This window comes from Macaca nemestrina, chromosome 7, assembly GCF_043159975.1.
Source record: "Macaca nemestrina isolate mMacNem1 chromosome 7, mMacNem.hap1, whole genome shotgun sequence".
Classification (NCBI taxonomy): domain Eukaryota; kingdom Metazoa; phylum Chordata; class Mammalia; order Primates; family Cercopithecidae; genus Macaca; species Macaca nemestrina.
The window spans coordinates 161,853,632-161,916,259 of NC_092131.1; the positions used below are offsets into that span (position 1 = coordinate 161,853,632).

The 62,628-nt window shown below is 53.7% G+C and overlaps 2 protein-coding genes and 3 long non-coding RNA genes across 14 annotated transcripts; 4 read left to right on the forward strand and 1 right to left on the reverse strand.

Moving 5' to 3' along the window:
* The first annotated feature begins 2,204 nt into the window (after positions 1-2,204).
* Positions 2,205-7,081, forward strand: LOC105492373 (ankyrin repeat domain 63). Of its 2 annotated transcripts, none has more exons than XM_071067108.1 (2): positions 2,205-6,287; positions 6,930-7,081. In XM_071067108.1, exon 1 carries the CDS (start codon positions 2,939-2,941, stop codon positions 4,085-4,087), a length of 1,149 nt encoding a protein of 382 aa, XP_070923209.1. In that variant the 5' UTR covers positions 2,205-2,938; the 3' UTR covers positions 4,088-6,287; positions 6,930-7,081. The 2 variants fall into 2 exon arrangements, with proteins under 2 accessions (XP_070923209.1, XP_011757723.2); XM_011759421.3 differs by having other exon boundaries at positions 2,205-5,432; positions 6,044-7,081.
* Positions 7,082-7,969: 888 nt separating this feature from the next.
* LOC105492409 (p21 (RAC1) activated kinase 6) lies at positions 7,970-47,128 on the reverse strand. 6 transcript variants are annotated; one of them, XM_071067106.1, is made up of 12 exons: positions 46,387-47,029; positions 45,542-45,624; positions 32,368-32,479; positions 29,733-29,878; positions 20,432-20,640; positions 18,929-19,582; positions 12,709-13,206; positions 12,433-12,566; positions 11,949-12,075; positions 11,745-11,870; positions 11,160-11,294; positions 7,970-9,539 (listed from the first exon to the last, which is right to left on the reverse strand). In XM_071067106.1, the coding sequence occupies exons 5-12, from the start codon at positions 20,633-20,635 to the stop codon at positions 9,372-9,374; spliced, it is 2,046 nt and encodes a 681-aa protein (XP_070923207.1). In that variant the 5' UTR covers positions 20,636-20,640; positions 29,733-29,878; positions 32,368-32,479; positions 45,542-45,624; positions 46,387-47,029; the 3' UTR covers positions 7,970-9,371. The 6 variants fall into 6 exon arrangements, with proteins under 6 accessions (XP_070923207.1, XP_011757775.1, XP_011757816.1 ...); XM_011759473.3 differs by lacking the exon at positions 29,733-29,878 and having other exon boundaries at positions 46,387-47,128; XM_011759514.3 differs by lacking the exon at positions 29,733-29,878 and having other exon boundaries at positions 20,432-20,667.
* LOC105492379 (uncharacterized) lies at positions 27,211-31,906 on the forward strand. 2 transcript variants are annotated; one of them, XR_011606154.1, is made up of 9 exons: positions 27,211-27,322; positions 27,428-27,521; positions 27,873-28,008; positions 28,462-28,603; positions 28,703-28,891; positions 29,398-29,532; positions 30,624-30,754; positions 30,853-31,004; positions 31,441-31,906. It is a non-coding gene; the product is annotated as an uncharacterized lncRNA (long non-coding RNA). The 2 variants fall into 2 exon arrangements; XR_011606155.1 differs by lacking the exons at positions 27,211-27,322; positions 27,428-27,521; positions 27,873-28,008; ... (1 more) ...; positions 28,703-28,891; positions 29,398-29,532 and adding an exon at positions 30,397-30,535.
* Positions 32,474-35,944, forward strand: PAK6-AS1 (PAK6 antisense RNA 1). 2 transcript variants are annotated; one of them, XR_011606153.1, is made up of 4 exons: positions 32,474-33,124; positions 33,251-33,554; positions 34,222-34,306; positions 35,817-35,944. It is a non-coding gene; the product is annotated as a PAK6 antisense RNA 1 (long non-coding RNA). The 2 variants fall into 2 exon arrangements; XR_011606152.1 differs by lacking the exons at positions 34,222-34,306; positions 35,817-35,944 and having other exon boundaries at positions 33,251-33,904.
* LOC139355467 (uncharacterized) lies at positions 36,000-43,010 on the forward strand. 2 transcript variants are annotated; one of them, XR_011606156.1, is made up of 3 exons: positions 36,000-36,120; positions 38,669-38,901; positions 42,876-43,010. It is a non-coding gene; the product is annotated as an uncharacterized lncRNA (long non-coding RNA). The 2 variants fall into 2 exon arrangements; XR_011606157.1 differs by lacking the exon at positions 42,876-43,010 and adding an exon at positions 39,425-39,534.
* Positions 47,129-62,628: the final 15,500 nt, after the last annotated feature.

The following is a 62,628-nucleotide window of genomic DNA, read 5'->3' on the forward strand; positions in this document are numbered from 1 at the left end:
TGGGGGCGGGAGCAGCTTTGAGGGCTGCACTCTAAATAACTATGCAGTTCTAGAAAAAACAAAACAAAATTTAAAAAAATGAAATAACTATGCAGCTCTTTCCCTGACACTCTCTAACTTGTTCTTGTGTAAAGCAGGCAGGGCTGGTATTTATCAGTCTCATTTTCAGATGAGAATATGCAGGCTTGGAGCCACAATGCTAGTAAATGCCTTCAAGCTGGGACTTAACGCTGATGTCAGATCTGTGGCCTTTCTATGACACCAGGAAAGAAAACTGGCAGAGCCCTGACCAAACACTTAACAAATGCAAAAAGAGAAAAGGGGGGCTTCATAGTGGGTGCAGGTACACATCACATGCTCCTCACGTGACAGAGGGGAGTGGGAGCCTCTGGTCCATGGCCTGGGTGCCAAATTCAAGGTGGACATCACTGGAGCCTGGGAGCTGGAGAGAGGCAAGGGGCTCAGGGTGCAGGGCCATGAGCCCACTTTGCCACGCCCATCTATGCCCAGTACCTTTCCCCAGGCATCTGCTACTGCAAAGCATCTGCTCAGGCTGAGAACACCATCATTCTTTCCTTATTTCCCCTCTCTGATAGGAAGGGACCCCTTAAAGCAGCCCTCAATAGTGTCCCCTGAAGGTTTATCCTGCTTCCAAGCCTTTGCCTCCAGAACCCGTTTGGAATTACTTCCTTTTTTTTGAGACAGAGTCTGGCTTTGTCACCCAGGCTGGAGTGCAGTGGCGTGATCTTGGCTCACTGCAACCTCCGCCTCCCAGGTTCAAGCGATTCTCCTGCCTCAGCCTCCCAAGTAGCTGGGACTGCAGGCGCGTGCCACCACACCCAGGTAATTTTTGTATTTTTAGTAGAGATGGGGTTTCACCATGTTGGCCAGGATGGTCTCGATCCCTTGAACTCGTGATCCGCCCGTCTCGGCCTCCCAAAGTGTTGGGATTACAAGCGTGAGCCACTGCACCCGGCCTGGGATTCCTTCCTTGGAAATACCCCAGATCCCGCACATCCTTGAAGTCCTATCTTTAGAAGGCCCCAGAGCCCTCTCTTCCCCGCAACTCCATCTTTTCATCCAAGGACTGTGTTGGTAGGTATTTAGCAGATGTATTCAGCCCTCAGAAGACAACGTCCACTTTTTAAGTCCCAGTGTTGTCTTCTTAAGAGGGGGAACGTCTCGCATCCAGAACCGAGCTTCTGCCTCTCTCTTACCGCTGCCTGCCGGCAACAAAATGTGCGGCTCATGAAAAGTCTCAGTCAATTCTGCAGCTGATACCTGCTTCACTCCCTTACAAATACCCATTCCAACCTTACTCACTCCCTCCCCACCACCCACACCCAGGCTCTGATGCGCCCTAACTCCGCTCCGCCCAGGCTTGAGTATCATCCCCCTCCTCCAGGACCGAGGGGGACCTGCTGGCCGGAGGGAGAAGGAGATGCAGTGGCTTCTCTAAGCATCTTACAGCAAATGGAACTTGTGCTCGCCTCCTGTCCTTAGGTGCCAGCCAGTGGTCAGAGCCAGAACCCTGTGGCCTGTTGTTTTGTGCTCAAGGGAGAAGCGAGGGGCAGGAAACCTCGCATGGGTCCCTAGCTTGTTCCAGGGTGGCGGCGCCAGGGAACTCCTAACATGCCCGGGGCACTCCCGGATCCTAAGGAGCCCCTTCCTGGTTTGGGCGTCTACACTCTGCCCGCTCGGCAGCCACCGGGAGTTGGCACGCGGGTGCGTTGTCGGGGTTGGAGACGTCTGAAATTGGAGAGCGCACTCGGCCCCCACCCCTCGTTCCAGGGAGCGTGTGCGGGAGGAACAATTGTGTGTGAGTGCGTGATTCTCTGCACTTCGAGTAGCAGTTTCCAGCCAGGCTGAGCGCCCCCAACCCGCGGGACGTATACCCCCTCCCCCAAGTTACTCCTCATCCGCCTTTCGCTGCCAACCCTAGCTCGCGCGTGGTCTAGTTCTGCGCTCATGGGGTCCCATTTCCTTTCACCCTGGACTGCTGGGGGCAGCTCTCAGTCTTCCCCGACGAGCCCGAGCTCCCGCCAGTTTCTAAGGAGCCAAGGGCACGGACTCGGGTGGGGGCGGAGGGCGGGGAGAGAAGACTGAGACTTCGGGATTGGCCCGGTCGGGTGCATGTGGCCCCCGGCGAGCAGCCCCCGCCCCCGCCCCGCAACCGCCGCCGCATTCCCAGCGGAGCGCGGAGGAGGAGCCGCTCCCCGACTTCGTGGGCCACGAAGGGGTGGGGGTCCGGAGCGGTCTCCCCCGCCCCGTCCGTCTCTGCCCTGACGGGGCAGTCGGCTCCCAGGGCAGCCATTGCCATGGAGACCCCCAAGGCTATAAAGTCAGGTATCCAGGCGGGCGGCAGCTCCCACGCCGCCGAGCCCCCCAAGTAAGGAGCAAGCGCCCCGGCGTGGCCCGGCCCCCGCGAGAGGGGAGGAGGCGGAGGAACGGCGCCAGCAGCTTGAGGAGCGGCGCGCCCCGCCAGGGCTGGAGGCAGGCGTGCACGGCGGGCGCCACCGTCGCTGCGGGGGAGCGGGGGCTGCCCTGGGTGCGGGTGAGTGGCACGGCTCCAAACCACGAGGACTGAGGGGCGCCGGACACGGGGAAAGCGGCGGGAGAGCCGGGAGAGGGTCGAGACTCGGCTGCCGACATCTGGTGGCGGGCCAGGAGCGGAGCCCGGAGTAGCGAGCAATCAACACCTCCAGGCAGGAGGCCCGGGGAAGGAGCGGCGAGACGCCAGGCGTACGGCCCAGCAGCGGCGGGGCAGTCGGAGCCTCTGGGACACCGGAGTAGGAACCTCGGGACCGTCGGCTGCAGCCGCCCACGCGCGGAGGGAGAGGTATCACAGCGCGGGCGGAGGCCGGTGCCCCGCGGGGCGCGAGAACAGGGGCGCCCCCGTGCGGAGCTGCCAGGCTGCCCGGGCGCGGCGGTCGGGGCCATGCTCAAACCCAAGGACCTGTGTCCCCGAGCGGGGACGCGCACCTTCCTGGAGGCCATGCAGGCGGGCAAAGTGCACTTGGCCCGCTTCGTGTTGGATGCGCTGGACCGCAGCATCATCGACTGCCGCGCGGAGCAGGGCCGTACGCCGCTCATGGTGGCCGTGGGGCTGCCGGACCCGGCTCTGCGCGCGCGCTTCGTGCGGCTGCTGCTTGAGCAGGGTGCTGCCGTGAACCTGCGGGACGAGCGCGGCCGCACCGCACTCAGTCTGGCGTGCGAGCGAGGCCACCTGGACGCCGTGCAGCTGCTGGTGCAGTTCAGTGGTGACCCCGAGGCGGCCGACTCTGCGGGCAACAGCCCGGTGATGTGGGCGGCGGCCTGCGGCCACGGGGCAGTGCTCGAGTTCCTGGTGCGGTCCTTCCGCCGCCTAGGCCTGCGCCTCGACCGCACCAACCGTGCGGGGCTCACCGCGCTGCAACTGGCTGCCGCCCGCGGCCACGGGACCTGTGTGCAGGCCCTCACCGGGCCCTGGGGCCGCGCCGCCGCCGCAGCCGCGGCCCGGGGCTCCAACTCCGATAGTCCCCCTGGCCACCCCGCCCCTGCGCCCAGCCCCGAGCGTCGACGACCCAGCCCCCGCCGCCTCCCGCGGCCTCTCCTGGCGCGCTTTGCGCGAGCGGCGGGCGGCCACGGCCACGGCGGCGAGGCTGGCTTAGCGGGCAAGAATTCGGGCCGGCACCGGGCGCAGGGCAGTGAACGGCCCGAGCTGGGTCGGAGCATGAGCCTGGCGCTGGGTGCGGTGACCGAGGAGGAGGCGGCCCGCCTGCGGGCTGGGGCCCTGATGGCCCTACCAAACTCGCCCCAGTCTTCGGGGACTGGGCGGTGGCGCTCACAGGAGGTGCTGGAGGGAGCGCCCCCAACCTTAGTGCAAGCCCCCATTGGCCTCAGCCCCCATCCGGAGGGCGGCCCCGGCTCCGGCCGCCTGGGTTTGCGCCGACGCTCCACAGCCCCAGATATCCCCAGCCTGGTCGGTGAGGCGCCAGGGCCCGAGAGTGGCCCGGAGTTAGAGGCCAACGCTCTGCCTGTCTCGGTGCCTGGGCCGAACCCTTGGCAGGCGGGCACCGAGGCTGTGGTGCTGCGTGCTCAGCGGTAAACGGCGCCAAGGCCCGAGGCCTGCTTCCCCCACCCTCCCGTTTTTACTCCACTGGTATTTCTTCCTTATAGGTCCCTCACCTTTTCGGCAGCCGCTCCCCGCAGCCCATTTTGGAACCTGCCTCTCTGCCAAGGCGAGACCTCCACCAGCCCTAAGGGACCTCCATCTTTTTTGTGCTCCTCGGTATTCCCGGCCTAGGTCTAGAGGTGTCGATTGACTGGTTCCGTAGGCTACAGCCAGGAAGGTGGATTCCCCCTCCCCAGCCCTCAGGTTCAGTCCTGGGTCTGCCTAGCCACCTGTCGCTCCTCTCCGGCCCCCCTCCCCTCGCTGGGTTTCCTAACACCCGGGCAGCCAGGCAAATAGAAGGGTCCACCTTGGAGAATAAAGACCCAGCCTCCCCACTCTCTGCCTACTGATGCTGAGAATAATCCCGCAAACTACCAAAGTCTCCTTTTCCTCGAAGTGTGGGAGAAGGAAAGGACCGAGGGGGCCCTAGAGCCTTTCTGGACTGGAGGGTTGAGGAGGAAGGGGTCTGGCTGTTATGTTTTTCTAGGGTAGAAGCTCCTGCCTCAAGACAATGAAACCGTATTTTGGGAGTGGGAGAGTCCCTAGTGTTGAACACCAATTGTCCCTTAAATCAGCTCCTGGGTAACTCCATCTCCCTCTGTCTCTGCCCCAGGATTCAGCTTCATTGATAATGTGGGATCACTGCTCCACACAACCCCTACCCAGGCCAAATCCGGGCTCCTGAGCCAGCCCGCTCTTCAGCGCGGGTGCATTTGAATTCCATCATCGAGGTTCAACACCTCACCCCTGGAGGCCCAAGCCCTATTTCCGCTGGCTCACAGAGGCCTGAAAGGGAAAGGACTGAGCGCTTCCCCGCCTCCCCGCCTCCCAGCTCCCCCGTCCCGCACGTGGGTGCTCCCACGGGGTGGAACGGTTGCGAAGGCTGTGCTTAATTGTATTTCTTCCAATCCTCAAAGAACTCGTGTGTTAAGCCTTTGTATATGAAGTAGAAAGCAGCGGGTCTGATTCTGAGGCTTAAGAGCCTGACAATATCTCTTTAAATAGAAGCTCCGCGAGGGGGATAATTGACTGAAGTGTTTGCGACGTGAAACGGCGGCGCGCGGGAGTCGGGAGCCCACACGAGCCGCAGGCCCAGGTTTAAATTACATCAAACTCTGGCAAGAGCTGGAAGGGGCCTGTTAAACGGCTCCTGCTTCTCGCTGGGCCGTTAACGGAGGGCAGGGCGGATGATCGATGCTGTAGGTAGAGACCCGGGACTCCTGCCTTGGTCCCACCGCGTGGGAAGCAGGCCGGCCCAGGTTTATTACTGGGCAGATGAGTGAGTCAGAGGCCCTTTCCTGACATTGCCCCCTGCCTGCTCGCCCCCACCCCTCTGCCCCGTGCTAGCCTAGCGAGGCGGCGGGGTTGGGGGCGGGGGTCCGGCGGGGCGCGTGCGCTAGGACCCTGCGGAAGTGCTAGCACGTGTGTCATTGCGCCTGGCCCGCGGGGAGGCGGCAGGTGGGGCTGTTTTGTGAACCCTGAGGGTGGAACTTGAAGCCTTTCACCTGCCTGCAGTCGGGTCTTTGCAAGACGTCGATCTGTTTGCCTTTGCAGTATGGAAGGTTTCTCGCCAGTAACCCCCAGGGAACTGCCCAGAGTGAGAATGACTGTGCCGAGATACTGCTGGGCCTGGCGGTGAGGGGTGGGGGGCCAGGAGTGGGCCTCGTGCAGGTGTCAGGACACCTACCCAGTCCTTGCACCCCGCAGCCCGCATCCGCTAGGCCACGCAGGCCGGCGCACTGGACGTGATCTCTGGTGCCCCCTGGTGGCAGCGTTGGGCCCTCCCCGCTGGGTCCCGGCTCGGAGCTCAGACACCTGGTTTTCTTTGGGATCACCCTGTGTGCTTCTTCCTCCATGTGCATTTATCGTGGAATCCTCTTCCTCTTGTAGAATATTAAATCCGGATACTTGAAGTCACTTCACAGCAGTGAAGCGAGGGAACAATGAACAAAACACTCGCATCGAAAGTAGCAGGAGCCCAGACCCTTCACTAAGGACCCCAAGTTAAATCTTCCAAGTTAAGGCTGCGTGTCCTGAGAGCTACTGCTCTCTTCCGAAAAGTCGGAGCTGCCAACCCTTCCCTTGGGACCTGCCGATTATGCAGTTTTTTCTGATATTTGCTTTGGTTTCTGAGGTATTCTGCCCTCTCCCTCTCCTCTCCTCCCAACACATCTGCCTCTCCTCAGTCCCCCTGTCTGGGTGGTGGGTGCACAATACCGAGTGCCTGAAAAGCCTGAGAGAGAGGGTCTGGGGTGGGGTGGGGACCACTGGACACCCCGAGTGCAAACTGCTGCTTTCTGATCCTTGCTTGCTCATGTACTCCCTTTTCAACTGTGTTGAATTTTAATGACGTTTTTAGTGGTGTAGGAATGCAAGTATTTTGGCTCAACAGCATGAAGTCTGGGTTACACATTGTATCAGAGGTGCTGTAATTTTTCCAGTATCTCTGATATGCGGCTTTCTGGTTGAATGTCACCCTGGGCCCTCTTGACTGGATAAACAACCATGAGGGCTCTTCTCTGTGGAGCTGCCGAGAGCTTGGTAGTAGAAAGTGACGTTCCTAAACAACTGCATCGTGTGTCTGACTGCCTTGCTGTCCGTACAGACTCCTTCCCAGGCCCGGCTCCGTGCAGAACTTCCACATTTTTCTCCCCTGAATTCCCTTTGTCAGCCCCAGGGTGTTGAGGCTGGGTCCTCTCTAGCAATCTCTACCTTCAGAAGAGACTTTTCTAAATCTTTTGCTTTTCCAATTCTTGTTGCTTTTGTCATTGTGAAGAGTCACCCAGGATGCTGGCGCTCGGTACCCTAAGATCAGAAGCGGTCTGTGTGTGAGCTGTGGGACATACGCACACCCTTTCAGAGTGATATTGTGTGGTGGAAGGACTGTTAGAACTCAAAGAATAGTTAATAAATCCAGTATTATTCCGTTGCGAGAACTGGCCTCTCTTTGCCTTATCAAGCACTCCTGACCCTCGGCTCCCTTTGGAGAGATGTACTGAGCCCTTGCCTCCTATGGAGGCCCCTGCCTTAGTGAGCCTCTGCCAGGCCCGTCCCACTGTGCTGGCTCCTGAAGGTAAGTCACAGGTGCTGCTTCTGCTGAGCTGGGTGGCGGGGCCAGGCCGGCAGCAACACCAGGGCACCTGTCAGGGTGTGAATGCACTGGGAAGTGAAAGAAAGGCTGCGTGGTTTCTTGCTCCTGGCTTGCTCCTGAACCCTGGGCAGTGGGAGATCTCAGGAAGGAAGTGCGGGAATCCGTTCGGGAGCTGGAAATCGCAAGATAATTGTATCCACCTCCCCAACCCCAGGACGAGAGCCCAGGCTCCCTGGTTTCCAGGCTCTGCTCCATTCTTTCTCAACTCCACACCATCTCCCTCAGTACTGAGGAGTGAGACAGGGACTGCTCTCCCACTGGAAGCAGTTTCAGACCACTTCCTGTGGACGCTGGAGGTCCGGGGTGGGGGTGAGGAGCCGCAGAGGATGGGAGAAGCCGACACGTAGGGTGGTCGTCAGCCACTGTGCTCACCCTTAGCAAATGCAGCGCAGGGCCCTGGCTTTCCTCGTGGGCTCTTCTCCCCTGGGAGAGTAGCCCCGTCTATTTTTCATCGCCTTCATTCCCAAGGGCCGTTCACTTCCTGTTTCCCTTCCTCTCTGCCTGCCTTTCGGGCCCACAGGTCACCAGGGAAGTTGGGTGTTCTGTGGCGTGGCTGCTGGAGAGCTCATGTGGGGAGGAGGGGAGGCTCCACGAGATTCACCCACCACAGGCGGCCCCCCCTCCAAGACCGCCGGTCTCCGCTCCCAGAGACACAGGAAGCCCAATGGCTTTGAACACTCAATTTAATTTAAAACAGGCACAAGTGCAAACAATTCACAAAAATTTCTAGGGAAGATGCTTTTGTTTTGAAAACTCTGACCCTTAAAAAAAAGTCCTTGCAATTTCTTTGCCCCCATGTAGGTCACTAGGGAGCAGAAGAATCTAAAAATATTATCTAAATAGAAAGGGTCCAGACACCTGAAGTTCTTTCCTGGAATTCCATCTCACAGCAGCCCTGAAGTGGGGCGGGGCCGAGGAGGACAAGGAGACAGCTGTCTGTGGAGGCAGCCGGGGCAGATGGTTTGCACAAATGGGTGCCTGTGACCTTGACGTGATGGAAACCCGGAGGTGGTTCGCCTTCTCTCCCAGATAGGGTTCTGAAGAGAACAATGGGTCCCTGATGACCTGGTTATTGGGATAAACTTGAAAGGTAACACAGTTACCATTCCTTACATTCCTGTCTCTGGCCCTCACGCTGCACAGTACAGGAGACGCTCAGAAGCCTCCTGAGCCCCCAGGATGTGTTAGACTTAGCATGGACCACTCCACTGGCCAGGGAGACACAGGACTGGAGAGGTGGAAGCCAGGCCAAGAAAGCAGGTCCCTTTAGGCCAGAACTTAGTGGGAGAGAGGATGGGGCAGCCTTCCTGAAGCTGGCTGTGGGTGACCTGAAGGGACCTGGGCTGTCAAGGTGGCTTTCCTCCCCTTACACACACACACACACACACACACGCACACACGATGTTCTCTCCATTCTGTAAAGCGAGAGCACCTTCACCACTGACCCCATTCTTTCTTTTTCACTCAGAAATTGTCCCCTCACTCCCTGCCCACAGCCATGGCCTGGAGCAGGCCATTCACAGTTCGGGCGGGGAGGGGCCGTATAGCTGGGACTGCACCTTCAGGACATCAGACGTGAGGGAGGAAGAGGGATTCAGGTCATAAAAATCACCCCGTGGCCTGTGGCCCGTGGCCCTCTCGAGACCCGAGGTTTGAAGCTGGAGCTGAGAACAGCAAGTATCTGTGGAGACCAGCAGTCTGCCCTCTGCAGTGGCCTAGGACGCTAGTGGACAACTACCTTTAAAAAACCACAGTAGCCTTTTCTACTGTGTTGGCTGCAGAGGCCAGGAACGCTGGTCTCTGCGTTTCTTAGAAATATCCCTGTGCAAATATCAAGGGGTCATCCTGTAGAAGGGGTCTCCATCTGGGGACTCAGGAGGGAGAGACACTGAGGGGGCAGGTCCGGCCTGGCCCAGTGGGCTGAGGGGCAGAGGGTGGGGCTGGGGCTTCACATTTCAATCTTTGGAGAGAATACTGAGAGGAGGAGGCAGGCAAGCCCTGCCGGCAGGCTGACTGCCCTGTGTGCCCTGCCTGTGGGCACAGGTGGCAGGTGTACTCAGGGTGGGCTCAGCAGGTGGAGGTCTGCTTGCGGTAGAGCTGGATCAGGGGCACCAGGCACTCGGGTAGCCCTGTCTGCAGCAGGAAGGGGTGGTCTAGGAGCTCCTGGGCTGTGGCTCTCTCTTGGGGGTCCCGCACCAGCATCCGCTCCAGGAAGTCTCGCAGCACTGGGGAGACCTGTAGAGACAGGGCAGTGAGATTAAGCCACAATTTGCAGTCACTTTGGGGTGACCTGATTGCCTGGCCCTGTCATTGTTTGAAAATCTTGAATTCGCTGGTTTTTTCACTTCCTGTCCCCTTGCCCCTCCCCACCCCCCAAGGCTCTCAGTATTCAGATGCTATAGCTCTGTGGAAGGGGCAGAGAATTGGCATCAGTGATCCAGGCCTGGCTCTATCCCTGATCTCAGGCAAGTCACAGTTTTCTCTAGGCCTCAGTTTTCTCATCTGTAAAATGGGCTAGTGATAAAGTATGCTTGCCCTGTCTGCCACATAGGGCTTTTGAGAAGATTTTAAAAACAGGTCGTTGGGTGCAGTGGCTCATTGCCTGTAATCCCAGCACTTTGGGAGGCCAAGTTGGGCAGATCACAAGGTCAGGAGTTTGTAGACCAGCCTGACCAACATGGCAAAACCCCATCTCTACTAAAAATGCAAAAATTAGCCGGGCGTGGTGGCACATGCCTGTATTCCCAGCTACTCAGGAGGCTGAAGCAGGAGAATTGCTTGAACCCAGGAGGCGGAGGTTGCAGTGAGCCGAGATCACACCACTGCATTCCAGCCTGAGCAACAGAGACTCCATCTCAAAAACAAAAACAAAAAACAAAAACAACAAAAACAAACAGGTCAAGGATGAGGAAGTACTCTGAAAAATAGAAAATAAAGTGAGACCTGAAAAGGAAGATTTCTTTGTTGCTCTAGGCCTTAGAGTCTAAGGCAAGGGCTTATCTTGGTTCATTTTGAGCCAGTATCTTGGCATGAGGCTCAGTCTTGGGCAGAAGGCTACATCCTCTGAGCAATTAGCCAACTAGAGATCTTTATATGCTAATTTTGGAGTTAGCGGTGCAGGCTCCAAGGAGCAGTTGTTCTGGAAGATGTTTCCTGTTGGTCCTCTCATCCAGCTTTGTGTTGGGGCCACAGAACTCTTTTTTTGCTATTTAGAGGCGAGGCTTCAGCCCCTGAGACATTTCTAGCTTTGGCCACCAGATGGCGATGCCACTTAGCAGCCTCGTGCTGACCTGCCAGCAGGGGGCGTCCACAGTAAGGCCTGCGGGGTTGGGGCGGATTTGGCAAAAAGGGTTACATGTATACACGTCAATGCACATATACTGGCTTTAAGGGGAATGCTGTGGCTCAGCTGTGTCGGGGTGTGCAACAATGGAGCATGAGCCAACTCGCTGTGATGGACAGGGACATCGAATCATGGTATGGATCTCCCGACACTTGGGGTAGAAAGGTTTGTGCTCAGTGAAGCTTCTCCGGATTCCTTCCGGGACAGCAGGGATTGCTGGTGTCCTGGCTTTCCCTGCTCATGGGCACCCCTGGGCTTCTGACCAGTGCCTGCCGAGTAGCAACCCTCCTGCCACAGCCGTGGGAGGCGACCTGTTGGAGCGCACATGCTAACTTGTGCATAGATGCGGCTCCACACCCAGGTGCAGGTTTTGTGTGGAGAAAGAGGAGCCTTTTCCAGGAGCCCAGACCGTGTAGCTTCTGTGGGAGGGAGATGCTAGGAGCCTAGGCTCTGGTCCTCTTGCCTCAGGAGGAATGGGGTCTGCGAGGTCGCACCCTTGTGTGCCAACTGACCTTGTGAGAGTTTTTCAGCTTGGGCGGGGGGCTGTCCCGGAGCCTCTTCATGGCTTGCACTGGGGAGTCACTGAAGTAGGGTGGCTCCCCATCCACCATCTCAATCACCATGATGCCCAGAGACCAGATATCCACCTGCAGGAGGAAAATGTCCCTGACCCCATGGCCAGAGCCTGGCCTGGCCCGTTGCTAGCCGTGTTCTGGTGGCGGCAGTGGTGGAGGGGGGACAGCTGGCCCCAGCTCTCCTTGGTGAGTGTGTCTCCTTCCTCCCCTGGCCACCTGCCCCGTGGCCAGTTACTGCCTGCGTTAGTGACCACTGCCTATAGGGACCCAGCTGTCAGTCACTCAGAGAAAGGCCATCATCCATGGGAGGCCTGGCCCTACCCCATTCTGCCCTTGAGCTGAGGAAACATTTGCAGGACTCGTTCCTGGCAGCCCGGCCATGGGCGGGAGCAGCCCCATGGAAAGGGGGAAGAGTGTTGACTAGGTGGGACTCTGAAAACCTGGGCTGCTTTTGGTGAGGTCACCGGAGGGGCCACAGCAGAAGGGCTTTTGGGAGGTCTGCGGGGTGGAGGGAACGGTTACCTCAGTGGCATACAAAGACCTGGAGATCACTTCAGGAGCCATCCAGTAGGGGGTTCCCACCAGGGACTTCCTCTTAGGGACGTCTTTGCTGATCTGAGCACAGAATCCGAAGTCCGAGAGCTTCACCTAGGGTTGAAAGCGGAGTGAGTGGTGGACCGGGAGGACGTGGGAGCGTGGCTATGCCGGGGACAGTATGGAACCTACCCTGCCATCCAGGGTCAGCAGGATGGAGTCACTCTTGATGTCCCGGTGGATGACACCCTGGGCATGCAGGTAAGCCAGGGCCTGCAGCACAGCCTCACACACAGTGGCGATCTGCTCTTCATTCAGCCTGGATAGGAAGGTGGGGCCGCCCGAAGGAAGAGAGCGTTAGCTTTGGCAGGTTGTGGGGTGGCTGAGCAGAGTAGGAATCCCTGGTGCTAGGCCCCATGGCTCCCAGGCAATCTGTTTGGCAGCACAGTCAGGCCATAGCCCTGGTGAAAACGGGCCTGAGCCTTGGATAGAAGCCACCCTTCTCTTCTCTATTCCCAAGACCCCTGGATGCCAGTTACCCCAGCAGGCAGGAGAGCCCAGGATGATTCAACAGGCATCCCAAGTCTTCTGGGCCACAGGCAGAAGAACACATTGCCCTGGCAGGGCCATGGTGAGGGCAGCCCACACTCAGGATCCAGCCCTCCCAGCTGCCCACCTGACTTGGGAGACGATGTCTGTGAGGGCTCCTCCCTGCAGGAACTCCATGAGCACCCACAGCTCCTCGCCCACTAGGTAGCTCTTGTACATCTCCACCACGTTGAAGTGCTGGTAGTCCCGCATGATCACCACCTGGGGGCAGGTGGGGGCCTGAGTGCCGGGCACGGTGCCCAGAAGCATGGCCACCCACTGCCCCTGCTCACAGATGTCCAGCCTGGCTGACTGTTCACTGCCCATCCCCAACGCCCCCGCCCGTCCTGCCCTGTCCTCCCACCTCGTTGAAGAGCAGCTCCCTGCGCTGCTGCTTCCTGAGGTCCATCATCTTGACGGCCACCTGGCGGCCCGAGTGCTTCTCCCGGGCCAAACAGACGATGCCGGTGGAGCCCTCGCCAATCTTCACGTAGCTGTCCAGCAACAGCCGGGGGTCACCCTGGTCCACCACCATCCTGAGTGCAGCCTTGAACTGCTCATGTGTCACAACACCTGTGTCCTCACCAGCCAGAGTGCCCTTGGCAACCGTGGGGTCCTGGGGCAGGTACAGGTTGCTGGTGCTGATCTGGGTGTGCCAGGTGCGGGGGGAACCTGCTGGGGAAGACCGGCCTGGAAGCGGACCTGCGGCCGGGGCTGTGCGGAGGGACTTTTGGGGGCTGCTGGTATCCGAAGTGGTCAGAGGGCTGAAGGTCCCCACCGGCTGGTCCGAGGGCAAGGACTGGGCCTTGGCCACCAGGCTTGGAGGGTTGTCTTTCTGTGGCGGTCGGAAAGAGGAGTTGGGCTGCAGGGACAAAGCAACAGGAAGGGGCATGGCTGTGGGAGCATTTGGAATCACCTTCCCAGAGGCAGGGACTGGCCGCCGTGACCTCTGGACTCTGGCAGGGTCAGGCAGGGTGTCAGATCAAACTAGGGAGGTGCTCTGAGCAAAGATTTTCAGACGGAGCTGAAGCCCAGCCACAGTCCTGTGTGAGCAGCCCCCCGCGGGGCGCCAAGCTGGGCAGGCCCAAGACAGCTGCTTACACTCGCCCTACTGCACCTGGGAAGACAGAGAAGGCCACCTCCCCGCGGGGTCCTGTGCTGGGTATTTCTTCCTTGGTGATGGATAGCTAGACCCCAGGGAGGCTGCTGTAAGGCAGAATCTGCCTCTGTGCTAAGAGGCTGCTTGAAGAATCTGGGTCAGAGGCATTCTTCACTCCCAAGGCTCCTCCACTCCAGAACCCATGGGGGCAGAAGAGGCCTGGCAGTGGGGTGGGGAGCAGTGGGCAGCTGTGTCTCCACTCCCCGAACCAAGGCAGGGGAGCCACACCTGGGGCCCGATAGCCCTGCTTCTGCCTGCAGCAGGTAGTCTGTGAATCTGTGCTGGGAGGTTATGTCCCTGACAGAGGACCACAGAGGTATGTCACCATCTGGGGGGTCCTCGGGTGTCTCCCCTGGGCTGGGAATCTGGTGCCAGAAAGAGCTGGAGTTAGGAGGGTAGGTCCAGCCAAACCCAAGCCTTGAGGCCAGGGAGGAGGAGATGTCTTAAAGACCCCATAAAGGAATCCTTCCACTTCCTCCTTGGCATGAAACTCCTGGCTAAGGAGCCCCCGGAGGGAGGAGAAGGTAGGGGCCTATCCTCATGGGCTCTGGCGGGGAGGGAGGGAAGCTGGAGCAGAGGGGCAGCCTGGGCGCCCGGTGAGCCCTGCTCAGGTCCAGCCCTGGAAGCCTGTGAGGCTTCTTGCTTTTCTGAGCCCAAGCCCTCCTGCTCTCTCTGGCAGGAAAGGCGCCCGCCCATCTTTGGGTTCTCCCCAAGGAGCGGTGATGTGCACCATGACCCCTCCCAGGGATTATGTGTTTTTAAAGGGCACCTGGAGAGGGATGCTTCAGGGGCTGCAGAGAAGGCCTTCTAGGAAATTCTGCAAACCCATCATGTAAGCCATTGTCTTAGGTGCCCAGTGGGTCCTGGTCCTGATCCCAGAGCTGAAACAACTTATAGGAAATCTCAAGCAGTAAGTTTGGGCTGGGATGCTTGCTCAGGGACCCCAAACCCCAAATCTAGGCGTTGGGCCCCACCAGAGTCTTTTCAATGTCTTTAGCAACCCTCACTCCCTTCCTTCCCCGACTCCCCACGGCTTCAGGGCTTCCACTCTCCAGTCAAGTCCCTGGCCTGCTTAGGGTAGAACACCTACTGGCCGACAGCCACGCTGGGACAGACTTCTGCCACCCCCACACCTGCCTGCACCCGAGTGTGTGCTTGACCTTCACAGGAAAGAAGCTAGAAATTCTCCCAGGACTGCCTGGACTCACTCCATCCCTAGTGAGTGCATTTGGACAGTAAACATTCTCCCATGTCGTCGCCAGCACCTGACTGTCACCATCCAGTGTGACACTGTCACCATCCACTGTGTAGTGGAGCAGTGGGACCCCTGGACTGGGCTGTCAGGACCTGGGGCCCGGCCCTGGGCTGCTGTGCCCTGCAGTGAGCCTTAGGCGAGTCATCTTCTCTGAGCCCCAGTCTCCGCTACGAGGCAGGGACATGCGCAGTGATGGGGGGAGCTAGATGAACTGCGGACTTCCCGCCTCACAGCCTGATTCAGTGGGGCTCTAGAGCAGAGACTCTGCATTTGAACAATGTCCCTGCGTCCTAGGAGGCTCATGGAACGTACTTTGAGAAGCTCTGCATGAGTGGGCAGTATGATCTTAGGGCCTCAGGGAGCCTCTGGGAGGGCTATGAGGGGGGGTGGAGGGAGCATGGCCATGACTGAGGCTATGATGCCAGGTCCTGGGAACAGAGGTTCCATGAGACGTCACCAGGCAGGGACAGGGAGGGAAGTGGGGCAGGGCTCACTGCATCACACAGTCAACCTGTAGAAAGGCTCGGGGTGCTAAGGAGGCTGCCTGCTGGCCTGAGTGTGGACTTAACTCAGAAAACATGCTCTCCAGGCACCCGTCCGTGTGGGTCGGGGCAGAAGCTTGGGGACCACCTAAAGCTCCTCTTGAGGTGGCTCTGATGACCTCTCGTCCTGAAGCTCCTAAGAAAGGCTCTAAAATGAGATCATTCCCCTCCTGGCCTCCAGGGCCTCTGCATTGGCCAGCTCTACTCTGAGGATGTGTGGGCCTGGGAGCGAGAGCCACGTGGACAGGCCGAGGTGGGGGTTCCTTCCCTGTCTCCACGGACCAGGTCCCTGTGCTGCTGCTGCTGCGGGTGCTGGCTGGGCTCAGGGCGGAGCCTGCGTCTGGAGACTGGCGGAGGGGTGGCCCAGCCAGGAGCCCAGCACCAGCAGAGTCTGGGACACAGGCTGGGGAGTCCCAGGAGCTGGCTCGGTCTTCAGCCTGGCAAGGTCGGGTCCCCAGTGTCCTTTCATTGGCTTCACTGCCTGTTCCACAGGGAGGGAGCTTTTATCAATGTAATCACAAGCAAGGATCAGATGAAACTTGTGAAGCCACACAAGAAAGGGAAAGGGGGACACGACAATGGAATTAATTAATTGTTATGGGCTCTGGATTAATTCTGAAGTTACTCATGTGACAGACCTCTTGGGAAGAAAGCCACTAGAAGAGTCATGCATACATTTACATCAATGCCTCATTTCCCGCCCTGAGCCATGGTTCTCCACTGTGGGCTCAGGGGGCTGTACTATAAGTATCCTAAAGGGGAGAGGCCATGGCATAATATTTTTAAAAATAATAAAGCCGGCCTGGCATGGTGGCTCAGGTGCCTGTAATCCCAGCACTTTGGGAGGCCAAGGCAGGTGGATCACTTGAGGTCAGGAGTTCGAGACCAGCCTGGCCAACGTGGTGAAACCCCATCTCTACTAAAAATATAAAAATTAGCTGGGTATGGTGGAGCACGCCTGTAATGCCAGCTACTTGGGAGGCTGAGGTGGGAGGATCACTTGAACCCAGGAGGTGGGGGTTGCAGTGAGCCAAGACTGCGCCACTGCACTCCAGCCTGGGCAACAGAGGGAGATGCCATCTCAAATACTACTAACAAAGCCATTTATTGAGGGCTTAGCACTTTGACAAGTGCCTTCAATGCTCTATCTCATGTAATCCTCATAACCCTGTGGGTTGTCTGGTTGTCCTGTAGGCACTGGAACCCACGGACGCCTGTGTCTGCTGACTCCCCTGCTGCAATCCCACTGGTGCCATGTATCCTTGACATATATCGGAATACACAGTGGGTGCTTAACCAATGTTTGCCCTTCTGACTCTAAGTGGAACATGTCTAAACCCTGCAAGCTCCTAACAAACTGTCTTGCCTCTTTGGCCTCTGTGCCCCCAAGCCGTGTCTTCCTGTTCTCTTTAGCAAGAGAGACTCCAGGCCTCCCTGCCTGGGGCTAGGTACAGGAGCCCCGGAGCCTATACTCAGACCCTCCTGCAGCCATGCCTGGCACACTGCATGGCCTCTGTGGCCTAACTGCTGTTATGGAAGCTGCTGCGAGTGTCCAGAGTCAGCTCCATTGCCAAGGGCTGCTGGCTTGATCTGGGGGCTCCTGGGGTAGGTGGTGGAGGAGGAGGAGGAGGAAGGCTGATGCTCCCCATCTGTGTTACTGAATTTGCTTAAGGCAGTGGTTCTTTTTTTTTTTTTTTTTTTTTTTTTTTTTTGAGACAGAGTCTCGCTCTGTCGCCCAGGCTGGAGTGCAGTGGCCGGATCTCAGCTCACTACAAGCTCCGCCTCCCGGGTTCAGGCCATTCTCCTGTCTCAGCCTCCTGAGTAGCTGGGACTACAGGCGCCCGCCAGCTCGCCCGGCTAGTTTTTTGTATTTTTTAGTAGAGACGGGGTTTCACCGTGTTAGCCAGGATGGTCTCGATCTCCTGACCTAGTGATCCGCCCGTCTCGGCCTCCCAAAGTGCTGGGATTACAGGCTTGAGCCACCGCGCCCGGCCAAGGCAGTGGTTCTTAATGGGGGTGCTCAAGTGACATTCGGCAATATCTGGAGGCATTATTGATTATTCCAACCGGGGGTACCACCAGCTTCTAGTGAGTAGAGGCCAGAGAGGCTGCTACAGTGCAAGGAGAGCGCACCACAAAGGATGGCCCAACCTGAGCGTCAGCAGTGCAGACACCGAGAAGCCCTGGCCCAGAGCAGCTCAGGGGGTCTCAGCCTTGCCATTGAGAGGTCTGGCTCCAGAGTAGCACTCTCAAAAGGTGTGTCTGAGTTGCTCAGAAGGAAACCACTGCCCTGGATTTGGAAGTATGATGTTGTCGAGCTCAAGATAACTACCACCTGCTCCCGCAAGCATGGGGGACATTCCAGCACACCCCGCAGCAGTGGCCACGGTGAGTACTCAGTGCACTGTGCAGGGATGGACAGGCCTCCCCCATGCTGTGGGGAGCTGGCAGGAGCCCAGAAAGATGCAAATGAGTGCCCAGCCCAGTGTTGACAACCCCTTTCTCAAATCCCTGAGGCCTCCCAGCAGGACTCCTGAGAGACAGAGGGAGGTCAGGCTCCGATTCTCACCTTCCCAGCAGGGTGCACTGTCCTGATCTTACCTTAGTTTTCTGGCCGAGTCTCCCCAGGGGCACAGCCTTCCAGACACCCTGCAGCTCACAGATTCTCATGTTCCTCTCACAGGTGCATCAAGCCACACCCCATGGGGATCCCAACCCACTGTCCTTTAACCTAGTAGGGGACTGGAGTGCACAAAGCCAAGACCTTTCTCTGAGTACCTCAGCCGGCAGACAGTGACCGAGAAAGGTTGTAGTCCAGGCCATCCCCAAACCCACACCCTGTGCAGGCCACACTCACCCCACTGATGACAGGGGAGGACCCAGGCTTGTCTTAAGGCCCTCCCAGGAGGGAGGGGAGGCTCTATTACCCATCCCCCTGTCAGCAGTCGTTTCTTAGGCCTGCCTTCCACCTTCCCAGGAAGGAGCTAAAGAACAAGTGACTGCTGTGCTTGTAAAGCCTTCATACGCGAGAGTCATGAGCCAAGAGGGCCCGGGCCAGACAGGCAGCCCCAGAGTACTCCCCACCTTCCTTCTCTGACTCATTCTCCATCATGCCTGGGGGTGTCTCACCCTCTCTGTGTCAGTCTCCTCCTCTGCCAAATGGGGAAGGAGGTTACTGGCACTATGGACAGGATGCTGGAGAGCCTGCAAGAAGTGAAAAGTGCTCCACTCTGCCTGCCAAGAAATGTCACCACGGGAGCTCCCTTCACCTTTTCCTTTCTCACAAGAAAAATGCGCATCTGAAGCAGTCACGCATGCCACAAGTCGGCCTCCTGCTGCCCCCGGACAAGGCAAATCCGGCTTTTCCTATGGCCACACACTCGGGGACAAATAATGACAGAAATGGGAAACAACACAACTGCCACAGAGAAAAGAAGGAAAGGAAGGGAGGGAAGGAGGCGGCCAGCCACCCTCCTCAGAGGAGAGGTTACCGTGCACATTTCTGCCGCCTTAGGCGGAAGCAGTCCCGGGAGCCTCTTTGCAAGTCCTCCAAGGGGAAGGCCAGGCAGGGCCTGCATCCCTACACCCACTCCCCAGTGGACACCTGCAGACCAGGCTCCTGACTCACCTTGTTCTGTGGTGGAGGGCCTGGCTTGCTGCTGCTTGGAGGGGCCGTGGCAGCAGTGGACAGGAACATGCTTCGGAATAGCCTACGCTTCAGGCTGCTCTCCTGGGTCTTAGGGCTAGGGCTGCCTTCCCCACCTGGCCTGCCTGTGGCTGAGCCCACCAGGCAGGACTGTGGCCGGGCCTCCTCAGAGCCATGCTTGGCAGCCTTCATTCCACGCCTACCAGTGGTTGTGGGGGGTGAGGCTCCTGGTGGGGAGCTCTGCAGGCAAGCACCCAGCTGCAGACAGCGCGGTGAGGCACCCTGAAATTCGGCGGGGCCCAGGGACTGTGCCTTTGCAGCCAGCCCATTGGGCAGGACCCGTGGGCTCTGTGGCTCGGGCCACGGCATCTGCTTGTGGCCTGCTGGTGTGCCCCCGTTGCAGCTGAGGTAGAGGCCGTGGGGGTCAGTGCGCTCAGACTGGGGACTCTGGAGGTACATGTCTGGGTCGGTGGCCCAGTGCTCATCCCCCAGCAGCCCCAGGGACTGTGCCCGCCGCCGGCTGGTGGGACTGCGGCCGCGCAGGGTGTTGGAGCTGATGACCGACAACTTCTGGATGTCGTTGAGCAGCCCCGAGATGTAGCCATCCACTGGCACCGCGCTGCCCCGCACCACTGTCTGTAGGGGGAAGAGAGAAGCATGTGGGAGCCGCCTGATTGTGGCAGGGAGGGGCAGCCGGGAGATCAGGGTCAGAGAATGTCCTTGGGGGCCCTGGGGAGGACTGCCTAAAGACCTTCCCTGCTGTGTTGTCCGCCCATTAAGTTTTCCATAATTGATCAGGGCCACTGTGGGTCCCACCTGTGCTGGATGCAGGGATGCGGGGAGAAGGCCCAGCATCGGCAGAGCAGATGGTGAGTGCCATGGGGCTGCATCCGGCATGCCCAGGGCTGTGGTCGGCTGGGCTAGGGAGCTGAGGCTCAGGGGGCGGGGCTCCATTCTGTAGCTCCACGGGTGGCTGGGGGAGAGGTGCCCAGCCCACTGAGGAAAAGAGACCAGGCCAGGGGGCTGCTCCACACACACTGGCGTCGTGGCCTCCAAACCCTGATAGGGCCCCTGATCCCAACTTCTGCCAGGTTCTTGGGTCTACTAGTCCTGACCCTCACAACTAAAATTCTCCTGGTCTGGGAGAGCCCTCGGTCCCTATGGGGCTGCAGGTCCAAATATTGAATGGGACATGTCCTAAAAGACTATTCGTTGTCATCTGAAATATCAATGCAATTGAGCATCTTACATTTTCATATGCTGAATCTGCAACCCCACCACCCTGCAGAGAGGGTCTTCCCAGGCTCCTTCACCCTGGCTTACCCAGGGAGAGAATGGCAGGCTGACAGGCAGGGAGTTAAAATGGCTGGTGAATTGATAGCTGTGAAGTAGGTGGTTCCTCCAGGGGCCTTTCTGAAGTTTAGCCAGGCATGGTTGTCTGTGCACTGGGAGAGGCTGAACCTCATCCCTGCCTGCCCCTCTTACCTTCATGGGCTGGAGCTGCACCCGTGTGATTCGCGAAGGGTCCACCACGGGCTTGGGGCGCCGCAGTGTGTCCAGGATGTTCTGCCATTGTGGGGGAAGGCCCACAAACTTGCCTTCTTTGGGGTCGAAGGAGGTGTGGACACGGTGCTGGAAGTTCTGTGGGGCTGAGATCTCAGGGCGTTTCTTCTTTTTCTTGCGGAACATGGTGCCTATAAAGGTAGAGTCAGGTCGAGCTCCTGCAGGAAACAGGGGTGGCTGCAGCAGGGCTGGGGCACCAGGCTCAGGCTCCCTCCCCTCCCCCAGCAAAGCTCCCCTAGAAGCCTAGGGCTTCCCTCCACCTTCATCTCTGCTTCCTCAAGGAAATGGCTGGCTCCCCGCAGAACAGTCCCAGAAACAACAAAAGCGCCATAAATAAGCCAATGCAGACTATAAACAAGGAAAAGGTGTCTTCTTGTCTGTGCCAAGTCCCCTGCAAGCAGGCAGACTCGGGGCGTGTGTTTTGATAAAATCCAAAGCCCATTACAAGTATCATTCCACTGTCAACGAATTTTAAAAAGGGGGAAAGAGGGAGGAGAGTTAGCAAGCTTGTTTTATGAAACGAGTATGACCTTGATTCTGAAAACCAGATAAGGAGAGTACAGGAAAGGAAAATTTGACTCAATATCATTTAGGAACATAACTATGAAAATCTTAAACAAAACTGTCACATTGAATCCAACAGTATATTAAAGTTATTTTTTTGTTGGCTTTTTGTTTTTTTTATTACAACTCAGCTTTGTCCCAGGATGGCTGAACCTGTTAATATGATACATTAATAAAAAACCAACAAGCTGATCACAGACATGCCGCCTGGGCTGGGAGTATTATGCATCAGGGAGCCCCCAAAGGGCCTTCACGATTACCAGGTGCTTTACCTCAATTCCAGAAAGGCCTTGAGCCAAGAGGATAGCCTGGGGTGGGTGAGGAGCAGCTAACTTAGGGGTAAAGCTCTCCAGAGAAGGCGGAGAGCACCACCTCCCCTTGACACTCTTCTCTCTGGTGTTGGAGCTCTATGTAAAACATCACCTGGGCTGGGCATGGTGGCTCATGCCTGTAATCCTAGCACTTTGGGAGGCCGAGGCAGGTGGATCACCTGAGGTCAGAGTTTGAGACCAGCCTGGCCAACATGGTGAAAACCTGTCTTGACTAAAAATACAAAAAAATTAGCCGGGCCTGGTGGCATGTGCCTGTAGTCCTAGATACCCATGGGGTTGAGGGAGGAGAATTGCTTGAACCCAGGAGGCTGAGGTTGCAGTGAGCTGATATTGCACCCCTGCACTCCAGGCTGGGCAACAGAGTGAGACTCTGTCTCAAAAATACAAACAAAACAAAAACACTTAACCTGCAATCAAGCCTGTGTCCCGTGTCTTGCTGATTCTGGCTTTGCCTAAGGTCGTGCTGAGCTCCATCCACAGATGTGACACAGGCTTGCAATGCATAGTGTGGGTAGATCTGAGAGCGGGGAACTGGGGGCCTGGGAAGGGGAGGGACACTTCCAAAGGGCTGCTCTAGTTTTGCCTTCAGGGGAGCCCGGGACCTGGGATCACATGTTGATGGCAGACAGAGTCAGGGCTGCCACTTGAATGCTTTCGGATTTGAAGAGGCTCAGAACAGCTCACTGGGTTCTTATGTGTCTGAAAAGGTCACTTCCAGGCTTCAAGAAACAAACTGAAACGTGATTCTTGAACTGAATGCTTGGATTACTCATCCACCCGAAGATCTGGAGTGCAGGGCCATCGTGTTCTCTTTCGGCTCCTCCTCTGGAAACAGCATTTTCCTTTTGGCAGGTTCTGAAGGAGGTCGCAGACCTGGGAGGCAGCTGGCAGAAAAGCAGGGACCCTGGACAGCCAGTGGTTCCCCACTAGGAATTCACCGTGCATGACTCAATCAGAACCCACGTCACATCTCAATGTCAGTCGTGCTGCTGGGTCTGAGGTTCGGGAGTCCACCAGACACTCCCTAGAGGCAGAGCCACATGGGCGGGACCCTTACAGACCAAGCACTTTGCAACAAAATAACCTGTGTGAGTTGCAGGTGAGTTGTAGGGAGTCTCCCACTAATTTGGAGAGATTTTGAACAAGTTACTGAAATGATCTGAGCCAGTGGGGTTAATGAAACACAGCTCATAGGGTTTAGGGTGTGTGAAGTAAGCAGAGTCCCCATACATGATGGCTGTTTCTCTTGTGATGTCACCTCTCTTTGTACCCCTGGCTTGAAGGCCCTCCATACACTGGCACTTGGGCAGATACAAGTCTGGGAGTAACACCAAACCACTTTCTGCTTAGACTTACCAGTCAAAGGGGTCATGCCTGATGTCAGGGGTCTGGGACCTGGGGACCTTGCCATATATACATCATGGCTTGGTAAAATTTGTCCTCCTCCCTTTTGGCCTTTGCCTTTTTTTTTTTTTTTTTCCTAGAAGGAGTCTTGCCGCCCTCTCGCCCAGACTGGAGTGTAGTGGCACCATCTGGACTCACTGCAACCTCCATCTCCCAGGTTCAGGTGATTCTCTTGCCTCAGCCTCCTGAATAACTGAGATTACAGGCACCCACCACCATACCCGGCTAATTTTTGTATTTTTAGTAGAGACGGATTTCACCATGTTGGCCAGGCTGGTCTCGAACTTCTGACCTCAAATGATCCACCTGCCTTGGCCTCCCAAAGTGCTGGGATTACAGCCTTTGCCTTTTGCTACAGAAGAGTCTTTATTCAGCAGGTCTATTCCCCCAGTCTCTTGGACAGACCTGCTATCCCGGGATTAGTTGAGCTGCTGTTGTGCCCTCCTCCCTAGCTCTGTGAAGTCTTCTGGAGGTGCAGGGACACAGACTGCAGCTGAAGAAGAGCTGGCGAATTCGCCCCCCACCACCCACCCCAGAACACCCCTCTCCCCAACTCCCCTGCCCCTCCCATGCACTCAGCTTTTGCTCTGGGGATGCACAGGGAGAGCATCTTTGGCAAATGGTCTCAGTGACTCTGGGGGCCTCTCCTGAGTCCACTCTAATAGCGAGCCATTCCGGAAGAAGTTCTTCTCAGAGGCGGCAGGGAGGCTGGAGAAGAAAGGACAGCCCAGAGGCTGTCCCAGGGCCAGGAGTGGTGATGGTGAGGGTGGGAGTCGGCAGAAGCAATCAGCTGAGCTCAGGCTTTGGGGGCTAGGGAGTAGAGCTTTAGAAACCAGAGGCCATCACTTAGCTCTGGAAAATCAACCACCTAAAGGGAGGCTGCCAGGACTCATTTGAAATGTGAGGCCAACACTGCGTGGGACAACATGACTGTGTAAGTAGGAAATGCGGAAGAATCTACATAAAACTGGGATTAAGGGAGTGAATTTAAAAGGTCCTTGATTCAAGGACTATATATATATAAGTCAAAAAGAGATATATATATCTTTTTGAGATGGAGTCTTGCTCTGTTGCCTAGGCTGGAGTGCAGTGATCTCGACTCACTGAGAACTCCGCCTCCCGGGTTCAAGAGATTCTCCTGCCTCAGCCTCTCGAGTAGCTGGGACTACAGGCATGCATCAACACACCCAGCTCTACTTTCTGTATTTTTAGTAGAGATGGGGTTTTACCATGTTGGCCAGGATGGTCTTGATCTCTTGACCTTGTGATCCACTCACCTGAGCCTCCCAAAGTGCTGGGATTACAGGCGTGAGCCACCGTGCCTGGCCTCAAGGTCAATATTTTAAAAAATCAACTGGATTTCTACATACCAGTAACAACATACAATTTTTACAAAGGGCCAGGCGCAGTGGCTCATGCCTGTAATCCCAGAACTTTGGGAGACCGAGGTGGGCAGATCACTAGGTCAGGAGATCGAGACCATCCTGGCTAACACGGTGAAACCCCGTCTCTACTAAAAATACAAAACATTAGCCGGGCCTGGTGGCGGGTGCCTGTAGTCCCAGCTACTCGGGAGGCTGAGACAGGAGAATGGTGTGAACCTGGGAGGCGGAGCTTGCAGTGAGCTGAGATCATGCCACTGCACTCTAGCCTGGGTGACAGAGTGAGACTCTGTCTCAAAAAAAGAAAAAGAAAAGAAATTTTTTTAAAAAGATACCATTTTACATTAAAAATACAAAATATCTAGAATAAATCTAACAAAAAGATATACAAAGTCCTTATATTGGAAAATACAAAACATTATTAAAGATATTAAAGAATGTTCATAGATTAGAAGATTCAATACTGTAAAAATGTCAATTATTCCCAAGTTAACCTGCAGATTTACTTAAATCTCAAACAAAATCCCAGCATATTTCCTTTGGTAGAAATTGATAAACTGATTCTAAAATGTATACAGAAACATAAAGAACTAGGAATAGCCAAGACAATCTTAACAAACAAAATTGGAGGATTATACTAAATAGATACTAAGATTTATTATAAAGTTACAATAATCAATTTAGTATGGAATTGGCAAAAAGATTGACAAATAGACCAATGGAACAGAAGAGAGAATCCAAAAACAGACCCACTCTTTTGAGGTCATTTGATTAATGACAGAGGTGACCTGCAACATGCTGGGGGATGGATGATCTTTTTAATAAATGTAGTTGAAATAATTTTATATCTGCATGGAAAAAAAAATGAATCTGGAAGAATGAGCTCATATCATACTCCGAAATTATGCAGACAGATCACAGACCTCAGTGTGAAAGGTAAAATAATAAAGCCGGTAGGAGTGATGGCGGGCACCCATAGCCTGGCTGTCCCTTCCCTCAGGTCCAGTGTGGTCATTCCGAGGGGCCCGGTTTGGTGGGCTCTCCTGGAGCCCACAACCTGCTGGGGCCTAAACCTGTCCACACTGATACGTCCCAGACACAAATTAAACGATCAAGGTTTTCTTTGCCCAAAGTGGAATTCTTGATATAGATTAGGGGTAGGGGATTTCTAAAGATTTTGCCTATGGTAATTTGTCAATGCAGTGTGAATACAGTGGCTATTTGAAGGAAATACATCAAAATAGTAGTTGTCCCATTTTCCTGGTGGGGCTACAGGTGATTTCCTTCTATCATATCTTTCTACTCTTTTTCTAAGTTTTCCTTAAAGATGACGGATTGCTTCTCTTAAAAAAAACACTTTTTTTTTTTTGAGACAGAATTTTATTCTGTTGCCCAGGCTGGAGTACAGTGGTGCAATCTTGGCTCACTGCAACCTCTGCCTTCCAGGTTTAAGTGATTATCTTGCCTCAGCCTCCTGAGTAGCTGGGACTATAGGCACCCACCACCACGTCTGGCTAATTTTTGTATTTTTAGTAGAGATGAGGTTTCACCATGTTGACCAGACTGGTCTTCAACTCCTGACCTTAGGTGATCCACCCGCCTCAGCCTCCCAAACTGTTGGGATTACAGGCGTGAGCCACTGTGTCCGGCCGAAAACAAAGTATTTTAAATACAGAGAAGAGTGATCCATGGAGACTGAGTGCCTAAGAGACGCTCGCCCACCTGAATGGGACCAGTGTTGCCCAGGTCATCGTGAGTGAATCATCCAGGACAAAACATGCCGTGACTCTCCTCAGCATCAGGCCACGTCCTCAGAGCACACCCACCCGGTCAGCCAGGGCCTCCACTTGCCATTTCCAGGGCTCCTTTTCCCATCCATATCTCCAAGGCCGCCAGGCTGACGGAGGCAGGTGCTGCACCAGCCATGAGGCCCCAAGGTTAAGTCAAACAGGCCATGCCAGCTGTTACCTGTCACCCCTCCAGCATCTCCATCGGCACGCAATTCATCTAGAGGAGCAGCTTTCCTTCAAGAAGACACCCGGAGGAGGAAGGAGGAGGACTTTCCCTCAGACAGCCAGACCCTGCCATTTCTCCTGCCTAGCTTGAAAGAAGTGATGTGAGCCTAAGACCCTGAAGTGGCAACAAGCAGAGCGGGGCGGCCAGCTCGGGCCCAGCCCCAGCCCCAGTCCCAGCCGCTCCTGGCTGACACCTCGCCCTAACACAGTGGAGGCAGGCCACACTGAAGACTCCACCTCAGGCTGGAAATGCACCGCCGTGTGTGAGGACTGCTTTGAACTTCCCTCTTCTGGATGTCTGCGGACATCTTCCTGCTGGCTGACTCGTAACTCCATCGGGGGGATGCCCAGGGCTGGGAGGGAAGGGTCCAGCCCAAACCAGTTCAAGAAGGAAGCTCCCCTGCTGTGGGGCTTCCTCCAGCCGGAGCCTGGCCAGTGGGGGCCAACAGTTCCTGGCACAGGCTTTCTGAAGGAAATGCTGCTACTTCCAGTAAACCTGAGGGCAGAGCTGGTGAACAGTTCAGGGAGCCGAGGGCAGAGCTGGTGGACAGTTCAGGGAGCCGAGGGGAGAGCTGGTGGACAGTTCAGGGAGACGTGCACCTGGGGTCGCTGAGGAGCGGGACAGTGGTGTTGGAGGAGCGGCAGTCTCAGACACAGAAAGGGAAGGAACTTTTCTTGAGTACCTATTATGTGCCAAGCCCCTTCCGAGAGTTAACTCATTTAATCCTCACAGCGACCCTGAGAGGAGGAATTGTTATCCACAAATCCAGATGTGGCTCAAAGAGGTTCAACAGCTTGCTTGAGGGTGCAGAACCAGGAAATGACCGAGTTGAGGTTTGAACCCAGACCTGATTCCAGAGCCCCTGCTCCGTCCACCATGCTCACCCCAGACTGAGTTGGCTGTGGTTCTTCTCCCTCCCTGGAGGTCTTTATGAACAGAAGCGGGTGAGATATGGTGGGAGATGTAGGACAGGGTTGGCCCCTCCAGGGAAGGAGCCTGCTAAGTTCTTTCCTGGGCTGACCTGTGAGTCAGAGGCCACGGGGCCTGGGGCCGTCCGAACTTGCAGGCTGACCCTTACCTTGCAAGGAACCAGGTGTTTTTCCACCCAGCAAGCGGTGAGTAAAATGTTTCCAGGAGGTCATGGTGGGGGCTGTGATGGTCAGGGGCTGGCATCTGGGAAAAGCTACAGAGACAGCAGGCGTGTGTTCTCTCCAGCACAGGGTGCGCCCACAACCCCTCTGCAGGGGCTCAGCCTGACGCCGGAACTTAGGAACACCAAGCCGAAGGCAACCTGTAGCCTTGGCTTGAAGCGGGGTAAGTTTTGTGGCAGACACTGCTGTTCCCCAGAGACAAGGGGATTCCCAGAGCACGGCACTGAGGCCTGGCTGGTCTAGTGTCCACAGCTGAGAAAAGCAGCTGCGCTGTGGGTGGGCTACCCTCCCCAACAACGTCTCCTCCCTGGAGAGGAGACATCCCTGTGCCGGGCCCTGGGATGCCAGGGCCACCAGAGCCATCAGGGCCCCACAAATGCAGGGTGGCACTACAGAGGATGAGTCTGCCTTTAAACCTCAAGCCAGAGCGTGGGCATTCAAATGAGCGTCACTGTGCGAGGCAGACCCCTTGGGAATGTACCTGCCTGTTTCAAACATGCTCTGGTATTTCCAGAACTCCTCTTTGGGAACTGCCTTTGGGGCCGTTGTGAGCCCACCTCAGCTGTCCTCCTAACCCGTCACCCCACTTTTCACCAGAAGTGGTGGTCTCCCACGTGGTCACCCACCTGGCCCTCCAGACCTGGCCTACGGTAAGTTTGGGCTGTTTGCACATATTGAGTCCCTTTCAAGGAAGGGACACAGCCCACTGAAGGGATTCCCAAGAACGTGCTGAGGCTGGGAAGCTGGCTTCCAAAAAGTGAGTCTAAAGGGGTTTGCAGCCACCTGGAGGGGTCAGCATTGGGTTGGCTGTGTAAGTGCTGGGATTGCCGGGAAGCTGTTAGAAATGAAGCTGGTGGAATTCCCTGCCATTTCCGGGTGACTGGGAAGAGAGGAGGCTGCTGCCTAGTGGGCCAGCTCCTGGGTTGCTGAAGGTGCCAGGGAGTGAGAGGGGGGTGTCATGCCCCGGCTTTCTCACAGCGAGGGCTCAAGGCTTATCAGGGCTCAAGTCCTGAGCCACAAGGCTGAGCGCCGGTTCAGCGTGGACCTTGGGCTTGCTGTTCCTAAGTTCCAGCCTGTGACCTTGGCCTACTTGCCTTCTGTAGCCCTCAGCATTTTTGTAGGTGACAAGGGATGGATTAATTCACCTTTGCCAGCTTCTCCAGGCACAGTGAGGGGGAGCATCTGTTCCTGCTCACAGAGGAGCTTTGGGTATTTCTCATGGTCGTCACTCAGGAAACGCCTAGTGTAAGTTGTAAGCAGCAGACTCCGGGCTGAGCATTTCACACAAGTGATCTCCTCGCCACAAGCCTGTGAGGTAGCACTAGTACTGTCTCCATGATGCAGAGAAGGAGAGACGAAGTGACTTGTTCAAGCCGAGAGGCAAAGAAGGGGCAGCCACGAGTCTGACCCAGAACCGGATGTGAACTTGGCTGCAGTGGCTATCTGCTCCTACCACCACCCTCTTTTATTCTCAGGCCCACCCGAGACACTTTGGGGAAGGGCCTATCCTAGAATCACAGCCCCAAGACAGAGGTGAGCCCCCTGAGTGCTACAAAACTTAGGCAAGTACCCAACTACCATCACCATCTTGTCTGAGTGGCCTCCAGAGGACCCTGTCACCTCCAGGGCTGGGCCCTGACGCCCTGAGACCTGCAGCAGGGTTTTTTGACCTCTTCGTAACCCCCTTTGGGAACTGTCGTCCCACACACATTCTGACAGGTGACAGGCCTCACCCGACCCCTTGGCTGAGAATTACTGTGAACAGAAGACAGTCTTTCACTGGACTATTCTCATTGGCCAGAAGGATTTTTCTCAAACTTTACTTTCAGAAGTTTGTTTAAAAAAAAAATTTTTTTTTTTAGAGACAGAGTCTCGCTCAGTCGCCCAGGCTGAAATGCAGTAGCGCGATCAGAGCTTACTGCAGCCTCGAACTTCTGGCCTCAACCCACCCTCCCACCTCAGTTGCTTGAGTAGTTAGGACTAGAGGAGCACACCACCGTGCCCAGCTGGGAAATCATACTATTCCTTTATTCAAACAGCATCTGTTATGGACCTACTGTACTCCAGGCTCTGGGGACCATGGTAAACGAGAGAAAATCCTCACTCCTGTGCGGTTGTTTGCTTCTTCCAGACAGATGGTGCTCTAGGCCAACCTTCCGCAGCCAGAAGAGATGGTAATGCAAGATCTGTGGGGCTCCTGACGGGGTCTGACCTTCCCCTCGGCCCAAATTTCAGCCCCTCTGGTATTCCCAACAGGAGGCTGCCCGCCCTCGGCTAGAACTCATTCAGCGATGAAAAGCTCCCCCTACAGCCCCTGCCTTCTGTCCCCTCCGTCCCCTCGCTGATCCTTATGTGGAGCTGAACTCTGTCTCACCTCAGCCTCCACTGGGGTCCGAGTCTGCCATCTGCTACTCTTCACGTGACTCGAGAGTCAGGAGAGGTGGCACCCCAGCACCCTATCCTGGCCCCCAAAATACACGGAGGAAGGACGTTTCATCTGCTTTTCTGCTCAGCTGTCACCTGCAGGGGAGGAGGGTGCTAGACGCAGGTCGTGGCCCTCATGTGGATGCCCACAAGCTTCAGGCAACCTGCCCAGGGTCACTGTGCTGAAGTGCGGAGAGGCCCTGGGAGGATGAGCGGGACCCTGAAGCTCTGCTGTCCCACTTGAGGGACCCAGAGAGATGCAGCATGGGCCAGGGCAGACAGCATGGCACGTAACCTGCCCAAATGTTTGGGCTGCCTGCCTTTGTCACCATTCCCATACCACTGGCCCCAGTGAATCCCCAGAGGAGAGATAATGGGCTGCTGTTTAAAAGAATACAATAATACAGCTCGTTCAGTCACTTGTGTCAACACTCCAGCTGAATGAGCTGCTGAAGAGCAGGCCGGCCAGCCAAGGAAGGTCAATATTGACTCAGGCCCTCCTCCTGGGCCCAGCTTCAGCCTGCACAGACAGTGCTGCGGTCCAGCAGCAGCTCAGGCCACACCAGCCCTCTGACCTCCGTTTACTGTACCTGGAATCCCAACCCTTGCCTATCCCCTCCTGCTGCACAGCACTGGGCTTTCCTGGGTGTGCGGTTATTTCTAAGGCAAGACCTGAAGAATGGCTTCCTGGGAGGGCTGCAAGCCAGGAACCTTCTCATTACCCCATATTCTCAACAGCCTCTGCACACAAAGGTCTGAGTCCTCAGCATAGGGTCCTCAATGCCTAGGTAGAAGGAACCTCTGGCATCCCTAATCACAAGATTGCCTTTTTTTCCTATAGCCCTTAACTTTCCAGACCTCTACTTCACCTCCTTATACGCACAACACCACTGTGAGTTGGGCTGAACCTGCTGGGCCCATTTTAAAGAAAGCAGGGAGCTGGAGAGAGGAGGAGGAGGTAAGAAAAGAAAGGTATGCTTATAAAGTGCCCACCAGGAGAGACTGTGCTAGGTGCTTTGTATTAGTGTATTTAATGGCCAATTGTAGCTATTGTAAGCTCTGTTTTACAGATGAAGAAACTGAGCCTCAGAGAGAAGTAACTGTCCAAGACATTAAGTGTGGAGCTGGGATTCAAAGTCAGATCTCTCCGACTCCAAACTCCAGGCTCATCCACAATGCCCAGTGCCCAGAGAAGTCAAATGACCTGCCCTGGATCACACAGGTATGCAGAGCAGAGATGGGACTGGAAGCTCAAGCCAGAGGCTCCCTCTGTCCCAGGCAACAGTTGAGGTTCCAGGGTCACCCATGAACACATGAACATGTGTGACATGCAGGGGATGCTGCTGTTTCTGATGCCCAAGCCAGATCCTCTTCCAGAAATGGCCCCTTTCCTTGGTCACCACAAGGTCCAGAGACCCTGAATTAGGGTCTCTCACTGCTCGCCCTCCAAGGACCCCTACCTTTACTTTATTCCTATTGCTTTGCTCTAATACCCTCTGACAATAGCTTGCTGAACAGCCAGACTGCCCTCAAAGCTCTCCAGGATGGGAGAATTCGGAGTGATTTAGCCCTTCCCAACATAGCAGCCGGAGGCTGATGAGGCAGTTACTCCCCACAACCGCCTTATGAGGAAGGCATTCGAATTCCCATTTTTACAGATGAGGCCATTTATAAGTTCGTAGAGAAGTGAAGCAACTTGTCTATCGAGTCAAAGGCAAAGTCTGGATGGATTCAAACCCCACTCTCTGTGGTTCCAAATGTGTCTTTGGCCACTGTCCTATATACCATGTAGAATTCATGGCATTGCAGGCTGACTCTTAATGTTGCATGGAATCAGGCGTTTTTTTACCCAGTGTGGCAACCTATGCCACACCAGCTACGAAAATTGAGCATGGATACAGACCTGAGCCCCTCTGCCCCCTTCACCCAGAAAAACGAGTCAGAAAAGCCCCCGCTCCCCCCCAAACAAAAACAAAAACACCAGAATGGGGCAAGATACAGAAAATGCAACCCTGGGAGCTCTTCATGGCTTAGCCTCCAGTGCTCCTAGCAGCACCTGCACTCCAGATCGGATGCCGCCTGAGCAGGTCTGGAGACCCGGGGAATGAGCAGTGGGCTGGGATGTGTGGAGCGGCAGCTTCACCTGTGACTCCTGCAGGAGTCTCCCGCGGCTGCCTCCCACCCTGCCCTGCACAGCCACTGGGCCTGCCACCACCCTTCCTGTTTGGGAACCTCTTCCCCAGCATGAATTCCCTGCACTCTGCCGCAGTGACACCCTCACCCAGGACTGGCATCAGACCTGATGGCAATCAGACCTGAAGATGGGCCCGGGGGCAGGGCGGGCCATTTGAGGCCTTGACGTCTGCCAGTCTACCGTTGGGCCATGGGGCAAAGTGGTGGAAGTGACTTAACATGCACCCACTAAGGATCGAGAGACGGCACTTGGAAGGGACCACCTCCGCTGCCTAGCAGTACCAGGAAGGAGCCAGCCCAGGAGGGCCACCTGCCTTCCCACCGTCCCTCCCTGCCTGCTCTTCAAAATGGGTGCAGAAGGCTCTAGGGCCGGGGGCCGCTCGCTCACTCACCTTCCGGCGCCTTCCGCCTGTTCCTCGAGACTCCTCACCCGCTCTGGACCGCTCTCTTAGGCGCTGAGGCGAGGGAAGACCTGGGACCTTCCTGGGCCAGTCCTCCGCAGGCCTGCGCGGAAACAGATCAGAAATGCATTATGGACAGTGTAGCAAGTGTTCCCGCGGGTGTTGCGACTGGCTGGCGTCCAGGCGTTGGGAACCGCCCCGCGCCCGCCTCCCGACTGAACTCCTGGCTCAGGTGCAAGAGGCGGCAGCCTCCTTGCGGGGCTCACGGGGAGAAGGGGACGTTGGGCGCAGCACCGCTTCCGGGGCGGCCCCTCTCCCGCCGCACTCTGACCCGGCGCGGCCACCCGGGTCGCAGGCCCCACTGCTGCGCCCTCTCGGGGACGCGAATGCCCCGCGCCAGGCGGGCGCCCGCGGAGGGAGGTCCCGCTCCAGGGGCGCGGAGCTCCAGATGCTTACGCCCAAGGCCCCTCGCCTGGCGCCGGCTGGTCCCGAACTTCGGGGCATGGGCACCCAGGAAGGGGGCCGCACGTGTTGGGAGGCCTGTCCTCTCGCCGCGACCCTCCAGGGCAGCCGGGGCACCCACCTGCGGAGCGGGAAGCCCAGGAACGCTCGAAGAGGCCGTGGGAGCCGGGCCCGCCCTCCGCGGGAGGGACCTCGGCGCGGGAACGCCGAGGAGGGGCCGCGCTTACACGTTGGTGCAGCGCCGGCTTCACCTGGCCGCGGTTTTGATTTCAGGGTGTGGCCTCAGGTAGGACGCGGCGGCGAACCCAGAGCGCGGGAGAAGTTACCGAGGGTCGCTGGGGCCTTGGCCAGGAGCCCCTCTGCCCGAGGGGCGCCCCGCTGCCTAACTCTCTCTCCACCTGCTTGCCCCCAGCTCCCGCCCGCCCTTCGCCTCCGGGCCCTGGGGGGCCACTGCCGCGGGGACCTGCCTGCGGCTCCACGGCCTGGTGGCCGCCTCGCGGAGACCCGACCCGGAGAACCAGCTGGGTGCCAGCTGTGTGTAATCACCTGGCTCACTGGCATCGCAGATGCACGCTCCAGAGCCGCGGGCCGACTCTCCTTTGTCGCGGGGCCGCGTGTGCCCACCCACACATCCTGGAGAGCCCACGCGGAAGTCCGAAAACCTGTCACCTTGGATGATCTGTCCCATGTGGACAGGGCCCCAAGACTGTGCTGAGGTAGCCCCTTGCGCAGGCAGGAAAGTGGGATTTAAGGGATTCGAGTTCCCTTGTCAGACCTTGCGCAGTCCTGAGTCCTGAGGACTTTCTAGCCTGAGAGTCCTAGGGCAGGAGACCCGCACTCCAGACGGCTGGGGCCTGTTCCGGAGCTCTCCGCCTGTGATTTTGTTCCAGAGTCGGCATCCCCTGCTTGTCCTCAGCAGTCTCTGCCTAAGATCAGAATGGCCATTCCAAGGGGCTCACTCCTGGCTGCCCCCGTGCCATGTTTCTTTTGGGGTAGCGGGTGTTTTCTATATTGGGGGAAGGGACAGGGATCACCTGTCTCTTCCCCAAATAAAGAAGTGAGAAGACCTTTGCTCTCCTTGTCTTGGGCCCCCAGAGAGAAGATGTGTGCTCTTCTCTGTGAGTGCTGAGTGCTGAGTGCTGAGTGCTGAGGAGGTTCTGGCTTGGAAACTCAGTACATGTGGCCTCTAAATGGCTGCCCTCAAGTGGTGGCTGGGTGACTGCCAGTGTCAGCGGGGACCAAGGACAGTGCAGGGATTTAAAAAATCATTGTTGGGCACCTCAGACTTCAATGATTAACTGAGGTCACTATGGTCACTTATTTTTGTTCACTGATTCTTTAGACGTATCAATGCTACTCATGGCTCAATCTTTTGCATTACAGGCTGTATTGGTTACACACAGTTTACTCTAAGGCACCCACCAAATAGAGCTCAGGCAACCCGTGGGAACCTGCCAGCCCCAAACAGGTCTGTACTCTGTGTGGCTGCACCACAAGCCCAATGCCCTCTGCTTTCCTTGGAAAAGCATGGTGCCAGGTGCAGATGCTGGCCCTGTATGCCGTGGGACAGTGGTGTGGGAGCCAGCCAGCTAACCATAGGTCCTTGCTGCCATCCCCCGCATCCCCAACACAATATTTATATTTAGTTTCTGTTCTCCTCCCCTTACTCCGTCGTCTTCTCCTCCTCCTCTTTGTGTCTTTCCCACGCGGATTCTTTCTCTTTCCTCTGACTGGACAATACTGTAGGCCTGACCCGCTTAGACAAACTCTGACCTCCTGTGGTCACCCAGGAAGCTGACTGCTAGGCCTCGGATGAGGGGGCAGTGGGAGGGGGACCAGGTGATACAAGAATGGCTCCCCCCACAGATGAGATACCAAGGACATGGGTGCACTGGCCGAATGCTGGCTGCAGAAGCAGAATGTGCTGCGTGGAGGTGGGAGAGATTGGTTGCTGAGGATTTGAAAGGAACCATGAACCAAAGCTAGAATGAAATGCATTATATTGTCTAACCTAGAATTGACACCCTAAATTATTTTTACTGATTCATGAATGCACATGCAAATTATTTTCTTTTTTTTTTTTTTTTTGAGATGGAGCCTTGCTCGGTCGCCCAGGCTGGAGTGCAGTGGCCGATCTCAGCTCACTGCAAGCTCCGCCTCCCGGGTTTACACCATTCTCCTGCCTTAGCTTCCCGAGTAGCTGGGACTACAGGCGCCCGCCACCTCACCCAGCTAGATTTTTGCGTTTTTTTAGTAGAGACGGGGTTTCACCGTGTTAGCCAGGATGGTCTCAGTCTCCTGACCTCCTGACCTCGTGATCCGCCGGTCTCGGCCTCCCAAAGTGCTGGGATTACAGGCTTGAGCCACCGCGCCCGGCCGAATTATTTTCTTTTACTGCAAATGCCTTATATACCCAGATCACAGCTCCAAGCAGTACTTTTGAACAGAACTACAATGAAGTATGAATGTTAGAATATTACCAGAAATGAGCTGGTATTTAATTTGGTTTGAATCCAGGCTTAGGTGCCCTAGAATGGCTACTAGCCAAGTCCCATCCTCACCCTATAGAGAGTAACTCTAGGAAACCCTGGGTTCCTCCTACCCCTTGGGAGCTACAGTGGGTTTGGGGCCTTGAGAGAGGCAGAGGGTCAAGTTAGACTGACCAAGGAGGTAATGAGTCCCCCATCACTGGAGGTATTCAAGAATAACTGTCAGTCAGGTAGGCCAGAGAACTGGATACAAGACTACACTAGGGAATCCCTCAGGTCCATCACAACACCAGTTTTTTGCACTTCCAGTCTCATCTACGTGAAGTTCAGCTGCACTGGGTTGCACGCCCCCCCCCATTGCCACCCCCCTCCCCACACATTGAGACAGCTGGGGATCCACACTGAATTGTCCATTCAGGGTAGGTCCTGAGTGATTAATTCCTGTGTGTGACTCTTCCCCTTCTCTATTCTCCTCTGATCCATGCCCAGCTCAGCCCTGCCCAGGAGGAAAGGGCAGAACAACAGCACGGGAAGCATCAGGAGCAGTCTGGGGACAGTGTCTCCTGCAGGGTCCACGTGCCACCCTCTGCCTTGTTCCCAGGTTGCCATGCTGAGCACAGGGGACTCCAGGCACATCCTCCTTTGAGGAGCCTTGGCTGCTGGCACAGACCTTCTAGTTGAAGGAATTGTCCAGGCACTCCCAATCTACAAATTGGGTAGGAGCTCTGGAAGAGACACCCAAAACAGGCATTTCACCACGGGACATGGCTCTTGGAGTGGTGCCATCTCAGAGGTATTGGCAGGCCAGTATGGTCTGGGAGGGCAGCAAGGCGGGCACGTCGGGTGGGGCAGGTACTTCCTGGTTCTCCCTCAGCCTGTGGCTGTCGGGGCCTGTTGTAACATCTGAGCGCCAACAGCCAGGGCTGAGCACTCGGGCTAGGGCCAAAGAGGAAAGATAGGGATCAGCTTGTGGTTTAGAAAGACAAACACATTATCCCTTCCCTGCATCTTTCTGCTCCATGACTTGAAAAGCTTCCTGGGGATGAGGAAGGCGACTAACAAGCTCTTTTACTCCTTCCAGCCTCCTTCCTCTGGGCGACTCCGCCCTCCCCAAATAATAGAAATAATAATGGCTGCCAATGATGGCATGCTTCCCATGGACCAGGCCCGGTACAAAGCTAGTACCTGTGCTATCTCCCTTAGTCTTCACAACAACCCCGGGATGGAAGTCCTGTACAATTATTATTCACATTTGACGAATGAGGAAACTGAGGCTCGGAGTGGTTAAAGAACAGCTGAAGATCTCCTAATTACTGCTATAGACTGAATGTTTGTGTCCCCCCAAGATTCATCTGTTGAAACCTATGTCCCCCCCCAAGATTCATTTGTTGAAACCTAATCACCAATACGAGGGTATTAGGAGGTGGGGTTGTTGGCAGGTGATTAAGTCACAAAAGCAGAGCCCTCATGAACAGGATTCATGCCTTTATGAAAGAGGCCCCCAGAGAGATCCCTGGCCCTTTCCATCATGTGAGATTATAGCAAAAAGACAGCCACCTCTGAACCTGGAAGCAGGCCCTCACCAGACACCAGATCTGCCAGCACCTTGCTCTTGGGCTTCTCAGCTTCCAGAACTGTGAGAAATAGATTTCTGTTGTTTATAAACCACCAGCCCACAGTATTTTGTTATCCAGCCCAGAAAGACTAAGTAAGCCAGTTACTGAGTGGAGGAGCTGCAATTTGAATGGAAGTGTATCTGACCCCAAAGCTGGTTCTCTCAATTCTGCTGCTTAGAGGCTGCTGGCGCCGTGGAATGTTTGAACAGGCAGTGGAGAGAAACCAACTCAGACCTTAATATAAGGCATTTGTATTTAAAAAAAATCACTGCCCAGGAAGGCTGTCACATGAGACACAAGAGGGCTGGGGGTAGGGGTAGGGGGACTCTCCCTCCCTATTTCTGAGTAACATATGAGGACCCCCACATGGCACTGGGTGTGAGGGGCAGAGGGGTCCTCAGGTTCCCCCACTCTGTCACTGAGTTCCCTGCTAGGAATCAGGTGCTAGGCTTTCCTGGCCACAAGCCAGCACCCTGCCTGAAGTTCCTGCATCCCACATCTGCCCTTCACAGACCCAGCGCCCCAGCCGCCTCAGGCCCTCAGGCAGGACCTGCTGGGGAGGTGGGGGCACGTGTGCTGGATGCTTGGCAGGAGGAGCCCTGAGGAGCCGGGGCTCCCAGAGGGTCCCCGCCCACTCACCCTGGAGCCCGAGGCCTGGGAGAGAGGCACTCTTGGGGGAAAATCCCTTCCTCCCACTCTCCTCCAGGCTGCCCAGCACCTGCTTCTTCCTGCTCCTCACCCCGATGGGACCACCCATCTCTCTCTGCTGATGGGACCAAGAGGGAGGTGCAAACCTCCGAACCTCTGCGCATCTGGAAGTGTGAGCCTAGGAAGCTGACACTGCCAGGCCCTCGGGGCCCCCAGGCAGGAGGGAAGTTGATGGAGTCTAGCTGCAGAGCCGTGGAGTCCTGCGGGTGGGAGCCCTCTTGCCTCTCGAGACTTATGGCATGTCTCTGGCCTCAGTCTCCTGATGCGTGTAATGGAAAGAGTACCTCCCTCCCTTGGGAGGGTGGTGGAATAATGAGGTCTAGAGCATTGGGATACAGGAGTATGGAGGAGCAGCACCCCCAAATGGGTTGAGAGGTTCTTAACCCTCAGCCCGCACAGTTGCGGAAGGGACCAAGGAGAAAGCTCCCCTCCCCGCCCCCGGCGTGCACACTGGAGCTTGGTTTGATGGGCCACGGAGTAGAATCCCAGGATTCGTCCAGAAAACAAGGCTACCACTTGCTACTAAATCAACCCAACAGGTCTGTTCGCCCCAGATTCCGGAAAGAGAGCCCAGCGCCAGGGAGTAGCACTGTCTGGGGCCTGGTTAGGTGTTTTGGAAAAGCCCATGGGTCCCTGCCTGGCTGCTGGACAGATGTGTCCTGCTGATACCCTGGGCCTCAGCAGAACCTCGAGCCTCTCTCTCTCTGCCTGGCTTTCCCTCGGGTTCTGCAAGTGTACTAGGCTTCCTGTGCCAACGGGAATATATAAAACCATCCTCCCCAAACTCAAGCTGACACTGGGGGCTAAACTTGCTTGACAGTCCCAAAGGGGCCTGGTGACCCGGGAGGAGCCCCTCAGATGCAGGGACCATTGCAGGCTGCGGCGCCCATCCCAGGTGCATCCTGGGCTACCCTGGGAAGGGCTGAGGAACAGCAAGAGCCAGGTCTGTGGTAAGGACACTCATTTTAGAGACATGATGGATTCATTTAATATCTTCTCGCTACAATTGCTTTGCAGCGCCTGCTCTTAATGGCCTCCAAAGTTTCATCCAAATATCTGTTGCTGGCAGTTTAGCTCTCTGGCTGGCATGTTTGCTGGCAGAACTAACAGCTGGATGCCTCCTTGAATGGGAAACTTTCATTGTCTTGTCTTCTCCCTTCTGAGCTTCCAGCGACTGCCCCAGGTCTGAGATTGGGTGTGACTGTGACAGTCCTGCGTGGAGCCCAGTGGCTGACTTTCAGGAAGGACAGGTGACTGTGGGGGAGCGGAGGCCTGTGCCTGACTAGGTGAGGGCCCAGGCCCAAGCTCCAAGGAAGAAAAGGGTGTGAGAAAGCAGGGTATTTGTTGCCTGAGGCCCACCTCCAACACTTTGGGCAGAACACCTTAGTTCCAGATGCACAAAACACACAGACTCTGGGCTGTGCGGCCCCCTAGGAACTCTAACTAGCTGGTCCTAGAGTCTGTGGACCTTGCACGTGCCCTGGGTCAGAAGGCATGGCCTAATGGCCACATGGTGGATCTGTGCTGTGCTGCCACGCTTCTCAGGGTCCTCCCTCCCCCAGTATTCTGGCACACACTGGACAGAGCCCCTGGACTACTGCAGGGGTGGTTGGCCTGCTGGGACATTTAGTTGAACGCTGACATAGCAGGGTCCTGGTAACACCGCTACCATACCCTCACCAGCGGCTGGTACAACAGCCTCTGCTAGGATGACGGACCTCATCGTCCATGAGGCAGCCCCTCCTCCTGTCCTGACCACCCTCTCCTCGACAGGAGTCCTGAATGCCTGCTCACTCCTGGCCTTGCATTCTTACCCCCGGGGCCAGCTCCATCCATCCCCAGGATCTGAGACCTCTACCTCTCCCCACCTTTCTGGATCCCAGACACATGGTCTTGAAGCAAGATCCACTCTAGTGGAATAGAAAAACTTTTCTTGTCTAGCTTGGGCCTGGTGACCGGCGACAAGTGACAGGCCTCCTGCCTCTGGGAACTGACCTCTGATGGTGGCTATTGGACATGTAAATGCCTGCCTGGGGTCAAAAGTCTACACCAATCAGAAGATCACCTGAAGAACAGGGCCTCCCAGGTGCCTCCCCTACCCTCCGCCCCAGAAACTCTGTTTCATCTCTGACATTCATCATGACTCCCTTCTTTGGCTTAAGACATGAAGTTACCTGGGATAAAAAGAACTTGAATCAATCCATTCATAAATTAGTTAGATCTCTTCATCAGAGAGTGGCCTGGTACCCAAGAGTGGCCTGGGTGCCGTGTGCAAAGTTCATCCTTGGGAAGCACTTGACTGACAAGCATGGGCTGGGCTATGGTTTCAGGTCTAGCAGGATGCTGGGGGGATGGCAGGAGGCACCCAGGAGCGAAGTAGGGGCCTGCCCAGACTCCCAATGTGTCAGGCCAGGCTGCGTCTCCCAATCCATCAGGTTACCCAGTGGCTGCTGCCTCCTCCCGCACGGGCCCTTGGTAGCACGGGGGTGGGATGGGGGGCAGTCTGGGTAGCAAGAGTGCTGGGCAGGCAGCTGAGGATCTCTGGGCTGGAAACTCACCCTGCCATTAGTTAGCTGTGTGGCCTCAGTTCCCACTTTCCTTCTCTGGACCTGTTTCCTACTTTAAAATTATGGGGGCTGGATGAAACATCCTCTGGGGACTCCCGCTGGCTTGAATGTGCTACAGCAATCTGAGATGGCCAGCTCATTCCTGGGGCAGCCTTTCCCGCCTCAGAGCTCCTCCTTGCTGGCCTGGGACTGTGCTCTGGTGGTGCAGGAGGCTGTGGCATCACTGGTCCCCTCGCTCCCTCCACCCTCTGTGCTTTCTTGCACAATTCCATAAGCTGAAAGAAAGAAAATGGAGGCTGGAGCCTCTTCAGGCCAGGAAGCTGAGCCACATAACCAGTCTTCCCGGTTTTACAGTTTTAACTCTGCCGCTGCTGCAGCCTTCAGGAGTCCTGGTCACCAGGCAGGCAGGTAGCAGGCAGGCAGCAGGAGGCCTCGGGCGAGGTGACTGGTTTGTTGCTGTCTGCCCTGAGTTGAGCGGGCTGGTCCCTGCTGCACTGGGATCAGAGATCAAAACACAGCCCCAGCTGAACTGAGCTTTCTGAACCTGCTTCCCTGGACACCCAGAGGATTCCCTAGCCAGGTCCTTGACAGCCTGAAGGACACAGCTCTGCTTCTGGCCCCATAGCAAGAGGCCCAAGGGGCTGAATGCATGGAGGCTGTGGGCACACCAGAGCACGAGAGACTGTTGCCTGGGCAGAGAGACACTGGGATTTGCTGACCGAGGCAGCACTTTTGGGGAACAGGTTGCCACGGAGAATCCACAGGTGTGCAAAAAAAGTCGTCACTGTCCCTCTGTGAATACTTGGGTCTCTGCCCTGCCTGATGTGTCGTGATGAGGTTTGGTAGGAAATGCTGGCCAGCAGAGGTGTCCCTTTGCTGGGGCCAAGGCGGTTGCAGCCTCTCGTGTGGTTATGAGGGAACCTGGTTTTTTTGCATGTGAGTTCCCCCAGCCCAAGAAAGCCTGTCATGCTCTGGGGTTGCCTCGTTGTTCTTAGGTGAATAGGCCTTAGGATTACCTTTCCTAAATTCACAGAACAGATAACCCTTTGTAGAAAAAACAGGCCGGGCGCGGTGGCTCAGATCTGTAATCCCAGCGTTTTGGGTGGCCGAGGTGGGCAGATCACCTGAGGTCAGGAGTTTGAGATCAGCCTGGCCAACATGGTGAAACCCCATCTCTACTAAAAATACAAAAATTAACCAGGTGTGGTGGTGGGTGCTTGTAATCCCACCTACTCGGGAGGCTGAGGCAGGAGAATCGCTTGAACCTGGGAGGTGGAGGTTGCAGAGAGCCAAGATCGCGCCACTGCACTCCAGGCTGGGCAACAAGAGCGAAACTCCGTCTCAAAAAAAAAAAGAGAAAAAGGAAAAACGAAAAGTTTCTGAGATGGAGCCTCACAATTACTAGGCATTTCTTTTTTTTTTTTTTTTTTTTTTTTTGAGACGGAGTCTCGCTCTGCCGCCCAGGCTGGAGTGCAGTGGCCAGATCTCGGCTCACTGCAAGCTCCGCCTCCCGGGTTCACGCCATTCTCCTGCCTCAGCCTCCCGAGTAGCTGGGACTACAGGCGCCCGCCACCGCGCCCGGCTAGTTTTTTGTATTTTTAGTAGAGACGGGGTTTCACCGTGTTAGCCAGGATGGTCTCGATCTCCTGACCTCATGATCCGCCCGTCTCGGCCTCCCAAAGTGCTGGGATTACAGGCTTGAGCCACCGCGCCCGGCCCCGGCATTTCTTTTTTTTGAGACAGAGTCTCGCTCTGTGGCCAGGCTGGAGTACAGTGGCGAGATCTCAGCTCACTGCAAGCTCCGCCTCCTGGGTTCAAGCGATTCCCCTGCCTCAGCCTCCTGGGTAGCTGGGACTACAGGCATGCGCCACCACACCCAGCTAATTTTTTGTATTTTTTGGTAGAGATGGGGTTTCACCATGTTGGCCAGGATGGTCTTGATCTCTTGACCTCGTGATCCGCCCACCTCAGCCTCCCAAAGTGCTGGGATTACAGGCGTGAACCACAGCGCCTGGCCCACGATTACTAGGCATTTCCAAACCACTTGCCAGGGTGGTCCAGAGCCTGCTGTGGCCCGGTCTGGCCCCTCTGCCTGCCGCATCGCCAAGTGTAGGCTTTAGATGGGACGCAGCAGAACGCGGTTCCTCATGGAGTTAGGGCCAGCATGTGAAAAAAGCTTCCAGGCCCCAAAAGGCGTAGGGCCAGGGCCACAGCTGGGCTCTGGATCCCTTCACCAGGGGCAGCCCACTTCAAGTCCTCAAGATCTCCCAGTCTAGACCCCAGAAGGAGGAGTCTCAAGTTATTCCTTAGGAAGTCTCAGTGGACAAACAATGTGCTGTTTCGGGAAAAAATAGACCTGGCATGATTGTTTCTTCCCAGCTTTCCTGGGCATTCTGAGAGCTTTCGTTTCTCCTCAGAGGAGGGTTCTTTCAAAGTCACCTCCTCCGTGAAGCCTTTCCTGATTCCCCTGAACAAGGTATGGTCTCTCCTGGCCCTTTGTTCCTCTGACACCAGTTATCATCACAGTGATAATAGTTATCTCTTGCTGAACATGTACGTACGTGCCAGTCATGCCGTTCAGAGCATTCACTTATTATCTTATTTAATCCTCTCAACAACCCTAACTCATAGGTACTGTAATTATCTCTGTTGAACAGGAGAGGAAATTGAGACCCAGAGACATGAAATAACTTGCCCGAGTCACCAGGAAGAGGCAGCACCGGGCCTGAGGCTCACGCTGCTGACTTCATGTTAACCAACCACCGTCCTGCCTCTTCCCGCCCTGGTCTGTCTCCCCCAGCCTTCACCTCCTCCTGCAACTGCAGATAGAAGCTGCTGCTTCCTTTGTTTGTCATTCTCAAGTTATCTGTTTTGTCCATCTTTATAAAGTTCTGTGTTAAGAACCATCGCCCAGTGTTGGTGTAAATGTATAAATTATCTGGGCTGGATGGGTCATGGCTGCCAAGTTCAGCGATGGGTCTGGGACACAGAGTGGGCAAAAGGACAAAGCCACCCGGGGGCTGATCGTGGTTTTGTGGCTCCGCTTGTTTCTGGTGCAGTTGGCCCCATGCTCAGCTCAGCTTTCCTCTCCACTGCTCTGCTCCAGGGCTATAAGCATCCCCAGGGCAAGAGCTCTGTCCTGCCTGGTCCACCCCCTCTTCCTGCCACCAGTGCTTGCACCTAGTAGGCAGGCCATGGCTGTCATCTGCTTGGCAGCCTGTGCGTCAGAACAAGGTGCGGCCTGGACCCCACACCCTGCCAGGAAAAGACACGGTCCCCTTTATCTCACACCTCACTCTTCTCGCCTTAGCCCTTCCTGGGCCCTAGGGCTGAGCTCTCAGAAGGGGGCAGCTTCCCAGGCCCAGGCAGACTGCTCGCCCTGGGCAGGAGGGCCAGCCTTGGCTTCAGTAAGTTGGAAACTCATTCTGCCCTCAGAAGCTTCCATTTGCTGCTCCACCCCAACCTGCTGGCTAGTCCACCAAGCTCTCTCCTTGAGGCCCGCTAGGTGCAGGCAGCCGGATGCCTCCTGATGAGTTTTACTGGCATCCTTCCTGCTGCTCAGGTCTCAGGCACTGCTTCCGCAGCCCGGGCCTTCCTGCTCAGGGTGACGAGGGCATCTTATGGGAAGGACCTTCTGCTGCAGTCCACAGGACAGCCTCCCATGAGTCCTTCCTGCCTTCCGCACCCAGGACACTGTGCAGTGGGCATCTCTGGGCCATTTGGGTGAGGAATTCAGTCTTTCAGTGTCTTAGCCTCTTCCCTGCCCAGTCCCCTATGCAGGGGGCCTCTCCCACAGAAGTGGGCTGGCATAACAAGGCCAGCTGTCTGGAGTCCGCCCTGAGCCCTCAGGACCCCAGGCACCTTTTCCTCTCCTGCCCAGCCTGCCCTGGCCCGTACTCTCTGCTCCCCCCGGCCCAGCCTGCTGTCCGCTGCTGGCCTGCTGTCTGCCTGGTGCTCAACAGCCTCGGCCCCTCTGCCCCCAACTGGGCAGCAGCCCCTGCTCAGCTCTGCATTCGTGGAAGACTCCTAGGCACAGAGTCACCTTTTGTGAGGCAGCAGGAGATACCCCCACAGCTGGGTCATTCTCCTCATCCAGGAGCCAGGTGTGGGAATTCACTGGCGTGAGAGACACTTACGGGTTCCTCCCGACTCCGAGTGCATGTGCTCCTCCAGGACAGGGAACTTTTTGGTCATCCTTAGGAGTTGTGCAGAGTGGGCTTTCCTTGGCTGGAGACCCCACCCACTGCATCCTCCCTGTGTCTGGCAAGTCTGGGAGGGCTTCGGTTTGTCCTCGGGGCGCTGGACAGGCCGTGCAGTCCCCACACTCCCCATCTCAGGTGCACAGAGTTTCCGTCCAAATCAGCTGCTCCCAGAAGGGCTTGCCTCTGGCGCTGACCCTTCCCTGACCAGGCGCTCTGCTCACTAGGGCTCCCAGGTACCACCTCCAAGCCTGGCCAGGACAACCGCCAGGGAAGTCTGCCTGCAGAGGGGACTCCTTGCTTGCCCCAAAGGCCTCAACCCCAGCTCGATGGGCTCCCGTGGGGCTGAGTCCGAGGCCCACCAGGCCTGGGGGCCACACGGCTCCTAAGCTCATCCTCTCCTCCTGCAGCCCAGTTCCCACCAGAACCAGCCTCAGGAAGACCACCAGCAGAACCGCGCAAACCTCTTGGTGTATGATGCCAGGCAAAGGACAACTGGAGACCACAGGACATTAGCCTTGCTTCCTGGTGGGGCCCAGTGCTTTATAAACCCGAGCTCACTGGGCCTGATGTCCCCGAAGCTGACCAGGTCATCCACCCTGCAGCAGGGGTGGGGAGCCCAAGGCCTGTGAGGAGTGACCATGCTCGGCCAGGCAGCTCCCCGAACCTGCCCTGACACTGAGTTTCAGAGTCAGAATCTGTGCCAGGTGAAACCCAGCAAAAGGGTGTGACTTGGAGCCTGGAACCCAGCAGTGCTCCCTAAATATTTGTGGAATGAATACACAAGGGAAATGTCCCAGAGGCGGTAAAGTGAGAGGGGCCTGGTATAGGGGTGTCCTGGTGACACTGGGTTGGCCCAGAAGGGGCAGGAAGTACATGCAGGAACAGCAGAAACAAGCACCTCTCCCTCTAGCTAGGCAGCCAGCATCTAGCTGGGATTGGACTGTTTCACAGTCAATCTGGAAAGAGGGCGGCAGGTCGGGTTGGGAGTGGAGCTCCTTGACCCAGGAACCCACAGCTGTGGAGTTAGCCTCCCTGTCCCAGGTGGGAGGCAGCCTGGACACCTTAGCATCCCCGTCCCTAGCCCAGGAATCCGGAGCATGCAGCGGCAGGGGGAACCTTACCGTGGCCGCTCCTTCTGGGCAGCGGGGCCCCGCGTTCTCCACTGCAGGCTGGTGCTTGTTTCTAGCCTAGGAAGCGGCACTCCCTTCAGGCAAAATAGAAAAAAAAAAAAAGGAAAAGAAAACCTCAGTGCTTTTTTCACCCAGCCTCTTCTCCTGAAGGCTCCTGGTTGGTGTCGTCCTGCCTCTGTGGGCACAGAGCCTCCCTCCCTCTGGCAGCTTACTCACTGGTGCCCGCAAAGCTGCCAGCTGTGTGGGGGAGGTGAGACCTCCCCCCTCCTGACACACACTGGGGCATGCCCTGTGGGGACCAGGGGCTTGAGGGTGGCACCCGCTGGGTCCTGATCGTGGGGAAGCCGTGCCCTGGCCAGCACCCTTCTCACTGAATGGTGTCCCTGTGAGCTCAGCAGAGACGCACATGGGTGCTGACTGGCCCTGCCTGAGAGAGTGACAAGGTTCTTGGTAGGAAGCTGTTTCCTTGGTACCCAGACCTGCCAGAATGAAGGGGCAGCCCAGCCCCCCAGTGATGGGCTCTCACCCTGGCCAGCCCCTCCGGAAGGCTTCCTACCTGGGCATGTTGCTGTGTCTCGGTCCTGTGCACCCAGACAGGGCCTGGGCCTGCTGGGGCTGGCAGCTGCTCCTCACCCTGCTTAGGCCGTGTGTCTGGCGTCCCCTCTCCCTGATGCCCATCTCAGGGCCTACGCCCACCCAGCATCAGTTAGGATAAACTGCTGTCAGGCCCCCAGCCAGCTCTGCTGGACCCAGCTGCTGTCCCCAGCACACACACTGGCTTACACACTCTCGCACTCACACACACGTGGGTCCACGCCCAGCATAGAGCCACCTACCTGCCCAGACCAGCCTAAGCCAATCCAGCCTCGGTCTCCAAATGCCACTCCGACCCCAGAAGCCACTCCTTTACAGAAACATCCCCGTGGGAGATGAGTTCAGAGCCAGCCCGGGAGGACTCCAGTCAGCTCGGACAAGACTGCCCTTCTGTCCTTACACCTCCAGAGGACACACACGGGCAGCCTGACCACCATATCTGCTATTGCACTCTGCCTGCTGCCACGGCCCCCCGGGCACCTCTGGCCCCCACAGCGTCTTCCATATCTTTAGCGGGTGGCAGCAGACTCACAGCAAGTCCCATCTTCCTGGAGCCCAAGGTAGGGAGGGGAGAGCTAGAAGGGGCGGGACTCAGGTGCAGCTCCAAGTTTCCAGCTCCCAAAATAATCAGATGCAAAGGAGAAGCAAGAACAGCTCCAGGCGGGCGGTGACTCAGTGCTAGTGGGCCGGCTTAGTCACCTGGATGGCTGCTGGCGGCTCCTGGTACATCAGGACGGGAGCAGCGCCCTCCCCCAACCTGCCTGGACAGTGGCTGTCTCCAGAGTGTGGCCGCAGAGCCCAGCGCCCAGGGCTGCCTGTCAGGCGAGGCCGCTCCACCCCGCTCCCGCCCATCAGGGCCCGGCGGCCCCGGCTGCGGCGCGCCCCTCCTCCACCGTGCGCCCCGGCTCACTTTGGGATTTCTCCATTAAATCCTCAGGCAGCGACCTGCTCGTTTGGGGCGCCGAGCTGCTCCAACGTTGCTTGGCAATTTTGATATCGTCGGGGGTTGCCATGGGGAGGAAGGTGATGTCATTGACACAAAAAAAAACCCACGGAATTTACAAATCAGCTGGGGCTGGAGCTATTTATAAAAACACGTTTTTCTCTGCCTTTCTTTGCTGAAGGGGAGGAGGAGGAAGGGCTGCCTGCGGGCTCAGGGTGAGCCTCCCTGCTGTCCTCCTGACCCTTGCCCTAGAGAAGCCAGACCTCCTTGGCTCACCCCACCCCCACCCCCCAGAACTTGGAGTTGCGCATTCAGACCTGGCAGGTGCTGGCCTCAGCTGGTTTTGCTTCGAAGGCTGAGAGTGGCACATGGGATGTAAAGCAGGGCCGGTGCCGGCTTCCTGGATTGGCAGGAACCAGAAACCAGTTACTTAACTGGGTCCCTTTATTTCACTGCCCCTGGTCAAAAACAGAGGCATTTGCTGGTGAGGCAGCTTGAGCTCCTTGATGCGCCCCCCTACCCGCTCCCCGGAGCGCCAGGTGGAGCCCAGATTTCCACAGTGCCCTTCCCATTCCTAGCCTCAGTGTCTCCTCCGCTGGCTCCTTTTCTTCTCCCAGTGTCCAATCGTGGGCTGCCCAAGCTCCAGGCTTGGTCCCCTGCTCATCTTTCCCCACATTCAGCCACCACTCCGTCAAAACACCTGTTTTCTGTGGCTTTGACCATCACCCGGGCAAACGCTGGCCCCAAAACCCATTTTGTGCCTGCCCCACTTCGGGCGCCACCTCTGATGGCCCAGCTCCCACTGCCAGGACCCACTGGCTATTGACAGCCAGAGGGAAGCCTGGGAGTTCTTGACTCTTTCCGTCCCCCAGTCCCTTATATCCAAGGTGGCACCTGGCCCCACATTTTATTTTTGAAAACTCTTTCTAACTTTCTTCTGTAGCGAAGCCATGCGGTGTTTGGTTAAAAGCCCAGGCTCTGAGTTTTCAGTCTTCCGCATCTGAGCTCCACTGTTCGTCAGCTGAGTGACCTTTGGCATGTTATTGAACCAACTGAACTTCAATTTCCTCATCCATAAAATGGGGATGATTTCACCTGCCTCACAGGGCTGTGGGAATTAAATGAATAAAGTTTCTGGCACAGAGACTGCTCATCTTGATCCTAATAAACATTAGTTTTTATCCACCCCTCCACTGGTGGCAGATTAATCTTCCCAAACCATGACCCTAGGCACCTTCTGCGCAAAGGTCTCAGGCCGCATGCGTAGACATTTTGATTGAACGCAGTGTTAGATATCATGGCATTAAACATAAGAATTTCAATCTGTGGCCGGGCATGATGGCTCACGCCTGTAATCCCAGCACTTTGGGAGGCCGAGGCGGATGGATCATGAGGTCAAGAGATCGAGACCAGCCTGGCCAACATGGTGAAACCCCGTTCTACTAAAAATACAAAAATTAGCTGGGCGTGGTGGCGTGTGCCTGTAATCCCAGCTACTCGGGAGGCTGAGGCAGGAGAATCGCTTGAACCCGGGAGGCGGAGGTTGCAGTGAGCCGAGATCGCGCTGCTGCACTCCAGCCTGGTGACAGAGCGAGACTCTGTCTCAAAAAAAAAAAAAAAAAATTCCATTTGTGGTCATCATGAAACATTTCCCTCTAACTAAGTTATCAGTTCGCTTTGAAGAGGAACGCTGTATTTTTCTTCTTTTTGTATCTCCATGTAATTTTGTGTGTAAACTTATATATAATCCACTTCTGCTCTGTCTCACTAACGAATGATCCAGGAAATGCAAACCAAAACAAAAGGGATATACCACTCCCTGCCATAATACAGTGGAAAAAAAAAAAAAAAAGGCAGGTGGGAGAGTGAATCGGTACATTCTTCTTGGGGGGCAATTTCACAGTTTTGACCAAAATTTCAAAATGTGTATGTACTTGATCCAGCAAATGCACTTCTAGGAATCCAAGTTAAGAAATAGTTGCACATCGGCCTGAAGATATTGGTATAAGAATATTCACGGTAGCACTGTTTGTAACTGCAAAGAACTGGAAGCCACCAAAATGCGCATCAATTGGGCAGATTAATTGGGTGACAGATTAATACAGGACGATACATCCCCATGCAATGAAGTATCTGTAGCCTTAAAATGAATGAGTTTGGTCAGTCTGTATGTATGAGGAAGGATGACCACCATAGTTGAGAGAAAAGACCAGGTTGATCAATGTTAACTTGAAAATATGAGATGGCATAATCTCATATAAGTTTTTTATTTAAAGATATTTCTATATCTGTATGTTTAAACCACAGACTGTCAATATGGTTATCCTTGGAAATAGGAGTGGTGGTGACAGGGGTCTCTCACCTTGGACTTTTTACACTCTTGCATTGTTTCAGTGAACATGTATTGTTGTATTTAAACAATACAAAATTAAAAATAAAGGAATGTATGTTTTTAAAACTAATAATAGGTCAGGCGCAGTGGCACACACCTGTAATCCCAGCACTTTCGGAGGCCGAGGCGGGTGGATCACTTGATGTCAGGAGTTCGAGACCAGCCTGGCCAACGTGGCAAAACCTCGTCTCTACTAAAAATACAATAATTAGCAGGGTGTGGTGGTGGACGCCTGTAATCTCAGCTACTCAGGAGGCTGAGGCAGGTGAATTGCTCGAACCCGGGAGGTGGAGTTTGCTGTGAGCAGATTGCGCCATTGCACTCCAACCTGGGCAGCAACAGAACGAGGCTCAGTCTCAAAACAAACAAACAAACAAAACCTAATAATAGAAACCCAAGAGCTATGGAGAGTACTTAAAACTTGTATATTTGCACATTTTCCTCTACAAATTCCACTTTAAGGCAAAAATGTGGGGATGTGGAAAACACTTTTTCTTCCCTCGTGTCTTTGAATTTTCAGAAATGTTAAGAGGGAGGGCAGCATGACGATGTGAGGGCGCTAAGGCAGGAGATAGAGTACATTACATTAAATTCAAACCACTATCATCTTTTTCAGATAAGAATTACCATGACTCTCTTTAAGAAATGTAACATTTCTAAGTTTCTGCCTGTTTATGAGAAGCAGGCAGAAATTCCTGAAGAAACATCAGTAATTTCATAAATCAAGAAAAATCATGTTTTCCAGATTTCTGCTATGGTAGCTAGCAGAGATAATAGCCATTTCATGAAAGGAACTGAGAACAAAACAAACCACCTCCCCTGAATCTGCATCAGTCAGGTTCTCTGTCAGCCTGCAGAATCAAGTCCAGGACAGAAGCGATAGCAGTCCTGGGGTCTCTTAAGCATCGGGACTGACTGCAGTCCCACAGATCACCCCTGCCTGGATGAGAGGTGCTCCCACCATGCTGTCCACCTAGTGCATCCTTGCAGGGAAGGAGTCTGATTGGCTGGCTCCGGTCGTATGCCTGTTTCTCAGGGAGGGTATCCTGGAGACAGTGCTTCCGTTATCACACGATATAGGGAGGAAAGTTAGGGTGCTGTTACTAAACCAAAGGGGGAATGGGTGCTGGAGACCAAAGGGGACCAGCCAATGGTTGCCACAGCATCTCTGCCACTTTTTCTAATTATTTTCAATTCCTGAGTGTGATAATCAGCCATTGTTGATATTTGATTCCTGTCTTGTGAACCTGATGGCCTGTGCAAACTGAGACCAGTTCCTCTATTATATCATGTTTCATGACTTCCTGATTTGATGAGAGGATCTGCAAATTTAGAACCATTTTTTTTTTTCCAAAGGCTGTAGAAAGGGGGCTCCACCAGCCTGCAAAGGTGGCTGCTGCTGCAGCGGGCAGGCCAGCAGATGCTTGTGTCTCTGGGCCAGTGGTGGGCCCTGGTGCTTAGCACATGGCAGGTGCTCAAGTAAACTTTGTTGAAGGAACGAATGAACATCTTTAGAGGTTCTGTGCTCTAGCCACCCTCCTTAGAATGCGTGCATCCCAGAGCTGAAAGGCACTCTAGGGTCATCAGCCCTGGCCCTCCTTCTACAGGTGAGAAGACCACAGCCCCAAGAGATTAGGTGATTCAGCAAAGCCTCAGAGAAAATTAAAGGCAGTCAGGAACTCAGCTGCTCCTCCTCACAGACCCATGGAGTTCCCTTTGCTGCCGATGGCAGCCCCATGCTAGCAGCAAGCTCTGAGTGTGACAGATCTGTAATTTGGTCAAAGGCAGTGGTGGTGCTGTCACCACAGACATTTCTACCTTTGAATCTTGGCTCCTAGGGATTTGCAGCAGCGTGAATCAGCCAAGCCAGTGTCCTTACAATTTCTTAGTCTTTTACTGTGTTTTTGTTAATGGACATATACAGTACTTGCAGTCTCAAAAGTAATTTGCCTCACCTGCATCATTTTGGTGAGTTGGATTCAGCTGGAACAACTGTTTATATCAACCTTGTCCCACTGTATGGTTTTAAAAAAACCATCTGGGGATGTCTTTGGAAAGGCCATGTGGCAATGAAGTTCCAAAAATTTTCATACACCAGTGCTTCCCAAGTTTTCCTAAAGAATAATAAAAACTTCTAGAAACAAAGCCTAGGGCTCCAGTGTGTGGGTAAAATTCATTTGCTGCCAGATTTTTCTAGATCTTTAGATTCCTCCCCACACTGCACACCCGCTTGTGCTGCATGTTCAGAAGGTGCCTCACTCAGGCGTTCTGATGGGCCTGTCTCCACCCACCGACACGAGTCAGCGCCTCTCACCGCAGGGCCAGGAAGGGAGGAACAGATTCTGCCCGCCTTCCTTCCCACCATCCCAAGTCAGGGCAGGTTCCGGAAAGGAAGGGCTTGATTAATGAGGTGTTGCCACTGGAGGCCTGTATATCCCACACTCCAGAGCTGGCCTTACCTTGGCGGCACTCGTCAGCCCTGCGCCTCCAGGAAAGCTAGGCCAGAAGCAGGGGCTCTACCTTCAAGAGATTTTTCTCAAGTGCCTTCCTTGGCCGGGAGGGTACAGAGGAACACATGCTTCCCGGACATCTGCCCCAAAGTATTGGCAGCAAAGTAGGGGATGACTAAGTGAAGTCCTGGGGTCCTCAGTGGGAGGGAAGTTTCAGGGCCTTGTCAGATAGGTCCCTTGCAAGCCCTCCCCTGTGGCCCTGCTCCTGCTGTCCTCTTGTGGGCAAGGTGTGTGGAGGATGCTGGCAGGGGCCAAGGGTGGGCACAGTAACTGACAAGAGATTCAAGTAGCCAACGTCAGCAGACAGCCAGAGAGGGTAGCAGGAGGGCACCATTTGGCAAGGTCTTCCCTTTTTACCCAATCTCTAGTCACAAAGCTATACAAGATATGAGGGAGGGGAGCACAGACCAGAATCTCGTCAGTATTGGAAGAGGCCCTGGCAAAGGACTCTGCTGTTGACTTCTCGAACAGTTTTCCCTCAGGAGAAAGGGTTTTCAGGCTGGGCGTGGTGGCTCGCGCCTTAATCCTGGGAATTCGAGACCAGCCTGGGCAACAGCGAGACCTTGTCTCACAAAAAATAAACAAAATTAGCCAGGCATGGTGGTGCACATCTGTAGTCCCATCTACTTGGGAGGTTGAGGTTGCAGTGAGCTGAGATTTGGCCACTGCACTCCAGCCTGGGCAACAGAGTGAGACCCTCTCTCTCGGAAAAAATGAAGAGGGATTTTCAAGTAAGTGAACAGGGAATGCAATGCTTTTTTCCAGGACTAGGTGTATGAAATTGTGAAAATACTTGATTTCACAAGATGGGGTGGCAGCAGCTGAAAACCCTTTTATGTGAAGTCTCCAACATGTCAGGCGTAGTACATCTAGGCCCTTTCCATCTGTGATTCCATGGATTCCGTAAAACACCATGAAGTAGGTATCATTACCCCAGGTTCTACAGATAAGGAGTCTGAGGCTCAATGTGTGTACACATCTTCTCCCAAATCAGGAAGTCGCAACGCCCTGGCTTTCCTTGTGACACCACATGGCTGAGGCAAGAACTCACTGGGAGCTTTGACTTGACTTGTTTCTGGGTGACTGAACAGATGGCTGAGAGGGAGCCACTCAATCAGGGTCTGGCCACAGCCTGCTGTGACCGGGGCTGTGGGTACTGCTGCAAGGGATGTGCCTCCCTCTGTGCTGGCTGGACAGAGGCCCACACCTCAGTGGGGAGTCAGCTTTCAATCTCCAAAGGCTCGGGGGCTGGCAGCAGGCCCGGCAGAGGCCTAGCCTGTGGATGAGCCTTTCCCCAGAGCAGCGCCTATGGGAGGGGCTGGCCCATCTCTGTCAGAGCAGGAAAACGGGGAGACTACCAAAGACTGGCTGGGACTTCACTAGGGATAGGACCAAAAGCCTTTTGTCAGTGAAAGGGTAACCCCTGCAGACTCTGACCAGATGACCTTAGGAGTGGGGCTGGTCCAAGCGGCGTCTGGGTCTTGACTCTGAGGAGTTAATGGCAAAGTGAGGAGCTGCCCAGAAGCCAGTCTGAGCAGAGCTGCAAACTGTAGAGTCCCAAGTCCTGGACTCACAGGTGTGTCCTCTTTCTGGCATATGATGGGATGGGCCTCTGCCATCTCAGCCCCAGCCCACCAGGAGCAGAGCCTTCTTGACACACCTGTTCCTAGGGCTGCTGCTAAGCCTGGCAGCATAGGTGGTGCAAAGGAGCCAAAAGACACACACAGAGCAGGGGTCCCCAACCCCTGGGGTGCGGACTGGTACCGGTCTGTGGCCTGATAGGAACTGGGCTGTACAGTAGGAGGTGAGCAGCAGGCAAGCAAGCATTACTGCCTGAGCTCTGCCTCCTGCAAGTGGCATTAGATTCTCATAGGCATGCGAACCCTATTGTGAACTGTGCACGCAAGGGATCTAGGTTGAGAATTTAGTTTCACCCAAAACCATCCCCCACCACCCCTCATCTGTGGAAAAACTGTCTTCCATGAGACTGGTCCCTGGTGCCAAAAAGGTTGGGGACCGCTGACAGAGGGTTCCAAAGGTCTCTACAAAGCCTACAGTGAAACACTATTTTTTTGAGCACATACTTTAGATTATGTGCTGTGTTGAACCCTTGCCATACACTAACTCACTTAATCCTCACAATACAATTAACTAACCCATTCAACAAATATCTACTAAGTACCTGCTAGGTACAATGCTTTCTGCTAGGTGCTGGGGAGAACTCAGTGAGCAAGTTGAGACCCTGTCCCCATGAAATTTATAGTCTGGCTGGGAACCATCATAATCCCATTTCAGAGATGAGGCAACTAAGGCATTGTGATGTTAACTTACTCAGGTCATTAAATGACAGGACATGGGTTTGAACCCAGGTGATCTATTTCAGAGTCTAGGATGCTATTGTGTTACCAAATCCTTCCTTTTTTCTTCCCAACAACATACTACCTATATAGCAGACACTGTTGGTTACCTTTTTTTTAAAGAAAAAAAAAAAAAAAAGAATGGAGTCTTGCTCTGTCACACAGGCTGGAGTGTATTGGTGCCATCATAGCTCACAGTAACCTCAAACTCCTTGGATCAACTGATCCTCCCGCCTCAGCCTCCTGAGTAGCTGGGATTACAGGTGTGAGCCGCCATGCCCGGCTTGGTTGCCTTTCTAAATCCATCTCACCTCCCTTGCTGGAAGAAACCCTGTTTATTAGAATGTACACTCCTCTCCTAACTGTGTACTCAGCGAAATGCCCCTCCCCAGCCCCAGCCCTTAGGGGTGAATCTTAAGTTTAAACTAATCTTGGTAACGCCCTTCCCTTTGCCAGGGATTGGTGTAGGCCCAGATATGTGACAATCTGGCCAAGAGACATGTGAGGAAGCCAGCTGGGAGGGTTTTGGGAGAGAGTTTTCTTACGCTGCTCCAAGTTGTTGTGGAACTTGGAACTGTGGTAGCCAACTGAGACCCACAAGGGAACCAGCTTGAGGACAAAAGCCAACATGCTGAGGATGGAGGAATAGGAAGGTGGAAACAACTTGGGCCCTACATGAACTTCTGAGCTCCAGGTTTGCTGCTATGTGAAATAACAGATATTCTTACCCCTTAAGATATTTTGGTTGTTCTTCTGGTTTTTTTTTTTTGTTTTTTTGTTTTTTTGCAGCTGAAAACTACCTAATATAAGCCAGCTCCAGCCCCTGTCATGCCACACTAGCCCTTACTTCAGTCTAACACATACACTGCTCCACTCCATCGGCTCAGGCTCATGGCTTCCCTTGAGATGTCTGTTTTTAACTGACTTATTTCTCTCATATATTATCTTGGCTTTTAAGTGCTGTGGCCTGTTTCTCCAAATTATAAGCTATCTGAAGGGAGTGAGCATGCCTTACATTTTGTTATATTCTTCGTGGTACCCATCATCACTGTGGAGGCCACAGTAAAACTTAATATATAGGGGCTTTTTTTTTTTTTTTTGGAGGTAGAGTTTTGCTCTTGTTGCTCAGGCTAGAGTACAATGGCATGATCTCAGGTCACTGCAACCTCCACCTCCTGGGTTCAAGCGATTCTCTTGCTTCAGCCTCCTGAGTAACTGGGACTATAGGCATGTGCCACCATGCCCGGCTAATTTTGTATTTTTAGTAGAGACAGGGTTTCTCCATGTTGGTCAGGCTGGTCTTGAACTCCTGACCTCAGGTGATCTGCCTGCCTCAGCCTCCCAAAGTGCTGGGATTACAGGTGTGAGCCACTGCACCTGACCCTAGGGGCTTATCTTTTTTGCCACATTCCAAGATATTATTTGCTGCCCTGGAGGGCAAAAATGAACACATTTCTGTGTTCAACAAAGAGTAAAACGGGAGTCAACAGGTTGCAGCTGCAGGCCGGAGTGAATGAGAATGTCAGGCATCTCTCTCAACAGTGGCTTAGATTCACCAGTGGTTTGCACCAGCTCCTACTGCCTCCCATGTGCCTTGCCCTGGGCTGGATGCTGGGGAAACAGACACGAATCACTGCTTGCTCTAAGTCAGGGAACTTCCATGCTCACCTACTGTCTTGTGTTCATTCTCATAAGAGCCCTTTGAGGTAGGAGCCGTCAGTACTAGTTTAGATGGGCAAGCAAAGGCAGTGACCTAATCAGATCAAGCAGCTGTTGAGCCCAGGTTTTCCAGTTCCTGAATTGAGTTCACAGGGCTTCCTATTATTTCCCCTTTCCTTTTTCCTATTAAGCAAGTGATCACCTTTTATTCATTGGCTCAGGTGAGGGATGTAGCACAGCATAAAATAGAAATACAGTCAGGCATTACTTAATGACAGATACTAGCTTAATGATAAGAGACATATTCGGAGAAATGCATTGTTAGGTAGTTTCATCGTGCAAACATCAGAGTGTAGTTACACAAACTTAGATGGTATAAACCTATTGTACACCTAGGCTATATGGTGCAGGCTATTGCCCCTAGGCTACAAACCTGCAAAGCATGTTACTGTACTGAATACTGTAGGCAGCTGTGACACAAAGGTGTGCATTTGTGTATCTAAACATATTTAGGCTGCAGGCAGTTGCCCACACCTGTAATACCAGCACTTTGGGAGGCCGAGGTGGGAGGATCCCTTGAGTTCAGGAGTTTGACACCAGCCTGGGCAACACTGTGAGATACTGTCTCTAATTTAAAAAAAAGAAAATTAGCCAGGTATGGTAGCACACACCTGTAGTCCCAGCTACTTGGGAGGCTTAGGTGGGAGAATTGCTGAAGCCTAGAAAATGGAGCTGAAGTGAGCTCTGATCATGTCACCACACTCCAGCCTGCAACAGAGTGAGACCCTGCCTCAGAAAATAATAAAAATAAAAAGTAAACATATTTAAACATAGAAAAGGTACAGTAAAATTATGGTATTATATCTTATGGGACCACAGTCAGATATGAGGTTCACTGTTGACCGCAACACTGTTGTGTGGCTAGATGCGCTAGCAACAAGAGAGTCTCAGGAAGGGACTAGATGCCTTAAATGGGATCAGTAGGTCATGCCCCCATGCTAGAAAGCCATTTCTCCTGGTTGGGGAGAGGAAGACTGAGATGCACCTGTAAGTGGCTGGTGGGCAGCAAGACCCTGCCTGGTACCTCGGAGCAAACAGGACCCAAGACAGCCTTTTAAAGATCTCTGCGCTCTGAACATGGCACAGAAGCAGCCCAGCTGTAAGCCAGAGGTCCTTTGGGCTGAAACGGCCTTGTGGAATGAGAATGGGGACTGGATGGACTTTCCTGATACCTTGGTATGTAGCTGATCTTAAGGACTATCTCTTTAAGTACAAATATTTGGTTCCCTGAAACTTATCCTGATAGAAACAACTAATTTTCCCTTATCTTTAAATTACAGAATACTGCATTTCTTTCACTTACCTTTATTATATTACAGGTTTAGCTATACTGTGTACATTAAGTCAAAAGATAGTAAGGCTCCAACCAGCGGAGATCTCAAATTACTTGAGAGGTTTCCAGAGAACCTTAGACCATTAGAACTAAATCAATACAAACATCTACAAGTATGTGTACTTAAAAGCTTCAGTTCTCAATACTCCGTAAAGTAGGCACTTCAGTTATCCTCATTTTATAGATGACACTGGTTCAGAGAGGTGAAGTAACTTGTCCAGTGCTAAACAGCTAGGATTCAAGTCCAGATATTTTGGCTAAAGGCAGAATTTCTAGCCACCATGCTAGTGTTTGGTTTGGTACCATAGGCAGAGCGCCATCTCAATGCTGAGAAAGTTCTAAGCAGACCTTGGGCCTGTAAAGTCGACCCCTTATAATGTGAGCACTATATTGAAATCCTAACCAGGGCATAAAAAGAGAACTTGCCCGCCGGGCGCAGTGGCTCATGCCTGTCATCCCAGCACTTTGGGAGGCTGACGGGGGCAGATCGCCTGAGGTCGGGAGTTCAAGACCAGCCTGACCAACATGGAGAAACCCCATCTCTACTAAAAATACAAAATTAGATGGGGGTGGTAGTGGGCTCCTATAACCCCAGCTACTCAGGAGGCTGAGGCAGGAGAATCGCTTGAACCCGGAAGGCAGAGGCTGCAGTGAGCTGAGATTGTGCCACTGCACTCCAGCCTGGGCAACAAGAGTGAAACTCCATCTCGAAAAAATAAAAGAGAACTTGCCTCCAACAAACTCATATGAGTTGGAGAGGTAAGTCCATACATATAGACAAGTCCAAGGCAATTCATAATAAAATGTCACAGAGGAATGGTACAGAGAGGAGCTGTGCAGCTGCCCCCAAAGGCCTATACCATGGAACCTTGACCACTGGTCCATATGCTAGGATATTGAACATGCCTGTCTGAGTGAGTCCTGAGCAATGGCCTTTATGCCTGTTCAGTGATGGGGTACACTTGATCTGAAAAGGTCCCTCCTGGCCATGCTAGTTAGCTTTTGTCTACTCTGTCTCACTCATATTTCTGCCAGCCTGACCCCCTTGACTCGCTGGGACTCTGGACTCACTGCACACTCATTCACCCTTAGCTATCATTTCCTTGAATGAGAAAACATCATTGAAGATTCATGCATGTCATCTTTTTAAACTGTGTGATCATTTTGTTCTAGGGTTATCAGATTTTTCAATTTTGTTTAGAATGCAAAAGGAAACAAATAAGGGCCAGGATGGTGGCTCATGCCTGTAGTCCCAGCATTTTGGGAGGCCAAGGGGGGTGAACTGCTTGAGCTCAGGAGTTCAAGACCAGCCTGGGCAACATGGTGAAACCCCATTTCTTGGTGGGAGCGTGCGGGGGTGTGGGGAGCCAGCTAGGCTTTAAAATGCCAAAAAAAAAAAAAAAAAAAAGTTTTAAAAAAGACAACAAATAAGATGCATATCTATCTTTTTGTCCACAGATTTTAATTGGTATTTGTTTTCATGAAATGCCATCCTCACTTTAATTTCAAGACTGATGCAATTTAATAGGAAATACAGTACACATTTTGGTGGAATATACTTGTGAAAATAACATTTAATTTAAAAAGGTGTAAACAGGACGGTGAAGTATATTGCAATGTAAGGTCAGCAGTCAATTATTACATGTTAAAGAAACATGTATAAACTGGCATACTAAAAATGAAAGTGAGATTACACTTTCAGCTACACCTAGAGCCTTATTCAGATACTTTTCCCTCTCACCAAGGCTCCAATGTAACTACTTTCTGAACTTGTGGCTCCTCCTTTCCAATATTTTAATTCACGACTTATTTTTAAGAACCATGTGCTCATTTCTGGGAGTATATAAAATTAATAGACACATAGTCCCCTGCTCACAAGGGGCTTAAAAACTAGCAGTTTGGCGGGACAGCCACAGTTTCCCGTGGAAAGGCTAACATGAATTTACAGGACAACACTGCTCATAAGCTGAAGGTTGGCCACACGAGCCTCTAAGGAGCAAGATTATCAGAAGTAATATGCTTTGAGGGGAAAAGCACATGTCTACAGAAGTTTAGCCTAAGTTCATCACTGTTTGTTCTTTTCTTAAACATACGTCACTTTGTGAAAACTCAAGTTTTTACATGAAAGCCATAAAAAATGTATTTTGTGTTGAAAATAGTTGGATTTTATATAATTTTATACTTTGTTCACAGACACAGGAAGTTGTAATAGTAGGAAGATGGTAATTTTACAAAGCACATCTCTAATAGAACATTATAAAACATTTAAACATGACTTTTCATATACTAAAAATAAAAGCTCAGATATATTATCTTCAATGATTTAAAATTATTTTTATTCTCATTTGAATTCCATATCAACCTTGCTTTCATGTTTAGATAATAAAGCTTTCCAATGTCCCAGTTTTTAAAAAAACGAACATTTAACAAGGCTTATTTTTTATAACATAGAGGAGGGAAAAGATGACAAAAACACGGCCTATAATTTCTTAGCCTAGATTAACCCAGTATGTTTTTTAAAAAAGCAATTCATGTACGTGGTCAGAAAATTCAAAATGCTTATAAATGTACAAATTGAAAAGTAAGAGCCTTCATTCTTTCCTCTCTCCACTCCCATACACTCTCCCCACGAAAGGCAATCACCTTTTCCCCACAGCTTTTTTCCCTACAGCGGCTGAAAATGTCTGCCTAGCTCAGGTTCTGCCATCTACAAGGGTTCATGGCAAATTGGAAGGGCGTTCCCTGCCAATGGCGAGGCACCCTGAAGCCTGCAGAGATGGTCTGTCAGTGCCTCTGCACTAGTGCCAGGACTACCTTCCTGGGGTCTGTCACGTGGATTATCCCTCTGGGGACTGTCGAGTGTTGGAAGCGGAGAGGACAAGTGTTAGAAACAGTGCTTTCTCTGAGCTCCTGTGTCAATGCTTTTGTGAGATAAATTCGTAGAAAAATTTCTCAGCTAAAGGGAATATTTAAGTGAATTTTGCCAAATCAACTTCTAATAATGTACCAATTTGCGTCCCAATTAATAATATATGAGTGCCTGTTTCTTATCATCCTTACAAATACAATTTTCAGCCATTTAGAGTGAATGATAATTTCTCATTTATTTTGCATTTTATTTAGTTAAGAATGAACATCTCATGTATATGAGCCATTAAAATGTTTTAGTGGATTGTTCATGTCCTTTGCCTGTTTCTTTTGGTTTTCAATTTTTTATTTTTAAGAGTTTTTTGGACTTCAGGTAAAACATTTTTATTCGTTCAGGTACTGTTCTAGACAGTGCAGTCAAACAGGAAACAACGAAAATCCCTGCCCTTAAGGAGTTCAAATTCTAGTAGAAAGATAAAGAAAAAAAGTGTATGTATACACGCACACACACAACACAGACACACGCACGAGGCGGTGACAGGTGCTATAGAAAAAAAATAAAGGAGGGTAAAAAGGGATAGAAAGTGACAGCAGTGTGTGTGGGATGGGATGCTATTCTGTACAGTGTACAAAATGGTCAGGGACAGCCTCTCTGATAGAGTGGAGATTTGAGAAGACACCTACCTGAAAGGAAGAAAGGGAGTAATTTACCTGAAGATCAAGGAAAACACTTTCAGGCAGAAATGTTTTTTCTGCCAAAAAACATCTGGCCTTTAAAGCCAAAAGTCTTTAAAGAGAGGGAGAGGGAAATTAGTTGGCACATTTGAGAAGCAGCAAGGAAGCTGACTACAGCAGTGTGGGTGAGGAAGAGGGGAGTCAGGGAGGAGGTCAGAGGAAGAGTGGGGTCAGATAGGGTAGGGTCTTACAGGCCATGGTAAAGTCTTTGGAGGGTTCTGATTTGGCTGGAGGTGGGTACGAACAATAGAGATGAGTCATGAGACCAGATGAAAGTCGATGCAAGCCTGGACAACACAGTGAGACTTTGTCTCTACTAAAGATTAAAAAAATTAGCAAGGTGTGGTGGTGTGCACCGACACTCCCAGCTACTTGGGAGGCCCGAAACCAGGAGATTGATTTCACCACTGCATTGCAGCCTGGGCGACAGAGCAAGATCCCTGGGTCAAGGCAAAAAAAAGATGTAAATATTTGTTGCCAGTAAATGTTCCTAGTTTGAATTTATGGTGTTTTAATTTTTTTGGAGGGGAGGATAGGTGGCCATGCTATATTTAATATTTTTTAATCTACTATAGTAATAGTAATCTTCTTGTTTATATCTTGCTTTTATGTCACACAGGCAAAAGACTGCAAAACCATCTATTACACTGAATTCTGATTAAAATTTCTGATTTCTCCAAAATTATTTTGGGGATAAGCAGTGAAACAGGCAAGATCAATGCATAAGACTGCACAGTGTATTTGCTGCACAGAGGTACCAGGCTGAGGGCGTAAGTGGGGACTGAAGTTCAGTCAAGCTATGGTGCATTGGGAGGTACTGAATCCACTAGAGGAAGGGGCCTTTTCTAATTTGCACAAAGGTGCTATATGAACTAGTAGTGGCACTGGGGATAGAGTTCAAGCTTTAATCCATTGTGGGTTTCCTTTCTTTCTTTCTTTTTTTTTGAGACAGAGTTTCACTCTTGTTGCCCAGACTGCAGTACAATGGCATGATATTGGCTAACTGCAACCTCCACCTCCTGGGTTCAAGCAATTCTCCTGCCTCAGCCTCTCAACTAGCTGGGATTATAGGCATGCGACACCATACATGGCTAATTTTGTATTTTTAGTGGAGATGGGGTTTCACCATGTTGGCCAGGCTGGTCATGAACTCCTGACCTCAGGTGATCCGCCCGCCTCAGCCTCCCAAAGTGTTGGGATTACAGGTGTGAGCCACTGCACCCAGCCTAATTCACAGTTTTAATACCAGTTATTAAATAATCTTTTCATATACTGACTTAAAATGCCATCTTTGTCCTATTAAATATTCATAGCTTCTTATGTCTCTGGTAGAACCAAGGACCCCATTAAGGTAGAAGTTTGCCGTATTACAAAAAAAATTTTTTTTTTTTTTTTTTTTTTTTTTTTTTTGAGATGGAGTCTCGCTCAGTCGCCCAGGCTGGAGTGCAGTGGCGCGATCTCGGCTCACTGCAAGCTCTGCCTCCTGGGTTCACGCCATTCTCCTGCCTCAGCCTCCCAAGTAGCTGGCACTACAGGCGCCCACCACCACGCCCGGGTAATTTTTTGCATTTGTAGTAGAGATGGGGTTTCACCGTGTTAGCCAGGATGGTCTCGATCTCCTGACCTC

Coding starts and splice junctions, on each gene's coding strand:
- LOC105492409 (XM_011759463.3), bottom strand. CDS start 21,909: ATGCATTGCAAGCCTGTGTCACATCTGTGGATGGAGCTCAGCACGACC. Junction 11,295..11,744: donor GGTCTTTGTATGCCACTGAG/GTAACCGTTCCC, acceptor TTCCTCCTGCAG/GTGGATATCTGGTCTCTGGG. Junction 9,540..11,159: donor AGCTGAAAAACTCTCACAAG/GTCAGTTGGCAC, acceptor CTGTCTCTACAG/GTCTCCCCAGTGCTGCGAGA.
- LOC105492373 (XM_071067108.1), top strand. CDS start 2,939: ATGCTCAAACCCAAGGACCTGTGTCCCCGAGCGGGGACGCGCACCTTC.